General features: G+C 43.2%; 1 protein-coding gene across 1 annotated transcript; it reads right to left on the minus strand.

Moving 5' to 3' along the window:
- Window positions 1-12,179: 12,179 nt before the first annotated feature.
- Window positions 12,180-38,300, minus strand: SRSF12 (serine and arginine rich splicing factor 12). Its single transcript, XM_073626923.1, has 5 exons — window positions 38,071-38,300; window positions 28,041-28,145; window positions 22,289-22,392; window positions 21,800-21,923; window positions 12,180-12,660 (listed from the first exon to the last, which is right to left on the minus strand). The coding sequence occupies exons 1-5, from the start codon at window positions 38,133-38,135 to the stop codon at window positions 12,327-12,329; spliced, it is 732 nt and encodes a 243-aa protein (XP_073483024.1). The 5' UTR covers window positions 38,136-38,300; the 3' UTR covers window positions 12,180-12,326.
- Between the last annotated feature and the right edge of the window lie 22,648 nt (window positions 38,301-60,948).

The following is a 60,948-nucleotide window of genomic DNA, read 5'->3' on the forward strand; positions in this document are numbered from 1 at the left end:
GGAGAATCGTTGCCAATGGAGATCACGAACATACAGTAACCGAAGTTAAGTAACTCTTAAGTGTATTTGTACTGTTATAAACCATAGGCTGTTCATTTGCTAGGCATTTTGCTTGTTATAGATATCTGTCAGTCTTGTATTGTATTCCTAATATTGTAATAGTTTTGTATGTACAACATCTTTGTATAGTAAAAGCACATTTATACTGCAGAAGTCTCAGCTTCCTTGCTTTTACCACAAAGTACCCTTGCTAGATGGACGCAAGCAAAACATTTGGGGGTTCATGCCACGATCTGTGCTATAATTCAATTGAAGCAGACCTGTTTTTCTGTAGTGTGTTGTGTAGCTTGTGCTAGGTAAAATGCTGTGTAAGCGGTTTAGGAAAAGCAAGGCTGCAGAGGGTTCTGGTGGTCAGAAGGAAGTCTGCAGCTGACCTATCTGGGCCAGAGACAATGAGTGGAAGGCTCTTGCTAAAGAATTTGTGAGGTATGCATCTCACTTGAAGCTGACTTGGGGTGATAAAATCTCAGATCATTTTGTAGATTTTAGCCTTAAGGGATTGGATTTAAGTAAAAAAGAGAGGACAGTGTCCACAGTGAGCAGGTATTTCCTTCATGCTATTTATACTGATTCATATAGAAGGGAAAAGGCAGAGGCAGAAGTTAAGGTATTAAAAGACCAGCTAACAGTTGCTTCAGAGTGTGTACGTTCAACCGCTAGTCGGGCTGATGATTTGCAAGAGCGGTGTGCAGCCCCCATGACCAAATCAATTAATGCCTTAAGGAAAAGGAAGGGGCATAAACCTGTTAGTAAAGCCAGGATACCTGCCATTGTCACATCCCCAAATTTGGATTGTGAGGGATGTGCTCTCCTCAAATGATAGTGAGGATGAGGAGATAGAGTTTGATATTTCGCATGATGATCTGCTAGTGGGAAAGAAAAAGTATGCCAGACCTCTCATTACTAAGCATAGAAAACGGCAACATGATAGAAAGGATATAGCAGATGGGGAGGTGCATTATCGCAACCCCAGAGATGTTGAATTTGAAGAAGTACAGGAGTTTACACAAACTGAACTCCACGAGCTGGCAAAACAATACAAAGGTCTGGGGAGCCCCAAGTGCGTTGGCTCCTACACTTATGGGGTGAAGGGGCGAATAGTGTTGTTTTGTTAGGTAAGGAAGCAGTGACAATGGGAGTGTTAACCCATGATCGACAATTGTGTCAGGCAATGCGAAAAGCCTGAGAGTTTAGCGTGAATTTTTCACTGTTAGACCTCGTAAGAGATGGAATAGTCCGAGTATACGCTAGTCTTACTGACCTGGAAAATACCTACTCCTGGAGATCAATAGGAGAGGGTATTTCCAGGTTACGTCAGATGGGTTGTATAACCGGATTAAATATGTTTCCAGAATGGATGGGTCCAGATATGGAACCCTTTACGTCTGCTCTGCGCTCTAAGCTGATGAAGTCTGCGACATTTAATCAAAGGGCTCCATTATTGTCCTTGTTGGGAGGCCTGGGATTAAACAGCATGAAGCCACTACCCTTTTAAGCCAGTTTGGGGAGCTAGAGGAGACTAAAACAAAACCTGTCAGGGCAGTAGATAAGGTCAAGGCCAGACAGGAAGAATACAAGCAGAAAAGAACAGAGAAGAAAGGGAATGGGGTAGAGGAGGAGGTGAAGAGAAAATCAGGCTAGTTATTTCTAGGAATGAAATGTGGGTTGACCTATTCAAGGCGGGAGTACCTAAAGATGAGATAGATGGCATTTCTACTGCAGAAATGCTGAAGAGGTGGAAAAATTTAGTAGGGAAAACTGTCAGGGTTAGAAACACTACTCCTAGTGAAGATAACATCAGCCTAGACTTAGAGGAAACAGAACAAACCCCTCCTGTTAGCCCCAAACCAATTCCCAAAACTGAACATGAACCCAAACCCAAACCCAAATCCCTTTATCCTGGGAAGGAGTAAGGCTCCATTCACACTAGCGCGTTTTTTGATGCATTTTGCATTTTGCAGACATGCATGGGAATTTTTTAACATGGGTTCCTATGGAACATGTTCACATCAATGCCTTTTTGTATCTCTGCATTTTTGGAAAGGGTCAGGGACTATTTTTCATGCAAAATGCAGCGTTTTGCATGTAATAGAATTCAATGGACAAGCATCAAAAACGCAAGTGCACCGTTTTTGTAGCGTTTTTGCCGTTTTTTTTTTTTTTTTTTATTTTTTTTTTAGACTGTAAAAAAAAAACTGTAAAAAAAAAAAAAAACTGTAAAAAAAAAAAAAAAAAAAAAAAGCAAGCATGAAAAAAAAACTCCAAAAACGCTCAAAAGCAACATGCATAGGTGTGAATCGAGCCTTAGAGAGAATCAGAAAAGGGGATTGTGAGGTTCCTTATCCTTCATGAAGGGAAGGTGAGTCTCCTGTAATAGCAGTGAGGGCAGTGACAGCAGGAGACCGACGCCCATATGCACCTGTCACTGTATGGTTGGGGAAGTCATCTTCTACACATGTAATGGCTTTAGTTAATAGCGGAGCTGAAGTTACACTTTTGCAAGGAAATCCTTCCTATTACAAAGCAGAATTGATTCATGTAGAAGGTTTGAGAGGGCAAACTACACCAGAAGTTAGGATACGGGTGAAATTGGCTATTGGCAAGGGATCAGGATTTATGACAAATGTTTTAGTATCAGAGTTACCCAAAAATATTCTTGGGATGGATGTACTTCAAGGTCAGTCAATTCAGGCTGAAACATTCACATTCAGGTATCCTGATAAAGCGTATCTGGTAAGGGCAGTGAAGGCTGTGGTCAGCGGTCATGCGAAATGGACCCCTGTCTACATTCCTACACCAGAGAAGCCAGTCCGTCTCAAGCAGTACAGACTTCCTGGAGGCCACAAAGAAAGGGATCCTTAGACCTGCTGTAAGTCCTTTCTCGTCTCTGGTGTTCCCAGTAAAGAAACCTGATGGGACATATAGAATGACTGTGGATTTCAGAGGACTAAACAAAGTGGCACCTCCGTTGAAGTCAGCTGTACCAGATATGATCTCAATTGTTGAGAAGATTTCTAAAGAGGCAGGAGAATATCATGCTGTGATAGACCTGGCTAATGCTTTCTTTTCAATTTTGATAGACCCAGAGTGTCAAGACCAGTTTGCTATGGTGTGGGACGGCCGCCAGTACACTTTCACTGTCCTTTTGCAAGGCTATCTTCATTCTCCAATGATTTGTCATGGATTGATTGCCCGAGATTTAAGTACCCTGAATTTGAAAGTCACTGTGTTTCACTACATTGATGACATGTTCCCTGGGACAAAAGAAGATGTAACTGAAGCACTGCACCTGCTGATAGAGCACTTGGAGAACAGAGGGTGGGCTATCAACAAAGACAAAGTCCAAGGACCTACCACAGAGGTGAAATTCCTAGCAATAATGTGGACTGGGCAACAGAGGAAAATTCCAGAGACAGTTGTGCAAACTATCCAGGCGCTGTCGCCCCCTACTATGAAAAGGAAGCACAGAAGTTCATTGGAGCTGTGGGGTTCTGGATATCATTCATCCCACATCTTGGACTGATTCTGAGGCCTACATATATAATGTCACCAGAAAAAAAGACTAAGTTCCCATGGGGTTCAGAGCAGCGGACTGCATTCCTGACTGCTAAAGAAGCTATTTTGCAGCATCAGGGATTAGGACCCATGAGACAAGGAGTACCATTTCAGCTGGATGTAGTGGAGCAGAATGGTACCATAGCTTGGAGTCTATGGCAGCCAAATGAAAAGAAAGGACTGAGAGCAATACCCATTGGATTTTGGTCCAAACAATTGACAGGCGCATAGAATAGATACACTCCCCTAGAGAAGTACCTGTTTGGGGCCTACACAGCACTTCAACATGTATCGACCATTACAGGAAAGGACACAGTCACCATCCATACTGCATTTCCAATAGCAGGATGGGTGAGAGATAATGGACTGACCACTAGGGCAGCTGTAGCCCAGAACCAGACACTGATGAAATGGAAGTGGTACCTTCAAGAAAGAGTGGGTATTGCAGCTGGGGATGTTAGAGACATTTCAAAACAGTTGGCAGGGCTTGTTACTTTTACCAGCACCCGGCCAGAAGAAAATCCTGTGCTGCAGTCATCCCCCATTCAAGAGGCCCACCCTTTGAGTCTCTGTCAGAAGATATGAAGGAGTCAGCGTGGTTCACTGATGGTTCAGCAATAGTCACCTCGTCTGCGTGTAAATGGACAGCAGCAGCCTACAACCCAAGTACCGACACAGTCTTGCAGGAGACCGGAATTGGAGGGTCCAGTCAGTATGCAGAGTTGAAAGCTGTAGTGATGACTCTTCAGGAGGATCCTTCTTCTCATGTCACTATCTAGACTGACAGCTGGGCGGTTTTTAAAGACTGACAAATTGGATGCCCAATGAATGGACGATTCATGGAAAGGTGGTGTGGGGAGGCAAGGAAGTCTGGGACTACATCTGGAAGGAAGCTCACTCCTGTACCATAAAAGTGGGGCATTTTGAGGTACATGTGCCCCTAGTCCCAGACTTTGAGAACTATAACAGAGTTGCAGATGAAATCGCCAAAGTGAAGGCAGTTGTGCTAATTGATCCTGTCTTGATGAACTTGGCCAACTGGGCCCACAAGCAATCTGGACATTTGGGGCAGAAAGCAACATATGAATGGGCACAGCAGGGAGGATTGCCTATATACATGGGCATGATAAAGACTGTAATAGGGAACTGTACAGTGTGTGGAGAAGTGCGACAATGGCCATTGCAAAAGTACTCCACCGGGTCGATTAAGAGGGGCGAGAGGCCTGCAGAGATCTGGCAGATTGACTTCATCAGTCCCCTGCCCCGGGGAAACAATGGACTGAGATACTGTTGCACTGCAGTGGGCACCTATTCAGGACTTATGTTTGTTCATCCTTGCAAACATGCAGATCAAGCCGCAATGCTTCAACTGCTCCAGAAACTTGTCGTTGCTTATGGTTGTCCCAAACAAGTCCAAAGTGATAATGGCTCACACTTCACCAGATCAACAGTACAGCAGTGGGCCAAAGATTCTGGAGTGTACTGGTTGTGCCACATCCCATACCATCATCCACAGGCAGCTGGTTTGATTGAAAGATACAATGGGCTATTGAAGGACCAGATACGCAAACTTACACCCACACATACACTAAGGGGGTGGGATCGGGTCCTCACACAGGCAGTCATGTTGTTCAATTCTAGGCCAATAGCCAAAAGCACACCATATGAGAGGATGGTAGGGGCTGGGGCACAGATTCCACAGCTGGAGTGCAGAGTTCAGTATTTATGTAAGGTTCCTGAAAGAACAGGGCTTAACAGATACCATGTTACTGCTTCACATGACATAGAAACCAAGAGTGACGTTTCTGAGGCTGAAGCCTATCTAGGAATGAGAGGGAATCTGGCAGGAAGGTTTGAAGTTAAATTTGCACTGGCAGATGAGCTTCAAGACACTGGCTGGGACTCTGACTGGTTAGTGGACACTTCTCAGCAAGAGTGGAAAGTGAGGCTACATAACATCAAACCTTCCAAAATAAACAGCAGTGATCTTCTGGGAAATATCAGTATATTTCCTCTCCTCCCTATTGATGTTCTTTGGGAGGGTCAGAAGTGGGTACAGGCAGGGGGCAAAGTGTTAGTCAGATATCCAGGCAAGAAGCCATTTAGAGGAGAGATTGTAGCTGAAGGGCCTGGATCTACTGTTTATGTATTATTAGAAGGAACAGATAATCCACTTTGTTTTCCACTCCACAGGCTGTCTCTAAATTGATCCATAGGAAGACCAGAAAAAGGTGGTTACATGATGGAAAGAATGATGGAAGATCGCAAGAGCTGTGGAGAGCAAGGCCTTTGATGTATTACAAGCCTGGATTTGTTTCTAAAGAACATTAGAATGGACTTTCTAATGAACAATTAGTTAAAGACTGAAACACCTTCTCAATGACAGATATATGGGAGGTGTTGCATTCAAGAAAATGAATGTTTAGAATGAGTTTTCTTAGTACTCAAGTGATTTTCTGTATGGAGTCTGAAAAAGAAAAAAAAAAATCTAGGGTGGAATGTGTTGCGTTTGTTAAAGACTACTTACTGTTATTTCACATATATATTATTCTTATAGCCAAATTTACCACCCTAACTCCTCCCACAGCTTTTACACTACATAGACAGTAATATACCGAAACATGCGTATTGTTCCCAATTGGTGCGCTATTACTATGTGGAATGTTTCGCTGAATGGTTCACGAAATATCATCGTGTTTGTGGCGAAATTGGTCCCATAGGAATGAATGGCAAAATGTTCAAAACTAGAGTGGGAGCTGACAAAAGCTGAAAAATCAGGACATGATTTCTAAACTACCACCACTCCCTCATTTTCAAGCCCACCTACACAAATCTTATATTAAAACGTTCAGGTATCCCTGCTGCCACTAAACATGTCCACGGCTAAGCTATAGTCCTGATAGTTTTCACAATATGACCACGTGTTTGCAACTCACGCCATCCATTGACATTCATTGAAACTCCACTCTAGCCACTTCAAATTTGAAGGGCAAGATCTAAACTGCGACTGTGCCTTCATTTTTAATATTTCAGAGACATACTATGCCTCAAAATCTAGGTCTGGGTCTTTTGATTCTCACAATATAAAGCTTTTCGCTGTAGGATTTATAGTTTTTAAAATACAACCATTTGAAGTACTGCATAGTTATTACAGCTATCATGCTCCTGTGTATTGTGTTTTGAGCAGAGGTTGTGAACACGCTTAGAGCCTGCATAAACAGGGCATGAGTGTTACCAGGAAACAGTGGTTGTAAACACTGATTATCATCATCAAACAGATACACACCTTCACCTCCATTCTACGTCAAGATGCTGAGACCCCCCCCCAAATGCATGTGGTCATACCTTTAGCTGCCAGGCTTGATAATGCTAATGTTTTTTATAAATGTATGTTTTAATGTAACTGTGTAGCACTTTAGGTAATAACGGTGCAATTAAATGTGCTATATAAATAAATAAAAGTTGAAATGCATTTCTCACTCTATCAAGCTTGTTATGTGCACTTTTTAAAATTTGATTAATGGGTTAGTGTAATGTTTACTATCTTTACTCACTCCAAACACTCCACACAGTTACTCTGCCCAGTCTAACCTTTCCAGTTACTCCAGCCACTCCTCCCAGTTACTCCACCCACTCTAGTTGTAGACTACTGGTGGAGGCAAGAACACTTCACTCAATTTCCCCAGAAATTGTAGCTTTTCCAGTATTAATCAGACAAAACATTACATGGGACAATATTACAATAGTAGTAGTTGGTCAGATTACTGTCAGGTTCAAACAAATGCCATTGCATACAATGAGTACATAGATACCATTGTTGTAGTCAATTGACAGTTTGACTAGGCTATTGTCTCTATAGCTCTCAAACTGAAAAAATAATGGTAAGTCGGTTGTTATGGAAACAAGTTTGTAACCATTAACTTTTGTCAACAAACCTGTACAAATAAAAGGCAGTAGAGACTGGGAAAGAGATCATGTTTTAAGATCAGAAGCCATCATGATACAAGGTGGTGCCTGGTCTCAAGGAGAATAGTTGCCAATGGAGATCACGAACATAGAGTAACCAAAGTTAAGTAACTCTTAAGTGTATTTGTACTGTTATAAACCATAGGCTGTTCATTTGCTAGGCATTTTGCTTGTTATAGATATCTGTCAGTCTTGTATTGTATTCCTAATATTGCAATAGTTTTGTATGTACAGCATCTTTGTATAGTAAAAGCACATTTACACTACAGAAGTCTCAGCTTCCTTGCTTATACCACAAAGTAACCTTGCTAGGTAGATGCAAGCAAAGCAAGGTTTCCACCAAAAAACAAGTGCCTGTCTTGTCAAAACCCCCTTAGAGACTCCTGCCCGAAGCCCCTGTGTAGGACTTGTAATTCGGGTCTTGTTAAAGAAGAATCCTCACAGGAATGCAAAGAGCAATTTTCTCCTGTCAGAAAAGAATTGGGGTCTATATGTTCCTTGCTAAAGAAGGTGCCAGGACAGAAGTCAGATCTGCAGCAGAGCTATGGTTCCAGTCCTCTGCCATCCACCTCAAAATCTGTTGAGTCTGGAGATTCTTGGGAGGAGAGAGTGCTCCTCCTTCCATAAGGGATTTGGCAGAGGAAGAAGGGAAAGAGAAGGCAGCTATAGCCTCCTGTTACAAAACTGTCTTTAGGTAGATGACCTCTTAAAGGCAATATACGCCACCCTTGAGATCCAAGAAGAGAGATCACAATTGTCTATTCATGACAATATGTACCAAGGGCTCTTGGAGGCTAAAGATAGAGACTTTCCGGTCCTGACAGAAATGGTTAAAAAGGAGTGGAAGGAACCAGAAAGGGGTCTGTTTTTTCCAGGTCTCTCAGGAGAAGATTCCCCTTTGAGCCCCCGTTCACACCTATGCGAATTAGATGCAGCTTACACCGCATCCAATTCGCAAGACATTTTAAAATACATTAATTTGAATGTATTTGGTTCACATATGTGCGTTGCATTCGCACTGTGCATTGCACAAAAAACGTGTGCGTTTTTGGGCATTGCGATGCGAATTACAAGCCCATTATCTCCTATGGGAACGCATCTGATTCGCAGATGCATTGCGTTCTGAACAAGGACTTTCTCCTTCTCCTCACTACACCTCCCCCTCTCCCTGCTCACTGATCCGCAGCTACAACGCAGAGAAACCTTTGAACAACAGATTTTTATCTTCCCAGTGAAACCTGAGCTTCAATTCGCACCGCACATGTGTGAACCCAGGCTGAAGAAGAACAACTCTGGTATGGAACAAGAAACCAAAGACTGACACCACCTTCTCGCAGGTCTCAAGACACACGGATCTTGCGTTTGATGAAAGGAACTTCTAGAAAGGATTTGTTGACCTTTCCTACCCTTCTAAAAGCAGTAAGATATAGTATATGGTGGATGCATCAGCAGAGTACATCTGGATGTCAGCTATCATTAACCCAGCCAGACCATTAACCCAGCCAAACGGGCTATATGGCTCAAAACGTGGTCGAGGGACTTAGCATCGAAAGTCAAGCTGTGTGGGATTCCCTTTTCTGGGGACTTACTCTTTGGTCCTGAGCTGGAAACAGTGCTAGATAGGATGGCGGATAGGAAGAAAGCCTTCCCTCTAAGAAAAGGAATGCTCCGCCAAGGAAGACGGTCCACTTCCAGGGGGTGGGAGGCTTCGAGCCTTCCTTCCTCATTGGGAAGAAGCAACATCAAGCCTCTTTGTCCAGAACATCATCAAGCAGATTCTTTTATGACCAATCTCCCAAGAGATCAGGAAAAGACCCTGGCTATGGAGGTTCCTCTTAGAGGAGCCGATCCAACAGGAGGTCATCATCCAGTCAGGGAGCAGGAGGGCTTGGGGTTTTACTCTTACATCTTCCTTGTCAAGAAACCATCCAGAAAATTCCATCTGATTTTGAACTTATAAATTCTAAACGGGTCCATCATGTACAAACATTTTCAGATGGACACAATATTCTCAGGAAGCTGCTTATTTTGGGATGCTTCATGGCGTCAACTGATCTTCAAGACGCACATTTCGAAAGCACGTTCATCACAGAAGTTCCTGTGTCTTGTCTGGCAGTCAACTTGGGAAAGATATGGCACCTACAGTTCAGGGCACTGCCTTTCGGGCTAGCATCTTCACCCAGGGTGTTCCCCATGGTGATGGGAGGGGCTTTGGAACCCCTGAGGCTGAAAGGGATCACCATTATTGCCTACCTAGACGACCTACTGCAGTTTTCAGGAGTCCAAAGGCCAGTTGTTTACCAATCTACAAGAAACGTAAGGTCAACTCCGCAAGCTTGGTTGGCTTTTGAATCAGGAAAAATCAAATCTGGTCCCAATCTGAGATTTCTATGCTACAATATAGATTCAGTACAGCAAAATATTTTCCTTCCGGAGGAGAGAATAGAAAATGTCCAGTCAGCCCTGAAGCTGGTTCAATCCAATCTTTCAGTGTTGGCGCGAGTGGCGGTTCTGGAGCTACTCTCGGCTTCCATGCCAGCAGTTTAATGGGCCAGGCTCCACACTCACCCCCTCCAGAGGTGGTCTCATTAGGAAGCGCTGGAGAAGCGGATCAGAATTGCATCAAGGGCAAGAAGGTCCTTATGGTGGTGGAGAGACCAGAGGAATCTGTCAAGGGGTCTTCCCTAGCTCTTTTCCCATGACCAAATGTCTAACAAATCACAAGTGCGTGGGGACGCAGAGCCCCCGCACAGGGTCTGTGGTCTAAAAGAGAAGCCATAAAATCCTCCAACTGGGAGAGAGTTGAAGGTAATACACTTGAGCCTTCTGTTCTTCCAACAGTCTTTAAAAAAACCAGCGCATTTAGATCCTGTCAGACAAACAATGTAACCAGAGTCATGTATCTTCTAAACCAGGGAGGCACGAGAAGTAAAACACTAATGGAGCTAGCTCGTCAGATTCTAACCTAGGCCAAAACAAATCTTCCCCATTCAGGGCCCCTTTTTGTTTTTTTAACCACTTCAGCCCCAGAAGGATTTACTCCCTTAATGACCAGGCCATTTTTTCGATACAGCACTGCGTTGCTTTAACTGTAAATTGCGCAGTCATGCGACGTTGTACCCAAACAAAATCAATGCCCGCCCCCCCACACACACACACACACAAATAGAGTTTACTTTTGGTGGTATTTGATCACCTCTGCGGTTATTTTTTGCGCTATAAACAAAAAAAGCAACAATTAAAAAAAAAAGTAAAGTATTCATCAGTTTAGGCCAATATGTATTCTTCTACATATTTTTAGTAAAAAAAAGATCCAATAAGCATATATTGATTGGTTTGTGCAAAAAGGTATAGCGTCTACAAACTATGTGATAGATATAGGGACTTTTACAATTGTTTTTTTTTTACTATTAATGCCGGAAATCTGTGATTGTTAGCGGAACTGCGCCATTGCAGCAGACAAATCTAACCATAAGTGACATTTTTTGGGGAGCAGTGACACCAATACAGTGATCCGTGCTAACCCCCCCCCCCCCCCCCCCCCCCCAAAACAAAAAAAAGGCAATGATCAATGTATAAATGACACTAGCAGGAAAGGGGTTAACACTAGGGGTGATCAAGGGTTAAGTGTTCTGTTAGCTGTGTGTGGGCAGAGACGGCTGGTGCGGCACCAGAGCAGATCTACTAGTGCAAGTCCAGCTTATAGGGGGGGGGGGAAAAAAAAACTCGCATACATCGGCCATTCTGTCAAGGAGTTTTTTTTTTTCTTTTTTTTTTTTTTTGAAACAAAGCATTTTACATAAACATGACTGTAAAACTGTTACATATCTTAAACGTTTAAGAGCTCCTAAAGATGAAAAAGGTAAACATAAGCTATATAGACATTGTTTGTCAAAAATGTGTTCTGTTACATACAAAACAACAAGAAGATCTTCTCAAAGTGCAATCTGTAGCTTTACCAAACAATCTGATAGTATAGCTGGCTCACCCTGCATGCGCTTTCTGATTTGTTGCAGAGTACCCTTTAGGAGACCTGGCCCCATGTTTACTGCCTTTTGCCTGAAGGTTCCTGTGCAGAACCTTGGCTAGTGAAACAGGTCATAGTTGTCACCCTGTTTTTCTGCAGTCTAAAAGTAGAAAAGCACAGCCCAAACATGGACCCAGAGGAATGAACCATACAAGGCCAATTTAATAAGGCTACAGATTGGCTTTAAAGTAGACTCCGCCCAAAGTAGACCCTTCTGCTCATAGTGGAACAGGGCAGGAGTTCAATCTGCTGCTGCATCTTAAAAGTTCATTTGAGCTGGCAGGATCTCCTCACCGATGCCCAGAAACTGAAAATCTCCACATATCAAACTTTATCCCTCCAAATACAGGAATATCCATTTTGGATGAGGATCCAATTTACAAACCATTACAATTAACTTATAAAAAGTTCACAAAAACTAGCTCATTTAGCCATTGTAAATTCAGCACTCAGTACATATGATAAAGGAAATTCTAATAACAAAAGAGTAAAACACACGCACACACATTGGAGGCAATACAAATACTGTTTGTTTTTTTTTTTTAAAGGAAAAAAAAAAAGCCTCCACTCATTTTCTTGATGAAGTTGTATTTATCTGAAGTGTTGAGAAGAGTTTTCTTCTTGGGAAGCTTACATGATATGACCAGCAATTCCTAACAAACCAGGAATATGCAAACCATTTAATGCTCTGCATGTTCTGGTGCAGTAAGGAAAGACATTAATCTTCATCAGAACCAGATTGTCGGCTGCTCTTTCCCCTGTAGCCCCGTGACCTAGATCTTGAACGGGAGTGTTGGGTTATTTCCTTATGCGAGTTAGAATTAGAGTGTCTATGACGAGGAGACTTTGAGCGAGATTTTGCAGAGCCAGAACGGTGTTGGCCAGATCTTGACTTTGATCCAGTCTGCTTTGGTGGCGAGCCAGATGGTGATTTCTCTGCTGACCTAGACCGTCCTCTTGAAAAAGAATGTCTTTGGGGTGATCTTGACCGTCTTACAGGCGACTTTGAACGGGATTTTGAATGACTATATGAATGCCTTCTGTGCCTTGCCCTGTAAAAAAAACAATAACATGAATTCTAGTAAATGGTGGGTTTCTAATCCTAGTTTCCGTTTTCTAGCTGCCTGTTAACAACCCATAAGATATTTCAGCTTTTGGGAGCTGCTGGGTGGTTAAAGACCTAATGGGTTTGTAAATCTCTCAGAATCTCAGATGGGAAGATCTCTGCACTCAAGTTTTCCGACCTGTGCACTTGTTGCAGATTTAAAAAAAAAAAAAAAAAAAAAAAAAAAAGGAATAGATGAGAAATGCGAGAGGTGCGAGAGGTGCGAGTCTCTCCCACAAGGTCAAACCAGAGAACATTGAAAGCAAGTTGCCGAGTACAGTCACACAGAAAGCAAGATCCTGTCTATGTTAACCTGGGAATTGTATGTGATCCAGGGATCTAGAATGGAGATAGGCTTATGGGAACAATGGTGCATGAAAAGCTTATGTTGTGCTTCAGTAAAATTGAGAAATGGTTGTCTCCACGCTCTAGCCAAAGTTTGCCAGGCAACCGGGAACACAAATCCCCACCAGCTGTCACGCTTCACAATTAGGACAGCTCAATCATTCTGATTGGCTGCACGACAACGTAGCAAAGAATCTTAGGTACCTTTTTAACCACTTGCTTACTGGGCACTTAAACCCCCCTCCTGCCCAGACCAATTTTCATCTTTCAGTGCTGAGGCACTTTGAATGACAACTGCGCAGTCATACAACACTGTGCCCAAATGAAATTTTTATCATTTTTTTTTCCTACAAATAGAGCTTTCTTTTGGTGGTATTTAATCACAGCTGGGATTTGTATTTTTTGCTAAATAAAAAAGAGGATGGAAAATTTTGAAAGAGAAAAAAAATAAAAAAAAATAAATAATCATGTTTCATAGTTCGTTATAAAATTTTGCAAACAGGTCATTTTTCTCCTTTATTGATATGCACTGATGAGGCGGCACTGTTGATGAGGAACTGGCAGGTGGCACAGGTGGGCACTGAGGAGCTGGCGGCAGCTCTCTGTGATCGGAACTGATGTCCCTCTCACAGCCGCTGGTGATCGGCTTTTTTTTTCCTCCTCACGCTGTCAGCACGAGGAGAAAAAATAGCCGATTACCGGCTCTGTTTACATCACATGATCAGCTGTCATTGGCTGACAGCTGATCACGTGGTAAGGGGTCGGGATCGACCCCATACTTTGATCTGTGATCCAGTGAGTCTCATAGACTCGCTGATTACAGAGCGCGCCGTGTGCACCCTGCAGGGCGTCCAGGCTGCTCAGGCACGGGAGGATGTCAATAGACGTACTCCCGGCAAAGCAGGTCTGCGCTGTAGCCGTTGTTTGGCTATTGCATTGTCTGAACAGGTTAAGCTTCACTTGTTATGTACTCTTGCATAATTTTGCGTGTGCGAAAACTAAAAACAAACAAGCTTCTTCCTTTGTGTGTTTGGGGTGCTATTAACAATGAATGTTACTGCAAGCATGACAAGTGAAAAAACACACATTTGCCTTTTACATTGGTTTGAAAAAATTTAGATTTTTTTTTGTGAGTTGTCACGCTAAGCTAGTGTGAATGGGGTCTTAACCACTTCAGCCCCGGAAGGATTTACCCCCTTCCTGAACAGTGCGTTTTTTTGCGATTCGTCACTGCGTCGCTTTAACTGACAAGTGCGCGGTCGTGCGACATGGCTCCCAAACAAAAATTTACGTCCTTTTTTCCCCACAAATAGAGCTTTCTTTTGGTGGTATTTGATCACCTCTGCGATTTTTATTTTTTGCACTATAAACAAAATAAGAGCGACAATTTCGAAAAAAAACGCATTATTTTTTACACATAATAAATATCCCCCAAAAATATATAAAAAAAACATTTTTTTTCCTCAGTTTAGGCCGATATGTATTCTTCTACATATTTTTGGTAAAAAAAAAAAAACAAAAAAAACAAAACAAAAAAAAAAAAAAACCACAAAAAAAAAAAAACCACAGTAAGCGTTTATTGATTGGTTTGCGCAAAAGTTATAGCGTCTACAAAATAGGGGATAGTTTTATGACATTTTTATTAATAATTTTTTTTTTTTTACTAGTAATGGCGGCAATCAGTGATTTTTATTGTGACTGCAACATTATGGCGGACATTTTTGACACCATTGTCATTTATACAGCAATCCGTTCTATAAAAATGCACCGATTCCTGTGTAAATGACACTGGCAGTGAAGGGGTTAACCTCTAGGGGACGGGAGGGGTTAAGTCAGTACTAGGGATGTGTTATAATTGTAGGGGGGATGGGTTGTGTTACATCACTGATCTCTGCTCCCGATGACAGGGAGCAGAGATCAGTGACACTGTCACTAGGCAGAATGGGGAGATGCGGTTTACATCAGCATCTCCCCGTTCGTCCTCTCAGTGAGGAAATCGCGGGTATCCCCACGGCGATCGAGTCCGCGGGTCCTGTGACCCGGCTCACGAAGCTTGCGGCAGGCGCGCGTGCGCAGGGCAGCACATTCAAAGTAACGTATGGGTACGTTACTTTGCGCAGCCATGCCATTCTGCCGACATATCTACAGGAGGCGGTCGGCAAGTGGTTAAAGCTGATCTCCAGCTTTAGTTTCAGTTTAAAAAGTTTGTTCAGGCCACGTTGGCCTGAACGAACCATCTCCCTCACTAACATGTGCGCCCACTGGGCGTACTGTATAAACTGTATGCTACATACAATATAAGGCACGGTGTTCCAGGTGTGAGACGAGACCCTCCGTTCTCACCCCCGGAACAAAACAGCATCTATCTGAGCGGTGCTCAGCTATTCATAGGCAGCTTTGAATTCTATCAATGAATACAAAGCTTCCTCTGATTCGCTAAGTCTAAGATTGTGACATCAGTCCATCCTTTGATTCAGCCAGAGGAAGTTTTGTATTCATTGATAGAATACAAAAGCTGCTTATGAATGGCTAAGCACCAACACTATTTTGTTCCAGGTGTGAGACAGGAAGGTTTCGTCTTGCACCCGGAACAGTGCTGTATGCAGTTTGTAGCTTTGGCTACATAGTTTATACAGCACATCCAGTGATGGCACATGTTCGCGAGGGAAAGGAAAAAAAAAAAACAAAAACAAAAAAACAAAAACCAAACACACGTTTGTTTAGGCCAACTTTGCCCGAACAAACTATATAAAATTGAAACTAAAGCTGGGTAACAGCTTTAAAAGAATTTGCAAAAACACTAGCCTGTACACAATCAAAATGGGGCAGTCACACTAATAACTAAATGCCAGCCAAGCACTGTCATTTAGGAGCAGAAATTGTGTACAGAGCCACACTTCTTAGTGCACAAGTGATCAGCTGTGCGAAAAAATAGGATTTTATAACAGCTTACCTGTAAAATCCTTTTCTTTGACGTACATCACAGGACACAGAGCCATAGTAGTTACTATGTGGGTTATAGGCCACCTTCAGGTGATGGACACTAACACGCCCTAAATGAAAAAGTGCACTCCCTATATAACCCCTCCCACTGGTGGGAGTACCTCAGTTTTGTAGCAAAGCAATACACGTGTATACCAAAGAAGGGAGGGACCTCCGTATCCCGTAATGTACTTCAAAGAAAAGGATTTTACAGGTAAGCCATTATATAAATCCTATTTTCTTATCGTACATCATGGGACACAGAGCCATAGTAGTTACTATGTGGGATGTCCCATAGCAATGCCAACTGAAGGGAGGGAGACACAACAAAAGTAGGGCACCAAGAGACTAGAGGACTCATACTGCAGCCTGCAGTACACTGTGCCCAAAGGCGATATCCTCATGACCTTTTACACCTACTTGATAGAACCTGGTAAATGTATGGACTGAAGACCAAGTTGCGGCCTTGCAGATCTGAGCCATGGAGGCTTGGTGATGCACTGCCCAAGAAGCACTAACAGCCCTGGAGAAGTGCGCTTCAATATGAACAATCACTTAACGAAACCATTTAGAGATAGTAGATTTTGATACTGCCTGTCCTCTTTTAGGACCGTCTGGCAACACAAACAAAACATCTGTTTTATGAATCTGAGTGGACATGTTCAATAGACTTTGACTGCTCTCACCACATCAACAGAATGTAGTGATCTTTCTTCCACAGAACGAGTTTCTGGAGAAAAAAAAAAAAAAAAAAAAAAAAAAAAAAAAAAAATTTAAAAAGGAAGAATATCCTGGTTTAAACGAAAAACCGATACTACCTTCGGTAGGAATTCAGGATGAGGCCGCTATACAACAACCTCACCCTTATGAATAAACCAATATGGCTCTTTACAAGAAAGAGCAGCAAACTCTGATACTCTTCCTGCAGAAGATATGGCAAACAAGAAAATTATTTTTTCTTGTCAAGAGGACCAAGGGAATATCTCATATTGGCTCAAAAGGCTGCTTCTGTAAACAGGCCTAAAATTTAAGTCCCAAGGGTTCAGGGGTGACCTGACTGGAGGATTAATCTGCACTACCCCCTGAATAAAGTTATGAACCAGAGAGTGTGAAGAAAGTGGTTGTTGGAAAAAAACACTGATAAAGCCGAAATCTGGCCTTGATAGTACTCAAGGCCAGCTTCATTTCTAATCCTATCGGTAGGAATTCAAGGATCCTACCTATGACATATTTCCTGGGGTGCCAACCCCTGGATTTACAACCAGGAGACATATGCCTTCCAGACTCTATAGTATATGACTTTGGAGGCCGGCTTCCTAGCATTAACCAAGTAGAAACTACTGAAGCCAACAGCCCTCGATCTTTTAGAATGTGGGTCTCAATAGCCAAACTGCTAAATTCAGCGTTTGTAAGGTAGGATGGAATACTGGACCTTGCGAGATAAGGTCTGGCCATAGCGGTAGGGTCCAAGGGTCCCAAACTGCCATTTTTACGATCTTGGCAAACCAAGATCTCCTGGGCCACAAGAATCACCTCCTCCCTTCTTGCTTGATCCAGTGAGAAGGCACAGAAGCAGCAGAACAGGAGGGAACGCATAGATCAGTGAAAAACTGATCCCGCTGAAAAAAACAAGGTATCTGTTCCATATGCCATCGGATCCCTTGTCCTTGACACAAAGTTGTTGATCTTGTTGTTGAACCTGGAGGACACAAACAGATCCACGTCCAGAACTCCTTATTTTTGGCATATTGACAGAAAGATGTCGAGGTGAAGGGACCATTCTCCCAGGAGCAATTGTTGGCGACTCAAGTAGTCTGCCTGCCAATTCTCTCTTCCTGGAATGAAAATTGCCGATAAGCAAGGAATGTTTTTTTTACGAAGATGGAATAGGATTCACCTCTCGACTTCTCGTGCCCCCTTGGTGATTGATATGGGCCACAGCTGTGGCATTGTCGGATTAGATCCTGACAGGACAATTCTGTAGTCTGAGCGTCCAGGCCCAGGCGTACTGCCCGAATCTCTAGAATATTGATGGGCAAGGTCATCTCTCCTTTGGACCATTTCCCTTGGACAGACGCTCGACCATTTCCCTTGGACAGACGCTCCTTCCAGGACTGCTCCCCAGCCCAGAAGGCTGGCATCTGTTACCACCTTCCAGGTAACTGGTAGAAAGGATTTTCCTTTTTGAAGATTTTTGGATATTAACCGATTGAGGCTCTGACGCACCTTGGGGGATAAACGTATTGGGAATTCCAGAGCTTTGACCTTCTTGTTCCAAGTTGACAGGATACTGTTTTGCAGCAGTCTTGAATGAAACTGCGCATAAGGAATGGCCTTGAAAGAAGCCACCATCTTTCCCAATAATTTCACGCAAAGTCGGATAGAAGGATTCTTCTTTGTTTTGATCAATTGAATCAGTTCCCTTATGGAACTGATCCGTTCCTGGGGCAGAAACACCCTCTTCTGAGCTGTATCTATGATCAACCCCAAGTACTGCAATCTCATTGATGGTTTTAAGGAGGATTTTTCTAGGTTGAGAATCCAACCTAGGTATTCCAGGTAGCTGACTGTGGTGACCAAACTTTGGTTTTAAGTGGGCTATCGATCCATCAAGAGTAGATCGCCTAAGTAGGCTAGTATCGTTATAGCTTGAGCCCCTAACTTGGCTAAAGGAGGAGCCAGGACCTTTGTAAACACTCGAGGTGCAGTAGCTAGACCGAAGGCGAGCTACAAACTGGAATGAAGATTTTCTACCGCGAATCGTAGAATTTTCTGGTGAGCTGGGAAAATCGGCACATGGAGAAAAGCAACCTCGATGCTGATTGACGCCAGAAGTTCTCCCCATTGTAGGATGGAGACTGATCGGATTGACTCCATGCGAAAGGAACGGATATTCAAAAACCGGTTTAGATCTTTGAGATCTAAAATGGGTCCGACAACCCCGTTTGGTTTTGGAACCGTTAAAAGGTTTGAATAAAACCCCAATCTTTGCTCTATTAAGAGGACCACCGATCTGAGCGAGTGAGACTTTTTTCACTGGATCTCTGGGAAGGTTTGTTTTGAGAAAACGAGGAGACGGGAACCCTCAGAACTCTAGTTGGTAACGCAGAGAAACTGAGGAAGCTACCCATCTGTCTTGACATTGTTCCTGCCAGATCCTTGAAAAACTGTAGGAGCCTCCCCTCCACTTGAGCAAACGGGGGTGCCCCTTCATAAATAGTATTTTGTTTTGTGGGTTTTCTTCCCCAGGTACTCTTTTGGCCCTGGGACTGACCCTGAGATTTACCTCATGGACCAGACGGTGGGGACCAGACGGTGGAGGCCGTCATGACTGCCTGGAGGCTAATGCCCCTGGCACTGGAGAAGAAGCACATTTTAAAAGAAAAAAATGCTTAAACTTTTTTAACCGGTAAAAGGGAACTTTTCCCATTAGAAATTCTTTGGATATACCTATCCAGATCATCTCCAAATAACCGTTCACCATGAAATGGGAAACTGGCCAAGAGCTTTTGCATGGCCGTGAGGCCTGGAGAATAGACTCTTTCATAGCGTCTATTGTAAAACACAATGCTTCTGACATTCCGGCCAAATCTTGGTCCTGCTGATCAGGAATAAACTGGTCCTTTAAGGACTGAGATACTCCGATTGCTGCCAGCGCAGGCTGAACCTTCAAGCAAAATATAGCTTTTAAAAAGAAATTTAAACTTTTATCTGTTGGCTCCTTTAGCATATGAGCATTGTCTACTGGACAAGTCAGGTACAGAGGATATAGCAGCATCAACTGCTGGAAATCCCAATTTCTTACAGAACTCTTCCTTCATAGGATAAAAGTATCGAAAACTTTTTGGAGGAAAAAAAACTTTATCTGGGTGCTCCCACTCAGAATACATAAGCTTTTTTAGCCATGAATGGATAGTAAAAAGCATGAACAGATTGAGAAGGCTTTAGTGAACCCAAACCAGAGGTGGGCTCATCGACTGACTGTGCTTATTGGCAGTAAAAATGTGGAGCGGAACAGTTCAGTGAGAGATTGTACCAACAACCTTTCTTGCGAACCTGATCCTTTCAGATCAGGTTCTTCGGACATCAGCCTCTTCCTGGTCCCTTGAGAGGTATTCATCATCTCTCGCCCCTTGTTCCTCAGCATGAGGGTCCTAAGCAATGGACGGGGCCCTGATATGCTTAGTCCCACTCTGGGGTGCGATTAAAGCATCAATTTTTTGCTCCAAACTTAGAATGGCTGGAGAAAAACCCTCCTTAGACATATATACTGGGGCTGCAAATGCTAAAAGCAGCTGCAACACTTGCCCCTCCTGATGGCTCATTCTGACCAGCCATATTACTCTCAGGGGAGGATGCCCTCTTTTCTGAGATGGGTCTAGGCTCCCTAGTGACTATAGTCTTTCTAGAGTCCTTTTTTGAGGCGATTTTAACCTCCCTTCTGACCATAGCCTGATGCACAAAGCAGAGGTACTACCAGAAGGAATGCATGCATTTCTTGAGCAATAGTCCAGCTCTGCTGCTGCTATTAATGCTCAGCCTGATGCAGTAGTAAATGAGTCAAAGGAATGCCCGTCACCAAACCTCATATATACCTTCGCTCGTGTGTCCCTCTGCAGCTTGCCAGCAACAATGGTGCCTTTAAAACACACATTCCCCACGCTGGGCGTTGGAGGACGCCAACGCAGCACTAAGCCCCACCCCCCTCCGTCTCTACAGCCCTTCCTCTTTTTCAAAAGAAAGCTTTTCCCGCACGGGCTCCGTTCCTATGGGATCAACGGAGAGAAATGACGGAGGGGGCCCTGGAAGCCGCCGAGCAGTGTGCCGTTCGCGCGTCTTTTTTTTTTTTTAAGCGCTCCTTCCCTGAAGAAAAAAAAAAAAAAACAGCACAGGGGGGCGTCTGGTGGGGAGGCAAACCCCCCCCCAGACTTACCGGAGGTCTGCTGCCGGCCGGAGGAAGAGAAAACTGCTGTTTCCTGGACACATCGTGGGCTCTTTGAGAAGCATGAGACGTAAGTGCTCTATACAGCCCTCAGTGGTGACACATAGGCATGACAACATTTACTCATTAAAGGAGACATAAGAAAGTTTTGAAAATTTCTTAGAAAACTCCACTTACCTTTCATGCTGCAGGGTTTTCTGTGGTAAATTAACAGGCCCAATCTTCATGGTGGGCACCGTTAAACCTTCAGGAGCTGGGGATCCTTGAGGAAACCCACAATCCTGGACCTGTAATAGCACCACTGCCAGTAAAACTCTATGGCCTTAATACCAAAAAGTACTGGATCCCGGGGTCCAGCCCTCTAAAAAGAGAAGCGTTACAGGTAAGACCTCGTTTCTTCGGATATGAGGCCCGGGTACCATTCAATTCGGCCAAAAAGACACTTTGAATGTATCTGGCTGCATGGCTAGCCCCAGCAACGATTGCTCATCTTTACTCGTGACCAACACCTTAGACACTGGCAAAAAAACTAAGGTACTCCCACCAGTGGGAGGGGTTATATAGGGAGTGCACTTTTTAATTTAGGGCGTGCCAGTGTTCAGCACCTGGAGGTGGCCTATAACCCACATAGTAACTACTATGGCTCTGTGTCGCGTGATGCACGATAAGAAATAAACACAAGCTTCAGCATCTGCCTTCACCAACAGCAGCCCCAGTCTTCAGCTTCACAGGCTTCCAGCTCAGAAGGGAACATGTGATGAAACAGAAGTGAATCTAAATATTATATACAAAGTCAAGAGATGTCATGTTGCATTACCTCCTCTTGCTGCGGTCCCAAGAAGAGCTTCGACTACGTGTACGTCTTCTACTGCGGCTTCTAGACCTCCTACGATCAACTGGGGAACTTGCATGTCTCTCCTTCGATTTCATTTGCACAGGAGCTACAATTCAAAATTGTATGGATGCAGAATAAATGGCTGTGAACTATTTTTCCAATGTAATCTATTGTTCACACAAGTTGTAAGAATAATATTCTAATATAATATATACTCTGACCACAAAAGGCCTTCTTTTGCTCATAGCAGCTATGAGCAAAAGATACTATATGCTAAATGAAATATATTGTGGAATCATATACAATGACGAATGAAATACGGACATAGCCAACAATCGGTATATGTGTTATGATTATGTACATTACTGAATAAACCATCACATTTGTAAAATGAACCTTCCAAGAATGTATAAGACATGCATTATAATCCTGATCCACTAATATTAGCCACACCTGCAAACAAGTACTTACTTTTCCGATCTCCTTGAGCAAATTGTATCTCAATCTGGCGTCCACAAACCCATTTTCTGTTTAGATTATAAAGGGCATCTTCAGCATCACGCACATCTTCAAACCTGGCTGTCTGTTAAGGAGACTTTGCAGTGTACTGTACAAAACGCTATATACACACAACTTTAAAAAAAAGTTAAAAACCCAGGCTAGCTGTAAGAGTTCAAGGATCCACAAAATTAATTATAAAAAAAAAAAAAAAAAAGTCTATTTAAAGCAGCAGTGACCCTAAGCATTGGATGATATTAAAGCTTAAAATAGTAAATATATAAAAACTGTACATGCTTAAAAAAATATTTTTTACCCTTGAGCGGTTTGTGTATTCTTTCTTGCCACCCAAAGAATGAATTGTGCGTCAGATTAAAATAAAAAAGGAGCTTGCTTACAATGTCTTGTCTAACTTTTAGTACAAAACCTACAAATACCCCAAAACACAATGTTACAATGAAGCCACAGAAAGAGAAACAAAAAAAAAGCAAAAAAGACAGCACATACATTTATCATGCATCTTGTATTTGAAATGGTTGGGTAAAATTATTTATAAACACAAGCCAGATTGACATAGATCATGCTTTCCCCAGCCTAATTTTGGGGGTATGCTACTGCTCTTCAAATGCAGAGCAGTGTAGAATGTTAACAATGCACCAGACCCACACAAGTCAGGCACCTGGAAATGGGCTCCATTAATAAAAAAAATATTTACAGGGTAAAAGCCTAGATTAGGATATTTAACCTGTGACATTGGGAAAAGGAGTGCTGGATCGGTCCAGACCAAACAATCAACCAGATTTAAAGGGGCCGTAAAGGTTAGTGTTTTTTTCACCTTAATGCATCGTATGCATTAAGGTGAAAAAACCCCTGGCAGTCACCGCCCCCCCCCCCGTTTTACTTACCTGAACCCCTTCATTCAATTGGCAGGGACGCGCTGTCTCTCTCTCCACGGGCTCCCGGCTCTTGATTGGAAAGATTGATAGCAGCACAGCCATTGGCTCCCGATGCTGTCAATCAAATCCAATGACGTGGACGCCGGGCCGAGTCCTGCATTCGGCCCCTATGGACGCCGCATGCTGGACTCGGGAGCGAGCCTGCAAGGTAATCCCCCGGGAGAGCGCTTCTCCCAGGGGGTGATCTGATACAGGGAGGAGCCGCGAGATCCCAGAAAAGCAGGTTCAGGGCCACTCTGTGCAAAAGGAGCTGCACAGTGGAGGTAAGTATAATATGTTGATTAAAAAAAAAAAAAAATGACCCTTACAGTCACTTTAAGCAAAACAGCCTTAGCTATATGGAGAGGGAGATGATTCACAATATGAAGGATGGCTGCCTGATAGATAAGAAATCTCTTAAAGGAGTTATGCACGCACGAGAAATTCTTCCAACTTACACCCACAGGTTTTGCGGAGAGCATGTTCAGAGAACCGTTTTCAAAACCAGCCTGCAGTAGCATTTATGCTTGCTGCAGAGTATACTCTGAATGTGACAGTAACATCCTCATTGCAAGGATCCTCTCCTGGTCTTACAGTATAGTAGGGCTGCAACTAACAATTATTTTCATAATGGATCAGTGGGCAGATTATTGTTTCGATTAATTGGTTAATAACCTTAAAAAAAAAAAAGCGTGGTGTATAATTTAGTTAATATGTAAAGTTTTTTAAAAAAAGGCAATTTATCCTTAAATATTTTTATGCAGTGGTAAATATAAATAACCAACTATATGGTTAGGGAGCGAAATATCTAATCCACTCTGAGAATAACAGACAGAAGAGATATACTGTATGTACTATTAGAAGAGGTATACTATTAAAGGGTGAATCTGGTAAATAGACTCAGAGATCACTTTTTTTTTTATTAAAAAAAAAAAAAAAAAACAAACAATAAAAAGTAATTTTAAGAGCGTTTGTTCGATTTTTTAATCATTAGTGGTGTCAAATCGACATTCATTTTCAACCACAGTGATGGGAAAATTTGGAAATGAGAAAACTTCTTGGTCAAAGAAATTTTCAGACAGTGTATGTGGTTTTCGTTCAGAAATTACATTCATTTTAAAAACAATGTTAAAAACAAGTGAAAATTTTAAACATTCTTTCATTCAGCGAATATACAAAGATTAGTCGTCTGAAAATTGATCCGTGTGGCCAGCATTAGGCTCGGTACACACCTATGCAGTTTGCTTTTGATCTGTTTCTGCAGTGCTTTTCGGTGTGCGTTTTGCGCATGTGATTTTGCTGTGATTCGTGTTTTTGCCTTTTTTTTGGCCAATTTGTTGTTGGGCAGATAAAAAAAAAAAAAAAAGCAGATAATCACTACTCTAAGGGGTTCTTTTTTTACTGTAGAACTGTGAAAGTAATATTTACAGTAGCGATTATTTGCTCTTTTTGTACTATAAAGGGCTCATTTTAGTTTTTGTTTCACCCCATTATGTTACTGGCCGATTAATCGATTATGAAAATAGTAAACTAATAATTTCACAATCGATTAGTTGTCGATTAATCAATTCGTAGGGCCGCCTGGTTCAAATCCCAACCACGACACTACCTGCCTGGAGTTTGCATGTTCTCCCTGTGCCTGCGTGGGTTTCCTCCGGGTACTCCGGTTTACTCCCACACTCCAAAGACATACTGGTAGGTTAAAGGGGTTGTAAAGGTAAACGTTTTTTCACCTTAATGCATTCCATTCATTAAGGTGAATGGAATGCAGGTGAAAAAACTTCCGACAATACCGCTGCCCCCAGCCCCTGTTTTACTTACCTGACCCCTTGAAAGTCCCGCGCTCGCTCCCGTCATCCTCTTTGCCACTCAGCCTGACCGCTGAATGGCTACAGTGGATGGATTGAAAGCAGCGCAGCCATCGGCTCGCACTGCTGTCAATCACATGCAATGACGCGGCGCGCCGGAGGGCGGAGTGACACAGTGAGCGGCTATAGCCGCCAGCTGTATCAAGGGAGCGCGCCCGCAAGAATTAACCACCATGTGAGAGAGCTCGCATTAAAGTGGTGATTCCTTGCGGAGAGGAGCTGAAACAGCCGCCGAGGGACCCCAGAAGACCAGGTTCAGGGCCACTCTGTGCAAAACAAGCTGCAAAGTGAAGTTAAGTATAACATGTTTGTTTTTTTTGTTTTTTGTTTTTTAAAAACTACCTTTACAACCCCTTTAATTGGATCCTGTCTAAATTGTCCCTAGTATGTATGAATGCGAGTTAGGGACCTTAGATTGTAAGCTCCTTGAGGGTAGGGACTGATGTGAATGTACAATGTATATGTAAATGTGTAAATGGATGGCGCTATACAAGTACCATAAATAAATAAAATAATTTGTTGTTTAAGCCCTACAGTATAGTCCGTCTGCCAACATACGCACACAGGAATTTTTTTTAGGGTAGGTAGAATGCCATAGCATTCCTGAGGGGACCCAGATATATATGGGGCTTTTTTTCTTTATATGTGCTCAAAAATTCAAAACTGCACACACATTTATTATCTTTAATAAGGTTGAAACTGGAGTTTGTTTTCAGCTGCTTCTTTGGTGTCCCGGGCACATCGCTTATGCAGTGTGCGTTTCCCGCATGTCTTTCAACCAGGACGTTATATCCCTGTTAAATTATCAGACATTTACTTATTATTTGCTGTATATATATTTCTCACATATGAACTTGCTGATATACAGGCTGTTCAAAAGACTGTAGGGACTTTGAATTTGAGTGAAGGATGGTAACAAGGTCCTTAGGCACATTTATAGGTGGAGGTCCAGTAGAGTCAGAATTTGATTAAGTCGTGGATGGGTGCTTGGAACCTCTGCAAGCAGATTGCTACATTAATTGTGCACAAACTGATAAATTCCACTGGCCTTAGGCAACATTTGAGTCCTCAGAGACTGGGTCACATAGGAGGCTGTGCCAGGACCTGGAAAACGCCACTGATCATAATCTAAATATTTAAAAAAGGACATATAAGCAAGTTAGTATTACAAGGCATACAGTATAGTCAACTTTTTTCTTGAGTCAGGTTGAGGCAGTATTTCAACATCCATAAATTAAGTTGATAACCCCAATGCAGAACCCAGAACTTAAGTTTTGACATTTGACAACTGAAGGGCAAGGTGCAAAACTTACTCCCGGCAGAAGATCAGTGTACTGCCATTTCTCTAAGTCCTGCTGTCACACCCCCTAGGTCGGGGGGACAGCAACCTATTGATCGCGGGCTACCTGTCGACCGCGGGTAGGTGGCAGGTTGACCCTGCCGGTCCTCTCTCCGCCCTCAGCCTCCTCCACCAAGAATTCGGTCCTTCTCTCTCTTCCCCCTCCAGCCTCCCCCGCCACTGTCAGTGAACAGCAGAAAGTGAGAGGCAGCACAGCTCAGGACGGGAGCTGGCCAAATTAACTTTTCTAGTTAACCCACAGATGATTGCTTGCAAAGTTCAAAGCAGCCAATCACCAGCTTGTTAATATGAAAAAAGTCTTTTGGCCAGCTCCTGCCCCCTGTCCATAACTGTGCTGCCTCTCGGTCTCATGTATTCACAGGTAGGATGCTATGGGCGGGAAGACGACACTAGTGTGAGAGTGTGAGAAAAAGGTAGAGTGGATACTGTTATGGGCAGGACCACCCCCACAGCAGTGTTCTTTACCACCTTTCACTGAACGCGATGCACTCCTGAACCCTGCACTCTCTTGCAACACAATGTCCACTGCGTTTGCGATCTACATTTGGGATTTCATCAGGGTTGTTAAAGTAGGTCTCCATCTCTCTAAGGTTGCCTACCCCTGTGCTATGCTATCTGTGGAGGGAGGTGGGGGAGAAGTTTTGCTCTTCCATTTTCTATAGCAATGGAAAACATTTTATGAACATTTTTAAATGATCTGCCCATAGAATGGCCATTTAAAAGTCAGTTAATCCAATACTAATATTTCGCTATTTAATAAAGGTTTCTGAATTCTGGTGGTGATATCTGTAGACTTGAGTTTGCCTATCTGCCACACTCTTTACACAGGTGTGCTCCCATCAATTTGTTTTTCCATTTTTCTTATATAAAATTATAAGAGAAGCAGGGGTGCAATTCAACTTCCAGTATCTACCGAAAAACTGAAACAGTTGTAGGACCAACAAAAACAAACTGATTTTGAGGAGTACAATTTTAACATTAATACAAGTTTAAGTAGGTAAATGCAATAACAAAGTACTGTACGGAACAACCCCAAAAACTTGTGGCTACTGCTGCTTTAATTAGAACTTCCATAAATACTTCACTTTACACTCAGAATCAACTTTAACTAATCAAACATATTTGAGAAGCAGGATACAAAAAAGGAACTTTTGCGGTTACCTCATTTGACTTGATCTTGAACCTTGACCTTTACTCTTTAGGGCTTGCAAGGTGAAGCTGGACAAGGATCAACCAAATCGAACTTTGCTTTGATATAAAGGTAGGAAATTTGAACCCTCAGCTTGCAGCAGGCTGTGTCTTTAGTGCTTGGCAAGAACTTGCCCTCTTCCAGCTTTCTTATCTCTTTCCACCCTCCCTCTTTATTCCTTGAAGCTGCAACTTCAAAGGTGTCTGTGGGCTTTACGCTTGGCTCTATCTAACCAGGCTCATTCAAACCTTGGGGTGCTTGCCAGCTACTGTGGACTGCTTTACATTTTCTGAGACAGAGAAATAAATACACATACAATTAGGAGGTAGGTACTTCATGCTCCTGAACATCAACACAAGCACATAAAGGATATTGAATATAAGCAAATCCTCTGGGGCGACGATTGTAGTAGTCAAGAGGAACGTAAACGTCTACTATTGGGCCATACCGACCAAACTCACGCCGCAAATCCTCCGGCCTGAAGTGTGTAAGGCAGAGAAACAAGGTTGATAGTGCAACTTCATTGTTGTGCCAGTTCAAACAAACTACCTTGTGTGCTCTACGATCTGCACTAGATAACTTAAAAAAATAAAAATAAAAATAAAACACCCATACATTTTTTTTTATACAATGTCTGATCTCTAAAGCAGTGGTTTTCAATCCTTTTGGCCAACATGCCACCCTCAAGGATCATCCCCAGGCTCAGATACCCCTTATAAAATTTATAAGCACAAATATATTTTCCCAAGCAAAGTAACGTGTAACATACTGGCATTTATAGCTAATCAGCCCAGAGACTTTAGTGTGGTCTGGGCCTGGAGGAATCATGCAGCGGAGTGACCTCTGAGCAGCCCAGGGCAGTTTGCATCTGCAATGTTTACCCCTGGTTGCTGGAGGTGAAGACAATGCAGACCACCTGATGCCCAGCAACACATCCTAGCTGGGCTCCCATCAAGGCCAACCCATAAGGAGCTCCCAGGTGACAGAAAAAAGGGGGAAGATAGGAAAGGAGCTAGTGGTCATTTTACGGATACAAGCCAGTCCAACTATCATCCTCTTCCTTACATGGGCACAGACAGCAATAAAAACTGACAAACTTTCTAATCAAACTCTACTCTAAAGGAAAAACTTTTTACTTAGTTTTGGATAGTTATACTTCCACTGAATAGGACCAGACACCACTGAGTCCTTGATGAGGAGCCAAAATTTATATCTTGTTCATTCTTGTCCCTTTCAGTTGGGCAGATGTCCTCCCTCGTGTGTCATGTTGTCATGGAGTGAAGTGGAAATACTATATTTTTGTTTTATTGTGAAAAAGTGATCACATATAAGCTAAGCTGATATTTGGGGCCCAGTAAGAGTCCCAATCTCTAAAGCAACATAATGAAATAAGTTACCTTGACGATGGGAAAAGGCAAGGCACTAAAACAAGGGTCTTCAAACTATGGCCCTCCAGTTGTTCAAGAACTACAATTCCCATAATGCCTAGCCATGTCTGTGAATGTCAGAGTTTTACAATGCCTCCTGGGATGTGTAGTTCCGCAACAGCTGGAGGGCCGTAGCTTGAGGATCCCTGCACTAAAACATCAGATTTTATTAGTTGTCACTCACTACAATGAACAATAAAAAAAACAAATTTTTAGGGGTGCTTGTGACTTTCTATGCTAGCCTGGATACATGGGCAGCACCATCAAGGCGCTTACAATCTAAAGTCCCTAACAAACATTCATGCATATACAGCAGGTATAGAAAATAATTACCTGCCCCCTTTACAATAATCATATTTTGTTGCTTTGCAGCCCGAAATGAAGGCATCCACAGTTTTGTGTTTTATCCAGCTGTATTTACTCAACTTATAACATCCAAGTGAAAGATCTAACACCAACATGTCAGAAAAAAAAAAAGGGGGGGGGGGGACACCAAGTTGGATAAAGGATCACCCCCCTAATGTCAGTATTTTGTTGAACCACCTTTTGCTTTAAATTACAGCCTTTAGTCCGTTGGGATATGTCTCTAACTTTGCACATCTAGACTTTGCAATATTTGCCCACTCTTTGCAGAAGTGCTCAAGTTCAGTTAAATTTGATGGTGACCGTTTGTGGGCTGCAGTCTTCAAGTCATTCCACAGATGGGGGTTTAAGTCTGAGCTCTGAGTAGGCCATGCAAGAACATTTACCCTTTTCTCCTTCAACCACCGTGTGGTCATTTTCGCTGTGTGCTTTGGGTCATTGTCATATTGAAAGGTAAATCTTCTTCCCATTGACAACTTCCTGGCAGAGGGCAGCAGATTTTCTTATAGAATTTGATGGTATTTTGCCCCATCCATTTTCCCTTCTATCCTGACAAGTGCTCCAGTCCCTGCTGCAGAGAAACACCCCTATAACAGGATATTACCACATCCAGAAATCGTGTTATTTGGATGGTGAGCTGTATTGGATTTTGCCAGACATATTGTTTGGTGTGGAGGCTAAATGATTAAATTTTAGTCTCGTCTGACCAGAACACCTTTTTTCTTTTGGCCTCAGAACCTTCAAAAGGTGCGTTTTGGCAAAGCTCAGTCATGACTGCATGTGGCCTTTCAGTTGCTTTTTCCTGCTACCCTCCCAGGCAAGCCACATTTGTGGAGAGTTTGTGGTATTATTGTCACATGTACACAATGACCACTCTGTCATTAACTCCTGCAACTGCTTCAGAGTTGCTGTAGGCCTCTTGGTAGCCTCTGACCAATTTGCTTCAGTTGCACTATATAAAGGGACTGAAATGCTCCAGGAAAGCTTGAGTTTATAAGTCATTTAGGAGGGGGTGATCCTCTTTCCAACTCAACGATTCTGTTTTTTGATTTTTATTCTTTTTCTGACATGTTGGTGTTATAGCTTTCACTTATAATTTTATAAATTGCACTGATTAAAAACAGCTGGATAAAACAAAAACTGTGTGTCTTCATTTCAGGCGGCAAAGCAACAAAATGTGATTTTAAAAGGGGGTGATTATTTTCCATACCCACTGTACTAGGGCCAATTTAGACAGCCAATTAAACTACCAGTGTGTCTTTGGAGTGTGGGTGGAACCTTTAGGCAGGTGGTGCCGTGGCTAGGATGCAAACTGAAGACCCTAGTGCTGCTAGGCAGAAGTGCTAGCCACTGTGCTGTCCCTTACCTTTTTTATTTTTTGGTTACATCACCAAAGACTAAGTTCTGCAATTGCAATATTGTGAGTCTGTAAAAGGATACATTTTGGAAAAACACTGTCCCCCAATAATTATGGCCCATATAGAATAATAATGTTGCAAACTAGGAATGGTAGATCATTGATCTGCTCTCCAAAGTACCCCCTTCTGGCCAGTACACCCTGGGGTATGTGTACCCTAGGTTGAGAACCATTGCTTTAGAGTTAGAAACCTTTAACTTTTGGTCAATCTAATGTAGTATAACAACATTTTTAGACACAATGTTTACTTACCTCAATGTCAAAATGACAAAATGTAACTGACAAGAGCCTTTAATTGATCATCCATTTTATTTTCCACTTTTATGTATGCTATGTCCAAGAAAGGGCTAAAACCCCAAAATGTTGCAATGTTTACTTTTTTAATTACAAGAAGCTTTTTGCTCATCCTGGCTCACACTGCTGTCACTCAGCCTATGTTTTGTTTGGAGGATCTCCATAAATCCACCAGCAATCGCTCCTACACAATGCATGGTAAATATTGCAAGTTTTGCAAGGGCCATGTCACACTGGAAATTCTGTAACTGACGAAACCCCGTAGCGACAGCATCACCTAAATTTGACATGGACCTACCAAATCATTTATAACTTTTATAACATTTTATGTACATTAAACAAACTACAAGTGCAGTCACACAAGAGAGCTCTCAGTTTAGGCCTCATGTACGCTGCTGGTATTTGAGCATTTTTTTAACTGCTCCTGAACTCTCCTCTACGTTATTCTTATCAGTACATGTACACAGGGTCATTTCTAGGCAGTTGAGTTTAGAGGCCTTTTTTGGAAAGCAAAAAAATTAGTTCAGATGCTGAGTTTAGAGGCAGTTCAATCGCTTCTAAATGCGGCAAAATGCGATAACTCGCGTTTAGTTTTTCATGCGTTTTTCATTTCTAGCTATTTTGAAAAAAAAAAAATTAAAAATTTTTCTCAAACGCTTCTAAGCGCAAACGCCACTAAATGCGCCATGTAAACGTAGCAAAACGTACGTTTTAAACGTGGGTTACTATCTGTCAAGTTCAATCGTTCAGGAGAGGCTGTAAAACGTCCCTTGTACATCAAGCCTAACATGTATTGTTTCCAACACCACAAGAACAAGCTGCTTCTAAGGTAATCACATGATAGTATACATAACCTCAATTTCATTAACATGCAGGAGCCCTAGGCCCTGTATGTTTACCATGCTTGTTTCTAGGCTTTTCTAGATTTACACACTTTTTACAAATGCATAATGTGCAAAAAATGCTTTAAAAAGTAGAACTGAAAGGCAAAACCTTTTTTTAACATTTTGGATAGAGGGGGAGATTTTCCATTACTTTCTATTCCAAAGCAAAAATAGGAAGTGAGGGGACATCCCTCAAACGTGAGGGGTATCGGTAGCACTAGTGTCCCCATTGGAAGATTTCCACTTTTTCACTGTTCAGGTGAACACCCAAAATTTGAAATTTTCTTTTACTTTCAATGATAACAGTAAACAGGACAAATAGAGAGGGGGAATGTCCCTAAAGGGGACACAGAAAGCAATAAAAAAAAACTGAAAGGTATTCTAATCCCTCTTCACTCTGTCCAAAAAAAAATAGTTTTGCCTTTAGTTACACTTTAACACCATTCTGGTTTACTGCGTCGCATTAAAAGAATGCAAGGTGCTTAGAGTACCCATTCAGAATGAATGAACCTACATCACACCAACACATACTGTATAATGTGTGTTACTGCAACACGATAGTGTCAATAGACCCTAAGGCTTGGTTCACACTACTGCGACCTGAAAGTTGTGCAACTTTGCCAGGTGACTTGAGTAGAGGTCGACCGATATGGGTTTTTCTCTGGCCGATGCCAAAGCCGATATTTAGAAATCGCGGTGGCCGATGGCCGATATATGATGCAGATTTTTTTGGGCCGATATATTAGGCCGATTTTTTTTTTTTTTCCCTTCATCTCATAAAATCTGACAGTTAGACCCCTTTCACACTGGGGCGTTTTTCAGGCGCTTTTGGGCTAAAAATAGTGCCTGTAAAACGGCTCCCCTGCAGTCTCAGTGTGATATCCCGAGTGCTTTCGCACTGAGGCGATGCGCTGGCAGGATGTTAAAAAAAAAGTCCTGCAAGCGGCATCTTTGGAGCGGTGTATACCGCTCCTCCACCACTCCTGCCCATTGAAATTAATGGGCACCGCTGCCGAAGCGCCTGCAAAGCGTTTTGGCAGCAGCGCTTCAGGGGCGCATTTAACCCCTTCTTCGGCCGCTAGCTGGGTTATAAGCGCCCCACTAGCAGCCGAATAGCGCCGCTAAAATGATGGTAAAGCGCCGCTAAAACTAACAGCGTTTTACTGTCAACGCATGCCCGCTCCAGTGTGAAAGCAGCCTTAAGTAATACAGAAATTTTTTTATATTTAAACATTTATTAAACAAAACAAACCTCCAATCAGTTCACTTGTATGTAGAATTTAGATAAAAAAAAAATAACTATATCTTAAATATTAAATACACAAAAACAGGTAATCAAAACTTTTGGACGAAAAAAATGGGCTAACTTTACTGCTTTTTTTTTTTTTATTTCATTAGTGTATTTAAAAAAAAAAAAAAAAAAAGCGTTTGAAAGGCTGCTGCGCAAATACCGTGTGACATAAAATATTGCAACAACCGCTATTTTATTCCCTAGGGTCTCTGCTAGAAAAAATATATATAATGTTTGGGGGTTCCAAGTGATTTTCTAGCAGAAAATACAGGATTTTTACTTGTAAGCAACAAGTGTCAGAAAAGATTTAGTCTTTAAATGGTTAAACTGAGAGCTTCTCCACAGAGTTCAGTCTATTGATAAAAGAACCTGAAAGAGATACAAATGTATCTTCTTATCAGACTTGGCAGGCTGCCCAGGGAAGAGAGAAGAAAACTTCAGACAACTTGCATTGACTTATATTACAGAAGTCATTTTCAAGTCCTGCTGAAGGTATAATCGGCTTTTTTTATCAGCACATTTGGCCGATGCCGATTAAGTAAAAAAAAGCCAAATATCGGCCGGCCGATATATCGGTCGACCTCTAGACTTGAGTACTACTTTGAAGAAAGGGAGGTGCTACACCGCAGGGAATGCCTGGGTAATCTTCCTGTAACGTTGGATCCAAATCACATCAATATAGATGATGATCCGGCTTGGAGGCGACTCATTAAAGTCTATGGGCACAAATCGGATAGAAGTCACCTTGAAGTAGTATAGCAACCTTGTCTAAAGTTGGAGTAACTTTAGTAGTGCTCAATAAAGACAGCTCTCATTGACTAACATGGGATTTCACATGTCATGCAACTTCGGGTCTCACAAGTCAGATCCCAAGTTGTAACAGTGTGAACCAAGCCTAATGGTTCTGGGTATATTTGAGCCAAATGGTTACTTTGGTATTTTCACCCACTCCTCCGCCCCCTTTTTAACCCCTACCTACCGGATATTGTGTTCTGCACAGAGGGGACTCCACTGCTGTCAGAATACACTGATCAGTGCTGCATTAAAGCCGAATGAAGGAACATTTTCCAACGTTCCCATTCAAGAGAAGCCGATTGTCAGGTCGGCTTCTCTCTAGCAGGAATGACCATAGATTAATCGAAATTTAGCCAGTCACTGCTAAATTGGCAAAATTGTAGCCCATCTAGGATGAGCTTTAGTTCCAATGGTCCAGCCCACATCTCCCCGGATTCCTGTCTTGAGCTGTTCCGATTGGCCAGTGGGGATGACATCACTGCCAAAGAGGTGCCGGAGTACAGTCATTCTGACACTGGCAGTGTGCTGGAATGTAAACTGAGCTGCATATGAGCAGCTCAATGTACATTCTATGGAAGATTGTAAATAGGCAGGCAAGTACTTTACTGCAGAAGAAACACTACAATAAAAAAAAGTCTGCAATTTTTTATATTTCACATTAAGTTTCACTTTAAAGTGATATTAAAAGGCAAAAAATAAAAAACCAAACATGGTATACTCACCTGCTCTGTGCAGTCTGTGGTTTTGCACAGAGCAGCCCTGAGCATCCTCTTCTCCTCAGGTGCCCCACCCTCCTGTCACGTGCCCCCAGAGCAAGCAGCTTGCAATGGGGGCACCCAAGCCTCTGCGTGTCCATTCAGACATGGAGCCATGGCTCGGTCCTGCCCCCCTCCTGATAGGCTGTCTCTCTTCATAGGCTGTCTGGTTGTGATTGACACCTGATTGGCTCCCGCTGATATCTCAGCCAATGAATAGGGAGAGTCCCAGGGCAGCCGTGGCTATTGAGAACATCGCTGGATTGGAGGGGGCTTAGGTAAGGACCTTCTGCCTTTAGAACCACTTTAAGGCAGGGTTCACATCTGTGCAGTGCGCTTTGGGTGTGTTTTACATGCACTTTAGGTGCATCAACATTGAACTCTATATAATGTGCACTTTGATGAAAGTGCATCAAAGATGCAGCAAGCAGGATTTTTTTAATGCACCTCACCCAAAGTGCATGTAAAGCACAAGTGTGAACAGGGCCTTGCTGGTTCCAAAAACTGTTACATTCAAGGCATGCCTTGAATGATAATGGTCATGGTTGTCAGTGTGCTTATGTCAGCTCTGAACTGAACTGTCAAGACATCAAATAGCTGGTGTCATTACTGATCACATGTGCATCACCATAACTGCAGATCAGGCTAAGATGGCAGCTTCCTTGGCCATAAAGAATAGGAAAACTTTGAAAGATATAATCTAGTTGGCTTCCATGCACAGCTGCTCCAGCTTTGATAAAGAAATTCCCCTTTAGGCAATCTGTGTTAAGTTTCTTACCTGCTTGGGCGTACAATTTCAGGATCTGCCGAGCTGAATGAACTAGCATAGGAATGACATCATCTCAGCATGGCCAAGGACTGGAACCCAAAATAGAACTGACCAAAGATATCAGTAGCTGGTGGGGAGCTCTTGGACACTGCATCATTAGGAGGGGAGTATAGTTCCACCTTAAACCGGAACTATACTTCCCTTTACTCCAGTGATGCAGCATCCCAGAGCCCCTCACCAGTTGCTGACATCTTCAGGCGGTTGACCCTTTTTATTGGCCTAGGCTGAAGTCACTCTCAGGCACGCGTGGGAGTTCATTCATCTCGGCACTGCCGAAATGGTACATGTGCATAGTACACTGTACAGGCTGGTAACATAAATTTAATGCAGGGGAAACTTAGTATCTCTTCTGCATTAAAAATCCTGTCTGCTCCACAACTGTATTTTTTTGTCATAAAGTTCCACTTTAAAGTGGTTCTAAAGGTGCCTTAATGCATTAGGCCCCTTTCACATGGGGCAGACTCCACCAGGAGCCCACCTGCTTAGTGAGAAAACAATCTTCTGATCCCCACTGAGCTGGCTTGTCCATGTCCACTCCCCTAATGCAGAACAGACAGACACAGTCCGCTCTCCTCTATGGGCAGTCAGATGTAAATGGACCGCCTGCCTGTTTACACCCAGCTGCCATCTGATCTAATCTGCTAGAAGAGGGGTCTCCAAACTTTCTTAGCCATATTACGGTCCTTCAGACTTTAGTGTGGCCAGCAGGAGTTGAAAATGTCCAAGTGTCAGTTGGATTAAACAATGTCTCAGGCTTGGTGGTCAGAGGGAGTAAGAAAATGACATGGCGCCTGTGGTCAGTGGGAAAGGGAACCGTGCCCCAATTGTTGGTGCCAGCGGGAAGGAACCGTACCCAAGACTGTTGGTGCCAGTGGGAAGGAATGGTGTCTCATATGTGGTGTCAATAGAAGGAATACGCCCCAAGGGCCGGATAAAGGCAAGTAAAGGGCCGCCGTTTGGAATCCACTGCACTAGATGGATAGGGAACACCTGTTTTTAGCGGATAGGATCAGATGTCAGCAGATGTCAAGGGACACATGTCCTTTAATGCCCACCACTCCACAGAAGGCAGTGGATGGTCTGATCAGGTCCACCTAAAAAACTGACAGGTGGACCCAATTGGTCTGCCTATTTTAAAGGGGCCTTACAGAAAAAAAACAAAACCCACTAAAGCCTTTTACTTACCGGAACCCAATCTTGATCCAGTGATGTGCATGAGAGCAGTGGCTCTCCTGGGTATCTCTCATTGGCTTACATCAGTGGGAGCCATTGGCTCCTATTGCTGTCAAGCACAGACAGTGAGCCAATGAGGACAGAGCGGGGGGGGCGGGGAGAGCAAGCCTGCTTAAGTGCCCCATAGCAAGAAGCTTAGGAGATGGAGCCAGGAGTGCTGGTGGGGGACCCAAAAAGTAGAGGATCGAAGCTGCTCTGTGCAAAACCATTACACAGAGCAGGTAAGCAACTTTTTTTTCTTCCTCTTTTTAAATTGGTTTCCTTTAGAATCACTTTAATGCATTCTCTCCATTACAGTACAAAACCTTCTGTGTTAAGCAGCCCCCTTACATACTTACTTGAGACTGATCTTCATCCAACGCTGTGCAGAGGCTCTCTCCCCTCTGGTCATAAAGGCAGCAGCGGGAGCCATTGGTCAATCACAGCTAAGGATGAGCCTAGGCATGTTCGCAACTCCACAGCGCCGATCACAGGTCTGTGCAGTCGATCGGAAAAATGTCTCACTGCCTGTGATTTGCGCTGCGGAGGGTCAGCTTCCTGGCAGGCACGTGGAGCTGCAAACACGCCAGAGCAAATCCTTAATCACAGCCTGTGAGAGAGCAGAGGGGGGATGGAGGCAGATCCCGAGCTGTACTGTGTGCGTCTATGGAAGCACACTGCCCAGCTTGGGATCAAGCCCGTATGAGAGCTTGCTACGGGGGCACGCAGCAGGGGGGAGCCAGGGGTGCAGAGGAGCGCCCAAGAGGGGAGGATCAGGACTGCTCTGTGCAAAACCATTACACAGTGAAGTATGAGATGTTTTATTAAAAAAAATTTAAAAATCCACGAATAAATCACTTAAAGGTGTGACAATTGAGGAGTAGCCGTGTCAAGTGTTGAACTGTCTTTTGTGAATTGGACCCAGGGTGCCCCAATGCTGTTCTGCCCCACCCCCGTGTCTCTTGTACTAGAACAATCCTCAGTGTATCAATGGAGGGCCTCAGGTGTAGGGAGCCGGTAGAGAAGTATGAAAGGGCCGTACAAGCCACATGCGGCCAGGAATGTGTAGGCCTGGAATGGAGAATGTTCGGGAGAGGGGGGGGGCTCCCACACAACACACAAGGGGCTGTTCCTACCTGGTGGCGTCGGCCACGTTCCTGACGAACAGGGAGGTGTTGGGCGGCCTAGAGTAGCGGGACATGGTGCTGGCGACCGATGACTTCCGGCGGGATCCCCGGCCTCTATAGACGAGCCCCGGTACAGCGTTCTCTATCGTCCTTAGGAGGCGGGCAGGCGAAGGGCTCCACTTCGTTGTCAGGGGGTGTGTCCAGCGCTAAAGCGGTGATAGGAAGGTGTTCCGCAGGAGGGGGCGGGGCCGGAAGTGTCTTTGTGTCCATCTTGGGGTTTGGAATGCATGCCTGATAGCAGCCGCCCTGCTGGCCCTGGAGATTAGTGCCTGTGTTTCGTTGTTCAGTTGTCAGATTAGGCGACCCGTCAGATTTGGTAACGGAAGTGACGTTTCGCCGCCATCTTGTTACATTCTGCACCCCTCCATAGTAACGCTACACCGAGAAGGGGGCAAGCAGACATCTTGTTACACCCACCGGAGTTTTGCATTGCAGTTATTTTTAACAGGAAACTGAGCGTATAAGGTGAAATACAGTGTTTGGAAATCTATTGGACTGTTTATATGTTGAATTATAAAAGCAGCGGTGTTCTGTCACATTAGCAAACCTGTGAAATCAGCAGGTTTGCTGCTTATTTTAAAATTCAACAGCTAAACAGTTCGTCGGATTTCTATATTCTGTATTTAGTGGGACTGCTTTAACAGTCCCACTATTGTTATTCGATTTTATTTATTTTTATTTATTATTCCGTACGTTTTTTGGCTCAGCGTAACTCCTGCATACTTTCAGCTATTAAAACCATTCAACTATTAAAATGTTCATCTCTTTCAGCTGATGATGGGACTTTTTCAACTTTTTTCTACTATTTATACTTTTTAAAATATTAAGCTTTTTAACACTTTTTTTTAACATTGAAGTCAATGAGAGCATGCTTGAAATCCTTAAAATCTTCTTCCGCTCCCCCTTCATTTTCACCCCCTTCCTGCCCAAGCCAATTTTCAGCTTTCAGCGCTGTTGCACTTTGAATAACAATTGCGCGGTCATACAACACTGTACACAAAAGAAATTATTTTATCATTTTTCTTTTGGTGGTATTTGATCACCTCTGCGGTTTTTATTTCTTGCGCTATAAACAAAACAAGAGTGACAAGTTTGAAAAAACACAATATTTTTTACTTTTTGCTATAATAAATATCCAAATTTATTTTTTTAAACAATCTTTTTCCTCAGTTTAGGCCGATGCGTATTCTTGTACATATTTTTGGTAAAAAATATCGCAATAAGCATATATTTATTGGTTTGCGCAAAAGTTATAGCGTCTACAAAATAAGGGGATAGATTTATAGCATTTTTACTATTATTTTTTTTTTTTTTACTAGTAATGGCAGTGATCTGCTTTTTTTATTGTGACTGCAATATTGCGGTGGACATATCGGACACATTTTTGGGACCATTCACATTTATACAGCGATCCGTGCTATAAAAATGCATTGATTACTGTATAAATGTGACTGGCAATGAAGGGGTTAACCAGGAGGGGGCGCTGTAGGGTTAATCGTGTTGCTAGGGAGTGATTCTAACTGTGGGGGGAGGGGACTCACATCGCGGCCGCCGGGCACGCGCACTGGGACCCGAGTGACGCTGCGGGCACACATGCGCCCCCTGGGGGGCCTGGAAGGGCCGCCATCATATAACGGGCCCAGGATAACAGCTGCACCGTCCCGCCGTCATATGACGGTGGGCGGGCAGCAAGTGGTAAAATGTTCACAAAATATTCAGCTATCTGGCTATATTTTTTCAGTTTGATATCTTTTACTGTTTTTGTGAAAAAGCTGTTTGTTTAGTGGTCATTTCAGGAAATTTTAGCTATTAAACAGAGTGTACTGTGCTGCTTTTATTACGGTTACCAAAGCTTCTGTTATACACAGTGATGGGCGGTGGGGGAGGTGGCTGGAGCATCTCAGCTCTGATTACATACACAGAGGGGACAGACACACCATGTACTGATTTATATTAGAGGAATATGATGGGGCAGTTTTGATGGGGCAATTCTGATGGGGCAGTTTTGATGGCAATATGCTGGGGGCAGTTTTGATGGGGGCTGTTTTAGCAATTCGGCTATTCAGACTTCCCACGCATTTTCCCCAGGAAATGCATTTTCTAGTTCAACTCATAACTTTCCTGTTAAAAATAACTGTGAAATGCAAAACTTCAGTGGGTGTAACAAGATGTCCGCTTGCCCCTGTAGCGTCACATATGGCGACCCATCACATTTCGCCATATGCGTTCCAACACTTTTACGACAAAACAGCATATGATTGACTGATATTGAACTGCGCTTGCACAGTTATTATGTGGGTCCACCCCTAAGTCCAGGTTCAAGGCCCACCATCCAAGTGGACATAGAGTTAGATTATAGATATACAGAGCGAAGCAAGGCCATGCCCGAAGCGTGGCAAGCGAAGCGAGGCTGTGCCCGAAGCATGGCGAGCGAAGCAAGGCCGTGCCCGAAGTGTGGCGAGGAAAGTGTGGCGAGCGAAGCGAGGGGCCCTGTTACAAACTGGTGTCTTACAATCAATAATTATACAGACGGTAGATCTGACGGTTTTACTGTGCAGTTTTGTCGTAAAAGTGCGTTGCGCATGCGCACTCCAGCGGATAGCGAAATGTGATGGGTCGCCATATGTGACGCTACACCCCTTCTTGGTGTATCATTACTGTGGAGGAGTGCGGGGTGTAGCAGTATAGAGTATGTGACATATGGGATTAGAATACATGGGCTGCAAAGGATATCAGAACAAAATAAGGAAATCAGAAGTTAAGCTCGGAAATAATAAAGAGTTAAAAGAAAGTGAGAGAATGATATGCATGTGTTGTGTACAAATGGGAAAAATGTAAGTGATTTTAGAGAGATATTCGTGTATGTGTGTGAATGCTGGGACCTTTAGTTCTATCTCTTGTGTGTGTCATGTATGCAGATGTGACCCCCTCCTTTGTGCTCTCATGAAAGAATGTAGCTGGGATGAGAGATCAGTGATAAGCTGGAAGGGCACCATGCCAATTTCAGTTTTTTAGACAAAACATTTATAACAAAATGTGCCGGGTTCATTAATCTAATGATAAACAATGTGATCACAATTATTTTTGCATCTGTTTTCCAAACATGGTAAAATGAAGGTTACATTTAACCATGTATTACACAAATTGAATAGCCTTTGATAGTGGAAACAGTGCATTTAAAAAAGGGAAATTAAGTAAAATGTAAAATATATCTCTGGATATATATTAGAATTAGGGTGTGATATTGAGATTATCACTTGAGTATTAATTTCTGATATGAGTTTAACAATTTTATTAATAATATAGATATATTAAAACTGGTTTAGACAAGCTTTGGTTGGACATAAAATCCAGGTTAATGGGGAAATTTGTAAAAATGGGATTCGTTTAGATTAAGATAACAATTTTGCAATTTAAAAAAAAAAAAGATTAAGATGAGGTTGTTAATTGGAATACAGCTGCCATATTATTTAACAAAGTCAAGATGGATGGGATACATAAGAAGTTTTCCTACAAAGATGAAATCTAAAGGTCTTATAATAACTTGATATGCGGTCCATGATATGAGAGTAATAATAAATAAAATGTAAATATAACAGACCCATCACATCAAGTCCACACACCCTGTTAGGATAGATGCCATCTGCAGCCAATTGTATAGTTTTTGATGTGGCTGAGAGCTTTCTGTTCTGTCATATACAGATCGTTAGTCCTTTTGTTTTTATCTATTTTTATTTTTGAAATCCAAAGCAGAATGTGTGGATTGTGAAATGATGTGCCCCTTTTCCTTGTGGGTGCAGTGGTATAAGCAGAAGAATATTTTGGATTTATTGGATGTCTCTGCATGACCGCAGGGTATTGTTATCATTTATTATGTTATGACATCAGGAAAAGAACGTCAAATGGAAACTAAGGATTTGTGTTATCTAGCTAAATCTAACAACAGAGCAAGCAATGAGAAATTACAATATTGCCAGGAAAAAAGTTGTCTTTTTGAAACATGAAACTGACGTTCTTACACAAACAGCATGATAGAAAACAAGCCATTGTAATATATTTATGCAAGTTGGACCCAGTAATGAAGGGTTCACCCCAATATATCAGAGATGTAGCTTTATGCAAAGGTACTATTAGACAAAGTTACAGACATTATTTTGGTCAAATATTTAATTTGTAATGGTCCCACATTCTGCATAGCAAATGAAAGGTTCAAAATATGAATTTGTTTTGTTTATGTACTAATCTAACAATGAAAAATGCCTACATTTGAATCCAGCCACCTTATTGCCTCTATTGGAGGAGGCTGGAGACAAAGAAAACCACCTGTTAAATTGATGACGTAGGAATCATTTGCTGTGAGCCCAGTGCAGCACACACTCCCTGAAGACCCAGATATTTAATTTTGTATAGAGTTGATCCCAGTTTTATACTGAGTATGCAGTTTATCACCCAGAAGGATACTCTGTATTTAGAGTCATTGGATCCTTTTTCCCCAGCTCAAGAAGCAGAGCTCCATGTTTTAGCAAAGCCTGTGAGCTATAAAAAGAGTTCATATATTCATATAGATAGTAGAGAATTAAAGAGCTTTTGGTTTAATTTGCAGGGCCAGAAGTTTGTTTTTACTTCAACAAGTAAACCAATAAAGCATGCCAAGTTAATTGATTGGCTGTTTTTAGCCTTCCAGCGTCTTGCTGAGGTAGCCATATTAACTTTAAAACTCACACATGGAAGCAGACCAGGCAACTAAGGATGCTGCATTACAGCCCGGACACTTGCTTGATCTGTGCAACTCACAGATTCCGCCCTAGTTCTGGCCCAGTATAGCTGGGATTAATAATTCAACTTTAAGGACCCCAGAACGAGAGGAACAAGTGGTCCACAGGTGGCAACTTCTTATGAAACAGGACTTTGGAAAAATGTGATCTTTAGTGTCTGCCAGTCACTATTTTCCCTCCAGATTGACACATAGACCATGTCATCAGTCACAAGCAGTTATGGCTGCCTTAGTAAATGAGCCTGGGATAGAGCCAGGGTTCTCCACAGTTGTTTTTATAACATACCACTTTTTGTTTTACCTGTTACCAAAGGTGTTACCAAAAGCTGAACATCCCTTCCAGAGATTACAAAAAGATATATCCAGATGCCCAAGTCAGGATCTTACAAATATTTTGTCTGTATGGACATGTTTTCTGGATGTCCAGTGGCAAATGCTACTGCAAAGGCCACAGTAAAAAGTGTTATTAGATGTAGTTTGTAAGTACAGAGTGCAGAATCTACAGAGAGTAACAGAGGAAATCATTTTTATGGGAGAGTCCTTACTAGAAGTTTTGAGGTTTTATTTTTACAACCCTACGGTCTACAATGTAGCGGAAACAGTAGAGTAAGAAATTTAAAAAACTTTTGCCTGAATGTTTTTTCTTATATTTTATCAAGCCCCTAAGGGGATGTTGGACTCTCTCCCTATGGGATTGGGTTTGGGAGTGTGTTACTCACTTGCTTATATTTTGTCTCAGCAGCTGAAGTCCTCCATTCGGATCTCACAGAGAATGTTGCTGATCTTTTAAGGTTTTTGACAAACTAATTTATGTGTTTTCTCCCCGATTCCAGATCCTAAAAGTTTGGAAGGATCTAAAACTAAAGCCAGGTGACTTGTGGATTGTTACGAGACATTTATATATAAGGAAATGTTTGGAGACTCAATACAGCATCTATTTCATGTACAGTTGTGCAAAGCGTGAAGGAAAAGTCACCTGGATCCACACCAGACATTGCAAAAATTACTAAATTAAAGAAATCTCTGTGTTTGATTTGTTTCCCTCTTGCGATCACAGTCTAGGGTACTTTTTGATTCAATTACTTTAATTGTAAGGGATATATATAATGTGATTTGAAAAGTAGTTCAGCCATGTTGAAGTCATATTTGTCTTTTGTACATCTTCCATTTTATGTAGAATTGTCTGTGTTTACATATGCTGATAAGTCAGCATGCCAACAATTAAGCTAGGAGGCCATTCTGGCCACAGGAGTGTACAGCTAGTACTTGTCTTATCAATCATTTGTTTTTCACAATGAAAAGTCATTTTGCAATGAAAAAGCTGCTCAGCTATAATATTCTCCACAATGGAGTTTTGCCTCTTTGGCCAGGACTACCTCCACCTAAGCGTGTGGAGGTTCCAGGTTAAAGGTTATAGCAGGTAGGGTTAGTGATCAAAATATTGATCAAAAGAGAGGAGACTGTAAGGCCCCTTTCACACTTGTGCGACTTCAAAGTCGAGCGATTTTGCCGCAATTTTGCCGCAATTTGGGAGCAGTACTACTTTGTACGACTTTGCCACAACTTTGCCATTAACCCAGTGGTGTCCAAACTATGACCCTCCAGTTGTTAAGGAACTACAACTCCCATCATGCCTAGTCATGTCTGTGAATGTCAGAGTTTTACAATGCCTCATGGGAAGTGTAGTTCCGCAACAGCTGGAGGGCCGTAGTTTGGACACCCCTGCATTAACCATTCTCAGCTTGTGCTTACAAAGTCGTACTGAAATCGTGTCTATATTATTCAGATACGATTTGCATGCTACTTGAGGGTTTAACATTGAGGTCTATGGACATCAACTCGCATGGAAGTTGGACCAAAGTAGTGCAGGGACTACTTTAAAGTCGGCACAACTTAAAGTCGTGCCAATATGAATGGTACTCATTGAAAATCATAGAGAATGACTTGTCATACGATTTTGCAGTACAAAATCATGGGACAAGTCGTATAAGTGTGAAAGGGGCCTAAAGGAAAAGTTCTGTATATAATTGTATTTTATTTTGTATGTATTGCACACTGCCCTCACTGTGCACATGTCACTAATAATGTTTTCATTACGTGTTTGCATTCTTTCGAGTCCTGCTTAGAATTTGTCTGCCTATGAGACACTCCATTGTTACCATAAACGTACAATTGTAATATTAATGTGATACCTACGTAATCATATGTATAAAAACCTTCAATTACGTCATAATAAAGCAGAACAGTTATTTGGAAAGATGCGGAGTGTATCTTTTGTGTCTGTTCCCTTCTGCAGTAGTTATTATTAATTTGGAACCACTAATCAATATGAGGATAGGAGTTGCCTATCTATAAAATGTCCAGGTCAATGGCAACAGAAACTACCCAAATGACTTTGTGCCAGGTGGTTTGAGGCTCGTCTCTGTGCTGTTTGGCATATTGTAAGCGGGATACTTTGTGGCATTTGCGTAGTAATGACTTTCTTCTGGTGACTCGACCATGCAGCCTTCCTTGTTGTGCATCTTGAAAAAGCCACACCACGTGTTTTCAGAGTGTTCTGTATTTTACCTGAAGTTATTTATAGGTTTTTTTTTGCATCCCGAACAATTTTCCTGGCAGTTGTGGCTGAAATTTTAGTTGGTCTACCTGACCGTGGTTTGGTTTCAACAGAACCCCTCATTTTCCGCTTCTTGATTAGAGTTTGAACACTGCTGATTGGCATTCTCAATTCCTTGGATATCTTTTTATATCCCTTTCCTGTTTTATACAGGTCAACTACCTTTTCCTGAAGATCTTTTAACAATTCTTTTGCTTTCCCCATGACTCAGAATCCAGAAACCTCAGTGCAGCACTGGATGAAAGATGCAAGAGTCTGTCAGGAGTCCAGAAACTCATTGACCTTTTATACACACACACTAATTATAAGCAAACAGATTACAGGTCAGGATGGTTACCTTTAATAGCCATTCAAACCCCTTTGTGTGAACTTGTGTGCATGTTATCAGGCCAAAATCACCAGGGTATGTAAACTTTTGATCAGGGTCATTTGGGTAGTTTCTGCTGCCATTATGATTTAAAAAGAGTAAACACAGTTGATTGATAATAAATGGCTTCAGCCAAACACTGAAAGAAATGTTTTTGTGTTATCATTCATATTCTCTGAAAAATGGCCAAGAAATCATAAATTCTGCCAGGGTATGTACATTTATGAGCACAACTGTAGATATATAATTTTTATTTATTTTTTAATTTTTTTTCACTTTAGTATTTTTTTCCACTTTGAACACTTTTTTGGACTTTATTTCAATGCGCTGTCAATTTATAATACAGTATTCTCATATCATCACTGTTCATTTACTTTTGGCGCTACACACTTTTTCTTAAGATTGTTTATAAGTTTGGTGTATTACTTATCTGTGTCAGCTCCAGCCCCACCACAGCACAGAGATACATCTGTTTTATTTCTGTTTATATTATATTTATATTATCCCATCTGTTCTATAAGGATATGTATTCCAGTGCCTGTGCTGTATAAAAACAGTGTTGATTTCTGCCTTATCTCAGAGCGTCTCTCAGCGCTCACGTGACTCCTCAGCTCTTTCCTCCCCCCAGCTGACAGCTATAGTGAGAGGGGCCGAGAACTCCCGCTTACATCAGCCAGGAGGAGGGGAGGAGAGGAGCAGAGAGACGCTCTGAGATAAGGTAGAAATCGGCATAGTTTTTATACAGCACAGGCACTGGGACACATATCCTTATATAATGGGATGGTATAAATATAATATAGTTTTTTATAGCAGTGTCTCGACACAGGCAGGAAGGGGAGGGGGGAAAGCAGAGAGGAGAGCTGCGGATGATGGAGGCACGTAAACTGACCACAGTGTCAGGGCTCAGCAGCCATGATAAACTGGGGGGAGAGCAGAACCAGGTAGGATCAGCCAGGTTTTATAGGTTATACAGGGGGACAAATGACACAGCACAAGCGCTGTGCTATTATTCATGCTTTAAGGGAACAGGATCTATTTTTTTTTTTTTTTTTTTAAATGAAACAATAAAGAATGAAAAATTTCTTTAACCACTTCAGCCCCAGAAGATTTTACCCCCTTCTTGACCAGTGCACTGTTTGCGATTCGGCTCCATGACACGATCGCCAGGAGACCAGCGGACATCAAGTCCGCCAATGTCCACCGGTCCCACAGGCACGGTCACTCGGCAAGTGGTTAAACATAGTGCCTGGGTGGTCCCCTTAGTCTGCCTGTAAAGTGGCGCATCTGTACCATGTATAGAACCTATATGATAAATGATATGCCCCAGTCAAACATGGCAGAAAAATTGGGCTTTGGGTGTGGTGCCTTCACACCGTAACACTATAGAGGTACTCTTAATGAAAGCAAGAATTGTCCTTGCTGTAAAAAAATGTAAGTATATGCACCTGTCAAACAAGTGTGGAAAAATTGGTCCTTGGGTGTTATTGTGCCAATGAAACCTATACCAAAAAAATTCTTCCAAATAAAATCAACACCCACAAAGCTAGACAGCCTAGACAGTCTTGCGGAGATTCCACATCCCTAAAACAATCGTCAACATGGGCATCAGGGACTTGATAGCTGCTGCTAATTCAGGAATAATTCATTTTGATAAATGTCAGCCGATCAACTGATTCTGTGGACAGACGCACTTTTTATCTGTCACAAAACCTCCGGTAGCACTGAATGCAGAGCAGCCCAGCAGCTCAACTGCATACTGGGCAAATTCTGGCCAGTGGTCTATTCTCATGAGCCAATAACCCAGTTGATCATCGACTGGAAAGCTCTTCATGTCATGTCTAGATAATCCGATAATGGACGCCGAGGACTGAAAAAATTTGAAATGCATCACTGAGGTGTCCCCCTTCTCCACTGCTCCTCCTTTGACCAACCTAAGCCTCAAAACTAGCTTTTCCATGAGATTGTAACCTACCATAGTTTGAAAAGGCATTACATAATCTCCTCTCCAAGGTGTCCTCAAGATATTTCATCCTCTGCTCCCTCTGTGGGGACGGGGTGAGTTCCAAGACTTTCCCCTTGTAACAGTGGTCAAGGAGGGTTGCCAATCAATAATGATCCTTCTCCTTGATGCCAAAATTTCTCGGGTCCTTTCGCAGGCTTTGAAGAATAAGGGAGCCCATGCACCCCAAGTTTGCAGAGGCATGAGAAGCAGAGTCCTCATGGTCACTGAGGATTACAGTATCTGGAACTGCCTCCTCCCAGCCATGTACTACTCCCAAGGGTTCTGTGGAAGGAAACTTCCTCTGCTTCAATGCCTTCAAAACTGCCAGAATCCTCCTCCTCCTCCTTCTCCTCTTGTGTGTTCTGTGGTGTCACAAGAATGGTGTCTGCATAAAGTGGGCCTTGAGAGAAATGGAAGTCCTCCTCTGCTCTGCCTTGTCCATAATGCCACGCAGAGTCTAATCCAGCAGGAACATGTAGCGGTGCCCCCGTGGGGTCGCTGCGTGTTTCAGCATCCACACATCACCATGCTGGTCAGACATCCATTTTAGGCACACTTTCTCCTCTCTCTCTGTCTCTTGCTTGTTTTTGTTGTTTTTATTAGGGGATTAAACTTGGATGGGGAAAGGGGACGCTCAAATGATGAACATTTCTAGTTGAAATAAGGTAATTGTATCCAAACTGACAGTCTCTTCTACTGCACATCTCCTCCAGCACACTACTTGAGATCACTTGCTTTCCTTTACTGTCCAATTCTAGATTCCTGTCAGCGTTAGCACATGGCTAAGCCGCTGCAGCAGCTGGGGCAGAGAAATTTGCCTGCTATACTCTACGTGCTGCAAGGACCTGTGACACCCTTCACTATACCATCATTCCTGTCAGTGGAGGCTGCTGAGAGGTCATAAGATATAGCAGGGGTAGACCTGAAACACGAGGAGTGAGGAGGACAAGAATTGTGTCCCTTTTGTGTGGCTTTCAGGCGCTCTTACCAACGGGCTGAGTGGTGGGAGGTTGAATGTCCTGTCAAGCATGTGGTACCCAAATAGCTGGTGTTTTTGCCACACTTGATCTGCTTGAGGCAACGTTTGCAAATTGCAACAGTGCGATCGGCTGCACTCTTAAAGCAGAGGTTCACACAAAAATTGAACCTCCACTTTTCGGAACCCTCCCCCCCTCCGGTGTCACATTTGGCACCTTTCAGGGGGGAGGGGGGTGCAGATACCTGTCTAAGACAGGTATTTGCACCCACTTCCGGCATAGACTCCCACGGGAGTCTGTGCCTCTTCCCGTCCCCACCGCGCTGTCTGCTGGGACACACACGGGTCCCAGAGACAGCGGGTCCAGTTAGGAAGCGCAGCGCACCTTGTGCATGCGCAGTAGGGAACCGGGAAGTGAAGCCGCAGCGCTTCACTTCCTGATTCCCTTACAGAGAATGGCGGCGGCAGCACCCGAGGTCCGAGGGATGATTTGGTCTCGGGTGCAAACAACGCTGGACCCTGGGACAGGTGAGTGTCCTTATTTTAAAAGTCAGCAGCTGCAGTATTTGTAGCTGCTGACTTTTAAATTTTTTTTTTCGCGGGACTCCCTCTTTAAGAAAAGCCCAGACAGCTGAGCTGTGGGAAGTGGACCTGGAGATAACAGCTTTACAATCTGATGGAATATGGTGGCTGCTTTCTACTCTTCCATGATGGCTGCCTCTGGAGGACAACCTGCCTCATTGGGGTGGTGCCTTACCTTCACTTTCCTCCTTTGCTCTATCTGGCACCCAAGTCACCTCAGTGACATCATCATCCCCTCCATCCTCATCATAACTGGAGCCAAGTTGTCTATTTGCTGTGGCTGGTGGAACATGACTGCAGATTTGTTGTTTACCAGTGTTCTCCCCTCTCTGTGGGCTCATGTTCCTACCTTCCTCAACCTCAGAACCAACATCAGAATCAAGTAATGCCTGTGCATGGTCAAGGAGCAAGTGGTTCAGGTGGTGTTCAAATAACTCAGCTGACTCCTCAATGCATGATGCTGGGGGTATGGCATGAGTAGCTGAGAATAAGGAGGCAGAATAAGCCGCTCTGGCAGTTGCAGTGGACTGTGCACTAGACTCTGCTTGGGTGATAGAGGTTGAGGATGGTTTAGTAAGCCAGTCCACCACCTCCTCTGTAAACAGAGAAAATGGTGCCCTGCCAGAGGACGGACCACATCCACCTTTGCCTGTGAACACATACGCTGCCCCCCTCACAGTGGCATGGGAACGTCTGCCTCTCCTTGTTGGCATCCCAGACATGATGAGGGGGCTTATTACCAAAATGTAATAGAGACAGCGAAATGCGTAATTGGATGCACTTTAATCAATGGAAAGTGGTGTTTGGTGCACTTTAACTTGAGGACTGTCACTGAAAGAATTGTTAAGACTATAAAAAATAAATAAAAAAGGGGGAACAACAGCGCCACAGTCAGAAAAACAGCGGCTCACAATTTCAAAAAAGGGGGCAGGCACAGGACAAAAAAAATAAAATAACATGCGGCAACCGAAAAAAAAGAAGGGGGTATACAGTACTGTATACAGCATTAACTGTTACGTAATGCAGTGTAAAATACTGCACTACACAGACACACTCCACAATAAACACACTACAATATAATGCAGTAAAACTGCACTGAAGCACAACAATATGCTGCAGTAAAACTGCACTGACACACTACAATATACTGCAGTAAAACTGCACTGACGCAATACAATATACTGCAGTAAAACTGCATTGATGCACTTCAATATACTGCAGTAAAACTGCACGGACGCACTACACTGACACTACAGTAAAACTGCCCTATCACTATATTCACACTACACTGACACTCTACATAAAATGAAAATACAAATAATTTTTTGTTAAAGCAAATTAAATATTTTTAAACAAAATAAATTAAATTAAATTAAAGAGAGAGGGGGTGAGAGAGAGAGGGTGATGGGGGTAAGAGAGGGAGGTAAAGGGGGGGGGGCAGTGAGAGAGAGGAAGGGTGTGAGAGAGAAAAAGAGGGGTGAGAGAGAGGGGGGATGGGGTGAGAGAGGGGGGTGAGGGGGGGGGGGGCGGCGAGAGAGAGGAAGGGTGTGAGAGAGAGAAAGAGGGGTGAGAGAGAGGAAGGGCGAGAGGGGGGTGAGAGAGAGAGGAAGTGGGGTGATAGAGAGAGGGTGTTGAAAGAGAGAGGGTGAGGAAGAGAGAGGGAAAGGAAGAGTGAGAGAGAGGAAGGGTGAGAGAAAGAGGGGGGATGGTGGGTGAGAGAGAGGGGGTGAAAGAGAAAGGAGGGTGTAAGAGAGAGGGAGAGGAGGTGAGTTGAGAGGGAGGGGTGAGAGAGAGGGAGGATGAGTTTGGGTAGTTTTAGTAGGGTAGTAATGTAGTGTGCATCACTGGGCTGGGCCAATCTTAAGGAAGGGGCTGCAGCTCCAATAGCCCATATATTATTCTGGCCCTGTTGAATTCAATGCACCCAGTCAAGCATTTAGCTAAGCTCCCTTTTTTCTCTCTCTACCCTTTTTCTACCCCCCCCCCTTATTTGCCCCCCCTCTCTTCTCTTCTCCATCTCTTCCTCCTCTCCCCCCTTCTCCTTCTTCTGTGTCACCATCCTTCTCCCCACCTTTTTTCTCTTTATTTCTCTGCCCTCTCTCTTTCCTCTGTCCCTGCCCTTCTCTCCTTTCTCGCTCTCTCTCCCTGTTTTTCTCTCTCTTCCTCCCTCTCTCTCCTTCCCCCTTACCCACTTGTTCTTTTTCTCCCCCTGTCTCTCTGTCCCCTCTCCTTCCCATTTTCTCCCTCATTCCCACTTTCTCTTTTTCTCCTCTCTCCCCCTTCTCCATCTCCTCTCTCCCTTCTCTGTCCTTCCCCTCTTTCATTTTCCCCTTTCCTCTCTCCTTTCTCTATCCTTCTTCTCCTCTCTTTCATTTCTACCTCCCCTCTCCCTTCTCTATCCTTCTCCCTATCCTCTCTTCCCAGCCGTCTCTATCCTTCTGCCCTTTTTCTCATTACCACCTTCTCTTTCTACCTCTCCTCCCCCTTTTTCCTTCTCCTCTCTCCCTTCTCTATTCCTCCCCTATTCCCTCTCATCTCCACCTTCTCTTTCTCCCTCCTGTTCCCCATCTCTCTGCTCCCCTCTCCCCGTTCTCTCCCCTTCTCTGTTCCTCTCCCCCATCATCCCCCCTCCATTACTCTCCTCTTCTCCCTCATCTCCACCTTCCCTTTTTCCCTCTCCCCTTTCTCTCCTCTGTTCCTTTCTGAGTCCTTCCCCTTTTCTCCCTCATCTCCACCTTCTCTCTACTCCATCCTCTCTCTCTCTTCTTAAAATAAGATTAATAAGTAGAGCCTAAATACATTTTAGAATTACCAAAGCAACTGAGAAATTATTATAGGTTAGGGAGATAGGGGAGAAGGGGTGTTGGTAGGAATAAGTCTTAGGACATATTTTAGTGGTAAAGGATAATATAAAGTGTTCCTAACCCAGGACCCTGCATTCACTATATCTGGTCTCTCACAGTACACAGAACATGGAAATGCAATTACAGTATTTTAGTAAATATTAACTGCTAAATACCTTTTCTCATTAGTAGTATATAGCAGTCTTGTGACTTCTATCAGTGTCCGGCTGAGCACTGGTTAAAGCTTGTAGGAGGAGTTTTCATTCTACTCTGACTGACTGTCCTGTGAGTATGCATGAACCCCGACCCTCCATCTGGACAGTGCTGATCACATGCACCCTCCCCCCAAAAAACAAAAACTCTCTAGCAATATACACCAGACTGAGCATGTGCAGAGTGCCTCCAAGGCTCTGTACTATCAAGAGATGGATTGGGGACTGTGAAGGAGAGGAGGATCAGAGAAGACAGGAACAAGCCTACTTTGTTTCTCTTTTTAATACTTTGTCACCCAGTCCCCGTCGGCTCTTCTCAACCTTTAGCTCTCTGCTTTGCCCCCCACCCCCTCTACCTACTGACTCACTCACTGCCCAAGAGATTGCCAATCAATTCAAAGACAAGATTGATGCAATTCGTGAGGACACCTCCACTGTGCGTACATCTTCCCCACCCAACATACCTTGTCTAACAGCACATTCAACACTCTTCTTTTTTGAATTGGCTACTACTGAAGAGGTTACAAAACTTTTCTCAGATGCCCACCTAACCAATTGTCCCTTGGATCCTGTTCCCTCACAACTACTACGGTCACCCTCTTCTTTTATCCTATGCTCCCTCACTCACATCTTCAATCTCTCCCTCTCTAGTGGCACCTTCCCCTCTCTAAAACATGCACAGATCACTCCCATACTTAAAAAGCCCTCACTGGACCCCACCAATCTAATTCTAAACAACTTAAGACCCATCTCATTGCTCACATTCACCTCTAAACTTCTAGAACGCTTAGTCTACAACCGTCTTAGCTCCTACCTCAGTGAAAATAACCTTATTGACCCATTACAGTCTGGCTTTTGCTCGCAGCACTCCACAGAAACTGCTTTACTAAAACTCACTAACAGTTTACTAACTGCGAAAACCAACAGCCATTACTCCATACTCCTACTACTTGACCTCTCTGCGGCCTTTGATACTGTTGACCACCCGCTCCTTCTCAATAAACTACATTCCCTTGGCCTCTGAGATTCTGCTCTATCCTGGTTCTCTGCCTATCTATCACAGCGCTCCTTCAGTGTCACCTACAACTCTGTCTCCTCCTCTCCAATGCTCCTTTCTGTGGGAGTCCCCCAAGGCTCTGTTCTTGGACCCCTTCTCTTCTCTATCTACACATCCTCCCTTGGTCACTTGATAACCGCCCACAGCTTCCAATACCACTTATACGCCAATGACACCCAAATCTATCTGTCTACTCCTCACCTCACTCCTTCAGTCTCCTCTCGCATTACTAACTTACGAACTGACATATCAGCATGGATGTCACACCACTTCCTTAAACGAAATCTCTCTAAAACAGAGATATTAATATTCCCCCCCCGCCCATGCCCTCCTCCATGACTTTTCCATCAAAATCAACAATGCAACCATCAGTCGCTCCCCTCACGCCAGGGTACTTGGTGTAATTCTAGACTCTGACTTGTCATTTCAGCCTCAAATCCAATCGTTGTCAAAAGTTTGTAGAATTCACCTCCGTAACATCTCTAAAATTCGCCCCTTTTTAACAAAACCACCAAGCTACTCATTCACTCCCTTGTTATCTCTTGCATCGACTATTGCAACTTTCTTCTCATTGGCCTGCCTCTCCATAGGCTATCCCCTCTTCAGTCTATCATGAATGCTGCTGCCAGACTTATCCACTTTACCAACCGCTCAGTGTCTGCCAACTCTTTCCTCCAATCCCTACACTGGCTCCCAATCACCCAGCGAATTAAATTCAAAATACTAACCACAACATACAAAGCCATTCACAACTCTGCCCTGAGCTACATCACCAACCTTGTCTCCAAATATTATCCAAATCGTCCTCTCCGCTCTTCTCAAGACCTCCTACTCTCAAGCTCTCTCGTCTCCTCCTCCCATGCTCATCTTCAGGATTTCTCCAGTGCCTCTCCCATCCTCTGGAACTGACTACCTCCACTGGTCCGGCTAGCCCCTACTCTTGCTACCTTCAGGCAATCCCTGAAAACTCATCTCTTCAGGAAAGCCTATCATGTCTCCAACTAATCTCCTACCACTTCCATCAGCTCATTCCCCACAGTTACAACCTTTTGTACCACCTGCCCCACCCTATTAGATTGTAAGCTCCTCTGAGCAGGGCCCTCTTATTCCTCTTGTATTTTATTGTATTGTAACTGTATTGTCTCCTTTTATATTGTAAAGCGCTGCATAAACTGTTGGCGCTATATAAATTCTGTATAATAATAATAATCAAACAGTCTTTTTACACAATGTGCAGGATTAACCCCTTAGGTTCCACAATGGGATAAATGTCTCTTTTTCTCTCTCTCTCCATCTTTCTCCTCATTCCTGATCCATCTCTCCCCCCAATGTTTTTTTTTTGTCATTCTCAGCTTTTATGTTTTAAATATTAATATAATCATAAGGATTTTGGATAACTCCTACATAGAGGCCTCCTTATAATCAACCTGTTTGACCTGAGAGCGTGTATAGAACTGTGAATTTTTATGAGTGTTGTTCTCTTTGCAGCTCATATTTCATTCTAGAAATATGTGGTGTGACATTACTTACTGTCTCCAGTGATTTACAGTGGCTCCGCTTTGTCAAGCTTGCAGCTAATAAATGTAAAGCAGAATTGCTTAAAGTGATTGTAAGGGTTCGTTTTTTTTTAAAAAACATATCATACTTACTCCCACTGTGCAGCTCATTTTGCACAGAGTGGCCCCGATCCTCATCTTCTGGGGTCTCTCGGCAGCTCCTCCCCGCATTAGATAACCCCCTAGGAGAAGCGCTCTCCCAAGGGGTTACCTTGCGGGCGCGCTCCCAAGTCCAGCATTCGGCATCCTTAGCCGGCGAATGTATGACTCGACCCTGCCCCCGCCCAGCGCATCATTGGATTTGATTGACAGCAGTGGGAGCCAATGGCTGCGCTGCTATCAATCTATCCAATCAAGAGCCGAGAACTCCCTGCAGAGAGACAGCGCGTCCCTGCCAGGTCAAGTTCCAGGGCTCAGGTAGGTAAAACGGGGGGGCTGGGGGGCCGGTCACTGCCAGGTGTTTTTTCACCTTAATGCATAGGATGCATTAAGGTGAAAAAACACAAAGGTTTACAACCCCTTTAACTCTTAGCTTGGTCTGTGTAATCAGAATGTACTGAACGCAATACATTAGGATAGCAGTGAGGCAACAACAAATATGAAAAAAAAGAGGTCATCAATGGCATCCCCCATACAGTATGTGTTTTATGAGAGGATTCTTTCTTGAACAGTGATGTACACAGCTATTTATACAGCCCAGTAAAATATGTCACAACCCTAGGGTGTTTCTGTTTTCCACTTGATTTTAAACAGGCTGCCATATGTTTTCTTAAGCTTGGTCTTTAAATGGATTTGAATGCCAATCTATATGGTTTTTTTTTTTAAAGCAAAAGTGCACTTTAAAGTTTTACTAAACCCAGGACCCTGCATTTACTATATCTGGTCTCCCACAGTACACAGGACATGGAAATGCAATTGTTTTACTAAATATAAACTGCTAAATTCCTTTTCTCATCAGCAGTTTATATCAGTCTTGTGACTTCTATCAGTGTTTGGTTAAAGCTTGTAGGAGGAGTTTTCATTCTCCCCTGATTGTCCTATGAGGCTGCAGGACCCCTGACTCTCTCTCTGGACCGATCACATGCACCCTCCCAAAAAAGAAAAAGTCTTGTGACTTCTATCAGTGTCCGGCTGAGCACTGGTTAAAGCTTGTGGGAGGAGTTTTCATTCTATTCTGACTGTCCTGTGAGGATGCAGGACCCCTAACCCTCTGTCTGGACAGTGCTGATCACATGCACCCCCCCCCCCCCAAAAAAAAAAACAAAAACTCTCTAGCAATACACACCAACTGAGCATGTGCAGAGTGCCACCAAGGCTCTGTACTATCAGAAGATGGATTGGGGACTGTGGAAGAAGGGGAGGATCAGAGAAGACGGGATCAAACAGTCTTTTTACATAATGTGCAGGATTAACCCCTTAGGTTCCACAATGGGATACATGTCTCTCTTTCTCTCTCCATCTCTCTCCTCATTCCTGATCCATCTCTCCCCCCAATGTTTTTTTGTCATTCTCAGCTTTTATGTTTTAAATATTAATATAATCATAATGATTTTGGATAACTCCTACATAAATAGAGGCCTCCTTATAATCAACCCGTTTGACCTGAGAGCGTGTATAGAGTGCATTTTTATGAGTGTTGTTCTCTTTGCAGCTCACATTTTATTCTAGAAATATGTGGTGTGACATTACTTACTGTCTCCAGTGATTTACAGTGGCTCCGCTTTGTCAAGCATGCAGCTAATAAATGTAAAGCAGAATTGCTTAACTCTTAGCTTGGTCTGTGTAATCAGAATGTACTGAACTCAATACATTAGGATAGCAGTGAGGCAACAAAAAATATGAAAAAAAAGAGGTCATCAGTGGCATCCCCCATACAGTATGTGTTTTATGAAAGGATTCTTTCTTGAACAGTGATGTACACAACTATTTATACAGCCTAGTAAAATATGTCACAACCCTAGGGTGTTTCTGTTTTCCACTTGATTTTAAACAGGCTGCCATATGTTTTCTAAAGTTTGGTCTTTAAATGGATTTGAATGCCAATCTATATGTTTTTTTTTTTAAGCAAAAGTGCACTTTAAAGTGTTACTAAACCCAGGACCCTGCATTTACTATATCTGGTCTCTCACATTACGCAAGACATGGAAATGGAATTGTTTTACTAAATATAAACTGCTAAATTCCTTTTCTCATCAGCAGTTTATAGCAGTCTTGTGACTTCTATCAGTGTCTGGTTAAAGCTTCCAGGAGTTTTCATTCTCCCCTGATTGTCCTATGCGACTGCAGGACCCCTGACTCTCTGTATGGACCGTGCTGATTGGCCCTGTGCTGATCACATGGACCCTCCCAAAAAAGAACTCTAGCAATACACACCAGACTGAGCATGTGCAGAGTGCCCCAAAGGCTCCCTTGTATCAGGAAATGGTTTGGGGACAGTGGAAGAAGAGGAGGATCAGAAAAGATAGGATCAAACAGCATTTTTACACATTGTAGAGGATAAACCCCTTAGGTTCCACAGTGAGTATAGAAAGCATGCTTTACTGCATATACAGACTGATTTAACTGTTGTGAGTTTAGTAACACTTTAAGTAAAGTGTTCTAGTTCACCGTCCCTAACCTAAACTATTGTTTACATACTGCAGGCGGATCTCTTCTTCAACCCTAGTAAGGCGCACAGTGAGCCCTTACAGACTTGAATGGGAACTGGAGACATTTAGAGGTGTATTTATAAAAAAATTCACAAAGCTGTTCATTCTGCAAAACTGCTCGTACATTTATTCTGTGTGAAAGGGGGCTGACTAGAATATGACTAGACTAATTTTTCTCCACATCAAACGTAATTCATTCATAAAAAATAGATTCCCTGATGAAGTCATGTGTTTAGGGATGTAATGCGTAGAGTAGGGCTGGTGATGTCTAGCCGCATGACAGGAAGTTAGCAATCCACCATTTTGTCAGTGTCTGGAGAAGCTTGTTGTCTGCAGTGGATCAGATATGCACTTTTAAATGTGAGTTTTCAATATTTTTTTAAATAAATACTATTGAAAATGTTTTACGCTATCATACTTTATCTTCATTTGAGTTTTGGTGAAAGAAATATGATATGATGAAGGAGGATGGAGATGGATTGAATTCCTAAGCTAATTGGATCTGGAGAAACATCTGCACTACACCCAGGGCTGGAAGTCCTGCACGAACGCATGAGAACGGCGTTCATGCATTTTTCCACAGCAGGAATGACGTTCCCGTTAGCACCCGCTTTCTGCAGGACTGGCCTTTGAAGTATGCGAGCTGAGGCAGAAGGGGGGGCACTGAAGCTCAAGTGGCACTGCCTCCTTGGGCATGGAACACTGTGACACCCAGGATCGGCACTGCTGTGGGTGTGCGGGTAGGGGAGGGCATCCATGCCAATGGGGGGAGGTCTGCCCAGGTGCCACACATGGGGGGGTGTTGTCCCAGCGTGCCCGTCCTCCCCTCCCTCAGTCCTCCTTCTCCAGCAGCCGTTGTTACAAAGTCTCGCCTCCTAGACCAGATCCAGTGATAGGGGGAACACCGATCCAATGTGGAAAACTGAATCAGTGTGACGTGGCCGCTGGAGGAGGACAGAGGAAGGGGAGGACGGGCCCCCCTGGGATATTCAGATCTGCCACACAGCGGGAAATCACAGCTGTGTGTTATCCAACCAGATACAGATGAGGCTGCACTGCTGGGACCTGGTAAGGCTGCATTTCTGGGCAATGGTAAGGCTGCATTAATGGGCACTGGTCAGGCTCCATTGCTGGGCACTGGTCAGGCTGCATTTCTGGGCACTGGTCAGGCTGCATTGCTGTGCACTGGTCAGGCTGCATTGCTGGGCACTGGTAAGGCTGCATTGCTGGGAACTGATCAGGCTGCATTGATGGGCACTGGTAAGGCTGCATTGATGGGCACTGGTAAGGCTGCATTGCTGGGCACTGAACAGGCTGCATTGCTAGGCACTGGTAAGGCTTCATTGCTGGGCACTGATAAGGCTGCATTGCTGGGCACTAATTAGGCTGCATTGCTGGGCACTGATAAGGCTGCATTGCTGGGCACTGATGAGGCTGAATTTGCTGGGCACTGGTAAGGCTGCATTGATGGGCACTGGTAAGGTTGCATTGCTGGGCACTGGTAAGGCTGCATTTAATAGGCACGGGTAAGGCTGCAAATGATAGGCACTGGTCAGGCAGCATTTAATGAGCACTGGTCAGGCTGCATTTGATGGGCACTGGCAAGGCGGCAATGATGGGCACTGGTAAGGCTGCATTTGATGGGCACTGATGAGGCTGCATTTGATGGGTACCGATGAGGCTGCATTGATGGACATTGATCAGGCTGCATTTGATAGGCACTGAGGAGTGAGTGGCCCAGGGCCTGGGCCCCATTTTGCACAATCAATACAGGCAGCCTGAGGAGAGGGGCCCCGGGCCGGCACACTCAGCAATCCCGGCCTCACTCCTCTGCACAGACCAACACATGTGTGTGGACACCTTGGGGCAGGAGGGGCCCTACATATCGGAGCCTGCATAGAAACATAGTGCAGAAGGGGCCCTCAGTCATTGCAATTTGTGTTAGAAACTCCCTGCAAGGGAACCATTATCACACACTGTGGTGTTTTTTTTGTTAGTATAGTATACTGGTTAAATTATTTTGTCATTACATCTGTTCTAAATGTATTTGATTAATGCATGGAAATTTTGGAGGTGTCCTCGTAAACTGGCACTTTACAATAAATGTTGTACTTTATTTGTTAAAAAAGGAGTATGTATTTTTTTTATATTTGTATATATATATACAGTAAAACCTTGGTTTGCAAGCATTCGTTCCAGAAACATGCTTGTAATCCAAAACACTTGTATATTAAAGCATTTTTTTACAGGGTATAAAAGAGAAGAAAGGCACCTCTAAGTGTAGCAATAAGTTGCTAAATGGTGTACCTTCATTAAATGTAACCATATTGCTACACTTATGCCCTGTACACACGGTCGGACTTTGTTCGGACATTCCGACAACAAAATCCTAGGATTTTTTCCGACGAATGTTGGCTCAAATTTGTCTTGCATACACATGGTCACACAAAGTTGTCGGAAAATCCGATCGTTCTAAACGTGGTGACGTAAAACACGTACGTCGGGACTATAAACGGGGCAGTGGCCAATAGCTTTCATCTCTTAATTTATTCTGAGCATGCGTGGCACTTTGTGCGTCGGATTTGTGTACACACGATCGGAATTTCCGACAACGGATTTTGTTGTCGGAAAATTTTATATCCTGCTCTCAAACTTTGTGTGTCGGAAAATCCGATGGAAAATGTGTGATGGAGCCTACACACGGTCGGAATTTCCGACAACAAGGTCCTATCACACATTTTCCGTCGGAAAATCCGACCGCGTGTACGGGGCATTAGAGGCTCCTCTCTTCTTTTTATACTCAGTTGTGACATGACGCTACTCTTATATCAAGACATCGCTTGTATATCAAGGCAAAATTCATTAAAACCTTTTGCTTGTCTTGCAAAACGCTCTCAAACCATGTTACTCTCAAACCAAGGTTTTACTGTATATATATATATTTGACCTAACATTAAAGTGGTTGTAAACCCTGTACAACCACTTTTACCTACAGGTAAGCCTATATTAAGGCTTACCTGTAGGTGCTGGAAATATCTCCTAAACCACCACGGTTTAGGGGATATTTACAATATATGCTTGCGCCGACGTCATCGGTGCACGAGCACTTTAGAAAGGGCACAATCGTGCAGCCTGTACTGACAGGTCTGTGTTTAAGGGATGATTTAACACACAGAGCTGTCACAGATTACAC

The sequence above is a fragment of the Aquarana catesbeiana genome, linkage group LG04 (genome assembly GCF_042186555.1).
Source record: "Aquarana catesbeiana isolate 2022-GZ linkage group LG04, ASM4218655v1, whole genome shotgun sequence".
NCBI classification, from domain to species: Eukaryota; Metazoa; Chordata; class Amphibia; order Anura; family Ranidae; genus Aquarana; species Aquarana catesbeiana.

What these genes read in the sequence shown, in the direction of transcription:
- SRSF12 (XM_073626923.1), bottom strand. Translation starts at nt 38,135, where the DNA reads ATGTCCCGCTACTCTAGGCCGCCCAACACCTCCCTGTTCGTCAGGAAC. An exon ending in AACGTGGCCGACGCCACCAG is followed by an intron (nt 28,146 to 38,070) that starts GTAGGAACAGCC and finishes TACACACTTCAG; the next exon opens with GCCGGAGGATTTGCGGCGTG. An exon ending in TGGGACCGCAGCAAGAGGAG is followed by an intron (nt 12,661 to 21,799) that starts GTAATGCAACAT and finishes TTTTTTTTACAG; the next exon opens with GGCAAGGCACAGAAGGCATT.